This window comes from Neoarius graeffei, chromosome 16, assembly GCF_027579695.1.
Source record: "Neoarius graeffei isolate fNeoGra1 chromosome 16, fNeoGra1.pri, whole genome shotgun sequence".
Classification (NCBI taxonomy): domain Eukaryota; kingdom Metazoa; phylum Chordata; class Actinopteri; order Siluriformes; family Ariidae; genus Neoarius; species Neoarius graeffei.
Genome location: NC_083584.1, coordinates 44,602,644 through 44,671,727, shown reverse-complemented (window position 1 = coordinate 44,671,727; position 69,084 = coordinate 44,602,644). Strand labels below are relative to the sequence as shown.

The window sequence follows — 69,084 nt, the reverse complement described above, 5'->3', positions numbered from 1 at the left end:
CCATTTGGTCTCCCAGTAACTATGTTAAAAAATGCTCTGAAGTACCATGTAAGTATACATTTAACAAGGAAAACGAAGATCTATGTTATAAGATATACACACAAGATCATGTTGGTTAAGAAAAGCAAAACTAAAATTTGGTTACTGAGATGGCTGATGTCAGAATCTGATGTCATTACTGTGTAACTTTGAGTGTCTTTGACATAACATTTGTGCTTGGTAATTGCTCTTGATAACTGTGTAGTCACTGTAGTATGTTTGTCTGTATGGTGATTGGTGAACCATTTTGCATCACAGAATATGCCGCAGCGGTGCAGCCGCATGGACTCTGGGGCCTGTGATTGTATTGCCCAGACCAGTTGGTCTCCGAGTGGAAAATCCTTAAAAAATGCTCTGTTTTATACAGCCTATCAAGAGTTTTTCTGTCAACTTTAAGCTTAATTCCTTTGAGCATATTTACATGTTTACATGTTTTTCGTATATTTTCAAAACATGAACCTTCCACGAGAGATTGCTCATAAAAGTGACACCTAAGTGGGTGTGTTGTGAAACGTTTTTGACCTTGCAGCTGTCAAGAAAAAGGTCGGGATGAAAGGGCTTGGTGCGCTTAACTGAAAACATCATACATACTGTTTTTGTTGGGTTAATAGTAACAAGCCAACGGTTGGCCCAATTACCTATCTTGGCAAGATCGTTATTAAGCTTATTTCCAGACACATTGGGGTCACTGACTATGTCAAATAAAGAGGTATCATCTGCATAGACTAAGCAATCTGATTGCAAATTGTCAGTAATATCATTAATGTATACCAAGAAAAGTAAGGGCCCTAACACTGAGCCTTGAGGTACCCCAGCCTTTATACCTGCCCACTCAGACGATTGCCCATCGACGACGACTCTTTGGCTACGGCCCGAAAGATAGCTCCTGAACCAACTGAAAAGTGGATCTCGTACACCAATTGCTTCAAGTTTATACATAAGTCCTTCATGCCAGACACGATCAAAAGCTTTACTTATATCTAAATAACACCATGCATACCTCTTTCCCCTGTTCGAATGCCTCATAAATTTTGTGCGTCATATAAACAAGTTGGTTCACGGTGCTGTCACCTGGACAGTAGCCAGACTGCAGTGGATTTAAGAAACTAATATCCAGGAGAAAATTATACATTCTAATAAAAACTACTTTTTCAATTATTTTAGATAGAGAATTTAAAAGCGAAATCGGGCGATAATTTGATTTTTCCTGTCGATCACCTTTTTTGAAAATAGGAATCACATTTGCAAGTTTTAATGCATCCGGAAAACCACCAAGCATGAAAAAGAGATTTACAAGCTTACTAAAAGACCTCATTAGGCCTCTTGAACATATTTTAATAATTTTGTTACCAAATCCGTCAGGCCCGCAAGCCTTGCTAATATCCACGCTGCATAGCAAATCATTCATTTCTCTTTCAGATGTAGTTATAGTTGACAAAAAATTTTAAATCTTGAAAGAGCACCATTTCATTAGGGAGTTCAGCCGCACTGTCATCGACATTACTTTGACTAACAAAATATGAATTAAATAAATTCGCTTTCTCAAGCGCATCACTAACCACCCCTCCGCTATCTACCAAAGATGGGATTGAACCATGAAGCTTTTGTCCATAAATTAACTTTATAGTCCCCCACCACTTTTTTGCACTAACTTCAGGGTCAGAAAGCCGACCATTTAATTTTTTACAATATTTCACTTTCTTAGATTTAATTAATGAGCAGGTATGGTCTCTCTGAACTCTATAATTTTCCCAAGATGTTGCCGATTTTGTTATGGAGTAGAATTTAAGTAGCCTGTTTCTTTTTCTAATGGCTTGCCTCACTTCGCTATCCATCCAGGGTTTATCGTGCGGGCAAATGACAACTGTTTTATGCCTAATAAACTGCTCAACTATACATCTGACATCACGAAACCAATCATTATAAACAACATTCATATCGCTACACCCACTCTCAATTGAGTCCCAAAGGTATTTGCTAAGTGTGTTGTTCAACTCTTCCTCATTAAAATTACTAAAATCCCAAACCTGTTGCTTATAGAATTTGCGTTTAAGTAAAGAAATGTTAACCTTAGGGGCGGCATGGTGGTGTAGTGGTTAGCGCTGTTGCCTCACAGCAAGAAGATCTGGGTTCGAGCCCCGTGGCCGGCGAGGGCCTTTCTGTGTGGAGTTTGCATGTTCTCCCCGTGTCCGTGTGGGTTTCCTCCGGGTGCTCCGGTTTCCCCCACAGTCCAAAGACATGCAGGTTAGGTTAACTGGTGACTCTAAATTGACCGTAGGTGTGAATGTGAGTGTGAATGATTGTCTGTGTCTATGTGTCAGCCCTGTGATGACCTGGCGACTTGTCCAGGGTGTACCCCGCCTTTCGCTTGTAGTCAGCTGGGATAGACTCCAGCTTGCCTGTGACCCTGTAGAACAGGATAAAGCAGCTAGAGATAATGAGATGAGATGTTAACCTTAGCAAAAATATAACAATGGTCGCAAATAGCCGGTGGACTAAGCGTGCCCAAATTTACGAAAAAGCCTGGCCAATTTGTTATTATTAAATCAAGTAGAGTGGAACCAGAATCAGTAATGTGAATCAATTAATTTATAATCTGTGATAAACCATTGCATTCCATCCAGCTGTACAAAAGACTTCCAAAATCAGTGCAGTCAGACGGAACATCAGCATTATACTGGGCGTTGAAGTCGCCCAAAAGAACAATAAAGGTGTTTGGGTCGTGATTTACTCTATTGATACTATTTTGTAAGTGCTCTAAAAAAAAAAATTCCTTTCCCTATTGGCGTATTCCGGCCTATAACAAACCGCGCACAGGAGTTTAAGTGAATTAATTTTTATTTCAACCCAAAGTACTTCAAAATCTTTTGATTCCAGATCCATTCTTCTTTTAGCAACAAGGTCAGATTTTACATATAACGCCACACCCCCCGCCCTCCTACCATCTGATCTGTCCAAACGAAAAAGCGGACAATAACCCGGAATATCGAATAAGTGGTTAGGGATGGTGTCATTCAACCATGTCTCACTCAAACCAAAAATATGAAATTTTCATTCGACATTGTTGAAGTGATCTCCTCGAACTTTTCAACTACACTTGATTCACGAGATATATTAATACTGTGCGCATTTAAATGACCAATCAACAAGAAAACCGAACGATCCCTAGGCCCAGGATTAGACTCAACCTCAGCGCACATAAGAAAAAAATAGCAAGCAATATGAACACATATAAACAATGAAATAACAAGCCTTTAGATAAAAAGGAAATGTTTGCTCGGAGAACCAATCTTAGAGAATTAAACAGCTCTATTGCCGCCCTATATAACTCAATAGAAACTCCCATTTAAAGGCAAAAAAAATTGTTAATACTGCTCACCTCAATTTGCTGCACAAGAACACATATTAAGACAATAAAAGTAAAGTAGTAGAAATGAATACTGAATAGGCAAGAAACTCTCTAGCTCTATGTATCCACAGCGTCTTCATCCTCTTCGGCAGCTTATGTCAAACCGAATCTTGTCAGGTCTTCAAACCTTGTGATTCGAAAGACTCTATCATCCCTGCGTACCATGATGGTCCTGTTGACTGAATAAATGGAAAAACCATCCCCACTCTCGTTCAACTCCTTTTTGACCGCCATAAGCAGATCGTAGTTCGCCTTGGTCAGGTCTTCATTTATGTAGACCTTTTTGCGCCCCAGCCCACTCTTAGCTTGCATGATTTTCATCTTTGCCGTGTAGCCCAAGAGCTTCATGATAATAGGCCTTGGCGGCGCCTCTGCCTGGCCGAGGCGTGCTAACTTGGGACGATCGATGCGGTGAGCCCTGTCTATTTCATTCTGACCGATATCCACTTTCAATTTCTCCTTGTACAAATCCAGGACTTTGGTATAACAGTTCTCCCCTTCCTCCTCTTTAATCCCAAAAACTCTAATATTGTTTCTTCTCGAATACTGCTCGTTGTAGTTCGTCTTGGCCTGGGTTGGTTCAAGTTGCTTTTTCAAAATGGCGACTTCTTTCTCCAGTTCACTAATTCTAGCATTCAATGGCTCAACTGCCTGCTGGATGGCTTGGTTGACCGCTCTCAAAATGACTTCCTGAAACACTTGTGAATTTGAGATGTAGTCGTCGAACTGTTTCGCAAAAGCAGAATCAGTTGGTGTTGCTGCAACGCTCGTTGATCTTGTACATACACCACTAGCCGCCATTCCTACGCTGGAGTAAACTTTCAACCTCCGTCACACAGCTCAGAAACGAAGAAAACATACTTGCTTATTTTAGAACAAATGCTGTGGAAAACTCGAGCAAAAACGAGTTAACCGAGCTGGAAAGCATTAATCTTTTAAGTAGAAACCAGAAATAAGTAGAAAGCTCTCTCTCACTCACTCATTCTCACACACACACACACACACACACACACACACACACACACACACACACACACACACACACACACACACACACACACACACACACACTCTCTCTCTCTCTCACTCATTCACACACTCTCTTTCACTCACTCATTCACACACACTCTCTCACACACACACTCAATTCACACACATACACTCTCTCTCACTCACTCACTCACTCACTCACTCACTCACTCACTCACTCACTCACTCACACTCTCTCTCACTCACACACACACACACACACACACACACACACACACACACACACACACACACTCATTCACACACACACACACACACACACACACACACACACACACACACACACACACACACTCTCTCTCACTCACTCATTCACACACTCACTCACTCATACACACACACACACACACACACACACACACACACACACACACACACACACACACACACACACACACACTCATTCTCTCACACACACACACACACACACACACACACACACACACACACACACACACACACACACACACACACACTCTCTCTCACACACACACACCGTTGATTTGTATAGATGCAGCTGAAATCATACCCTTGCTGTAAACTTCTCTCAAGAACTTGAGTATTGTATTTGATACCGTTCCTTTCCAAAGCATAAATGGAGCTGAATATAGCTGTAAATTGTTAATTTACTTTATCTGTGAAACTGCTGATTTTGAGAAGGAAATTAAATTATTATTGTGGAATTGTTGTCATTTTCTGACTGTTCATTTAAATGCTTATACTGGACTAGGCAGCAGGGCTGTCAGAAGCATTTTTAATGTGGGGGGGACACACTGGCGGGGGGTCTGGGGGTCCTCCCCCAGAACATTTTTAATTAATTAGATGCCATTGCCTGCATTCTGGTGTATTTTTAACAGGTTGTTAAACACCTAATTTTACCTACAAAAGTCACTTAATTCAATGACTATTTTCGAGACTCAACAATAAGTCCTCATTCAACTAGTCCATATATTCATCAGCCTGTTTTTAAACCCACCGCTCTGCCTAAGATAATGAGACGAATGTGACACAATTTACCAGCAACAATGACTTTATGGGTGCATTTTACTTTTTATTGTGTGTTTCCTTTTTTATTTAGTTTTAGATGCAACACAACATGCCACTGTGCCAAGCAACAGTGACACTCAACTGTATGTTTAAAAATAAGAATATTCATAATTTCACACAATGAACAGGCATGACATGGCATCATGCAAACTTCATAACACACAATCACACTGTGTGACACATAAAACAATGAACAGGTGCACTGCAAAAAATGATCTCTTGTTGAGAGAAAATATCTTTAATATGGGTGAATTTATCTATTATTTCTTATTAGAAGTTTACTAGAACTCAAATATAAGATTATTTAACTTACTTTGAGACGCTCTTACTAATTTCAAGCTGTAATTACTGTAGTACCACCATTACATGTAGGTTGACAAAACTGCACTTGTTCATTGTGTGACGTTCTCTTTTATGTGTCATTGCTTGACACGGTGTAATTTTGGGTTATGAAGACTGTATGATGCCGTGTCATTTTTGTTATGAGTATCACTAAATCGGAAAAAAGTAAAACGCACCCACTAAAGTCACTGTTGGTGGTGAACAAAATTGCACACTGCAAAAAATGATCTCTTGTTGAGAGAAAATATCTTTAATATGGGTAAATTTATCTATTATTTCTTATTTATATATTGCCGTGGTTACTTAAATGAGATAAATGGAAGTTTAATGCATTTTAAACTTCCATTTATCTCATTTAAGTAACATTTTACTGATAATGCCCTTAACCTACTGCTATTAACTGTATTCTAACATCTAATTCAAATGTCAAAATGGTCCTCACCATAAATGTAAACATTCTTTAACCTTTTTGTAAACATAAATCTGAAATAGATCATCAGGTTGAAAGTAAACACATTCAACATCATCAACTGTCAACATAAACACTGTTTTTTTTTTTTTCAAACCTCCAGCCTAAGTGCAAACATAGTCCTTCAGGTACACGGGAGGTACTCTCACTCTGGTGGCGACACGTCTTCCTGTTGGCAGTGTCTGCTGACCAGAATCACCCCCGGACGCTGGCGTGGCAGGTGTGTTCACGCCTGCTGGTGTGTCTTCTCCCTGTGTGCCTGGCGATAGAATTGTGGGAGCTGCTGATGCTGTAGGGGTGAGTGACAGATGGTATCGGTTCTGTCGCAGAGTGCCCCTTGGTGTCTCGATCGTGAAGGACCATGGCATGCCCACATGAGACACCACGGTGCCCCTCTCCAGGATGTCTTTGACCCAGACGTGGTCACCTTCCTGCAGGGGTGGCATGTTGTGTGCTCTGTGGCAACGATCGTAGTTCTCTTTCTGCTTCTTTTTGTATCTCAGTTCAGTTCTCCTCAGATTGTCCATGTCAGTCCAGCCTGGTTTAAGCTGGGATGGGATGACAGGGACAGGTGTTCGAATTTTTCTGCCCATGAGGAGCTCGGCGGGACTGTGTCCATTTGCAAGAGGAGCAGCGCGGTAGGCCATGAGAGCAAGGTAAGAATCACTGGACTTCTTTAGAAGTGCTTTGATTGTCCTAACGGCCCGCTCCGCCTCCCCGTTGCTCTGAGGGAAGTGGGGACTGGATGTCACATGGTCGAAGCCCCACTCTTGTGCGAATTTCCTAAAGTGCTCAGATGCAAATTGTGGCCCATTGTCTGAGCGCACCACGTCTGGTATGCCATGACGCGCGAAGATGGATTTGAATTGCTCTATCACGGCCTCAGATGTGGTATGGGTGAGTTTGGCTACTTCAAAAAATCTTGAAAAATAGTCCACAATGACAAGGTAATGTCTATTGCTATCTGTCTGAAACAGGTCTGCACCGACAGTGGACCATGGTCTTACCGGAAAGTCTGTGGGTTGCAGCGTTTCTTTGAAGTTGACTCTCTCACGGCTGCATGTGTCACAGCTCTCAATCAGTTGTGTCAGGTCTTTGCTGAGGCCTGGCCACCAAACGGACTGCTTGGCCTTCTCCCTACATTTTGTGATTCCCAAGTGGCCCTCATGCAGTTTCTGTAGAATGTCTGCTCTAAGCGATGCTGGGATTACTATTCTACAGCCGTAGAGTAGCAGACCGTCATGAACTGTCAGCTCACCTGAGAAGGGCAGATAGGGCTGGAATGCTGGTTGGATGGAGAATTTATCCGGCCAGCCCTCCTTGCAGTATGTTTTCAGTGTGTGGAGTAGAGTGTCTTTGTCCTGATGTGTCTGTATTTCTTCAAGTCTCCTTTCTGTTGCAGGCAGGTTTGCAACGACAGAGTTCACATACAAATTCACCTCTTCCTCCTGCAGTCCATCAGCTGTGCTACGGACTGGTGCTCTGGAGAGCACATCAGCGGTGGCAATGCTCTTGCCTGGCACATGTGAGATGGTGTAAGAGAATCTCATGAGCCGCATACGTAGGCGCTGTATGCGAGGTGGCAGTTCGTCCAGACTCTTTGAGCCTAGCAAGGGAACTAAGGGCTTGTGATCTGTTTCTACATGGAACTCTTTCCCTATCAGGAACTCAGCAAACCTCTCGCAGGCCCACGTAGTAGCTAAAGCTTCCTTTTCAATTTGAACGTACCGCTGTTCGGTGTTGCTCAGGGCTCTTGAAGAGTACGCTACCGGCTTCCAGTCTGCTCCATTTTTTTCGCTGTAGAAGTACGGCCCCCATGCCATAAGACGATGAATCCGCTGAGACGAGCGTATCTGCATTCGGGTCATATAGGGCGAGACCCAGCGGTGTTGTCAGCTCTTCCTTGATTTTGTTGAAGGCTTGTTGCTGCTGGGGCCCCCAGGCCCACATCTTGGACTTCCTCAACAGGTCTCTGAGAGGACGCGTTTTCTCTGCTAGATGAGGCAGGAATTTCCCCAGGTGGTTCGTCATTCCCAGAAAGCGCCTAACCTCACTGACGTTGCTGGGCTCTGCCATGACTTTCACAGCGCTCACCTTGTCAGGGTCGGTGCTGACTCCAGTGGCCTCAATGACTTGTCCCAGGAACTTTATCCTACTCTTTGAGAACTCACACTTGTCATTGAGTGTCACTCCGGCCTCCTGCAGTCGCGTCAATGCCTTCCTCAGCCTCCCGTCGTGCTCTTTCTGTGTCGCACCCCAGATGAGCACGTCGTCCATCTGACACAGAACACCTTCCAGTCCTTCCAGGGTGCGAGACATGCGCTTTTGGAAGTGTTCTGGGGCAGAAGAGATTCCAAAACACAGGCGATTGTAGCAATACCGCCCAAACGGTGTGATGAACGTGGTGAGGAGAGAGGACTCTTTGGAGAGCGGAATCTGCCAGAATTCTGATTTGGCGTCAAGTTTTGAGAAAACCCTGGCGCCGGCAAGCTGTCCTAATGTGTGTTCGACGGACGGCAAAGGATGTTTCTCCCTCATCACTGACTTGTTCAGCTCTGTGAGGTCTGTGCAGATTCTGACTTTCCCTGTGCTCTTGGGCACCACGACCATGGGTGCACACCATGCTGTAGGCTCCTCCACCTTCGAAATCACACCTTGCTGCTCCATACGGCTCAGCTCCTCTTTGACCTTTGGCATGAAAGGGAGCGATATGCGACGTGGCGTGGAGAGGGAAAAAGGCTTTGCACCTGGCTTCAGTACGATGGTGTACTCCCCCTCCATTTTCCCTAGTCCAGAGAAAAGCTTTGGGAACTCTCTTTTCACAGTCTCTGTGCTGTCTAGGCTGATGTTGTTTACTCTGGCAACCAGGTGAAGTGTCATGGCAGCTGCTCCACTGAGGAGTGGTGTGCGTAGTCCTTCCACCACATACACCTCCTCACGTGTGCTATGCTTGCTGTTGCTGAGGGTGGCTGCGAATTTTCCTTTCAGCTTTAAAGGTATCCCTCCTGGTCCATAGAGAATCTTTGTTGCTCTGGCCAGCTTGCTGAACTGGCCTTGGACGTACAATTGTTCTGGGACTGCTGTCACGTCGGCTCCAGTGTCTATTTTAAACACTGCCTTGTGGTTGTCCACTTTCACTTCAGTCATCCATGGACTGGCCTCTGCATTCTCGGACACAGAGCCTAAAAACGCAACATCCTCGTCGCTGTTCTCATCACAGTACTCAGCCACTGCGGCTACATTCACTCCTTGTCTTTTTGTTTTGCACACTCGAGCATAATGTCCTTTCTTTTTGCATTGGTTACACACAGCGTCTTTCACTGGGCATTGCTGAGGATGATGCCCTCGAGGGTCTCTGCATCTCGTGCACTGTGAATGTTTATCCTGACTTGTCTTTTGAGACATCTGTTTACTCTTTTGCTGCTTCTTCCTGAAGCCCACGGCGCTGGCGCTGCTCGATTCCACACTGTCCACCTGCGTATTGCATGTTTCTGCTTTAAAGTTCGTATTCAGCATTGCAAGCTGCTTTTTGACGCTTTCACTCTGTCGTGCTTTGTCAATTGCCGTCTCTAGCATTAGTCTAGAGTCCAGTTGCAATTGTTCTGACAACTTCTTGTCTCTCAGTCCCACGACAAGACGATCCCTCACCATTTCATTGTGCAGAGCACTGTATCCGCAGTGTTCTGCGAGGCAATGCAGTGCGGTGTAAAAGCTGTCTACAGACTCGCCAACTTCTTGCTGTCTCATATTGAATCTTGCCCTTTCGATTATAACATTCCTGCGAGCTATGAAGTGACCATCCAATTTGTTTTTAACTGTCTCATATTTCTTTGCCTCTGCAGGAGTTAGGTGCAGGGAAAGTAAAATGTCCTCCGCTTCTTCCCCCATTGAGTAAATCAATGCATTCACCTGATTTTCCTCATCTTCTTCCTCTAATCCAGAAGCGATGCGAAATCTTTCGAATCTTTTGATCCATTTCGTCCAGTCTTCCACCTTGAACGAAAACTTCTCGGGAGGAGAAACTCGGTAATGAGCCATGCTGCTGCCGTGTCGGGTATGCTAATTTCTCATCTAGCATAGAGGGTTCACTTCCTCATTGATGCGAGCGACTCGCGTGAAAAGTGCACTCCAAAACAGCACGCTCTACCTTTTTAAACACTGGTACACTACAACTTATTAAACATATTAAGCGTCCGACTTATCTTCTGACACCATGTTCAGTTGGCCGTGCCAATATTATTATAATTCAGTCAGAGACCACAACGTGTGTGTCCTGTTGGTACTGGTGTACCTTTTATTAAAGAACTCCCCCTTCCGGTCCCCAGGTTACAATACAAAGGTTCCCCCTTAGTATACCTAACACTACAGGGTGAACTAATATTTTATGTTAAATGTGTGTGGAGGGTCCAAATGAAGAATTATGAAATCCCTTCACATTCAATGTTGGCGACACCCATGCTAGGCAGGGAAATCTCCTGGCACACACCAGCCCCACCAGGGATGTTCTTCACCAGCCGCCACTGGTTATTCATGCAATAATCACACTAGAGGCGGAATGAAAATTCTTTGTATATAATTCCGGGATATTCGAAGTACATTCTAAGTATTACGAGCTGCATTCTCTTTGAATTCTTAGACGTTCAAAACGTGTTCGGCGGCTATTCCGGGAGCGTTCCGACTGCATTTGAGGTGAATTCGTGCAGCACTCGAGGCACCTTCCGACCAGACTCCAGGTGGTATTCGGGCAGCACTCGTACGGCATTCGAAGTGCATTCTTAATATTCTAACAGCATTCCGGGTATTCCTGCTGTGTTCCAACTACATTTGAACTGCATTCGAAAGCTAATACACCCGGAATGTGCAAGAATCTTTTGAGGCGGGTTCGAAGCCCATTCTAAAGGCCCCGTCACACTTATTCGGAATTAGCAGGAATCAAGCAGAACCAGCCGGAATGAAAAATGTTTCAAAATTCGTGCAGGAATTTCAAACTGACCAACATTCTTAAGAATGCTGTTTGAATACTTAGAATGGGCTTCGAACCCACCTCGAATGATTCTTGCACATTCCGGGTGTATTAGCTTTTGAATGCAGTTCAAATGTAGTTGGAACACAGTAGGAATACCCGGAATGTTGTTAGAAAATTAAGAATGCACTTCAAATGCCGTATGAGTGCAGTTCGATTGCTGCCTGAGAAGAAGAAGAAGAAGAAACCTTTATTTGTCACACACACACTTCAAGCACAGTGAAATTCATCCTCTGCATTTAACCCATCTGAAGCAGTGAACACACGCACACACTCAGAGCAGTGAGCAGCCACACTAGAGCGCCCAGGGAGCAGTCAGGGGTTAAGTACCTTGCTTAAGGGCACCTCAGCCCAAGGCCGCCCCACGTTAGCCTAACCTGCATGTCTTTGGACTGTGGGGGAAACCGGAGCACCCGGAAGAAACCCACGCAGACACGGGGAGAACATGCAAACTCCACACCGAAAGGCCCTCGCCAGCTGCTGGGTTCAAACCCAGAACCTTCTTGCTGTGAGGCGACAGCGCTAACCACTACACCACCGTACCACCCAAATACCACCCAAAGTCTGGTCGGAAGGTGCCTCGAGTGCTGCACGAATTCACCTCAAATGCAGTCAGAACGCTCCCAGAATAGCCACCGAACATGTTTTGAACGTCTAAGAATTCAAAGAGAATGCAGCTCGAATACAGAATGTACTTTGAATATCCCGGAATTATATACAAAGAATTTTCATTCTGGCTCATTCGGGACATTCTGGCAGGATTTGAACTGGCTTGCCATTTCGATTTTTCCCTTGAACGTGATCAGAATGTCTGGAATGCTGTAGGAATGCTGTAAGAATATTCAGAATGCAGTTAGAATACACTTCGAATGCCGTTCGATATTTCTCCTCTTCGAATGTTTTGAGCATGAGCAGAGCATTCGGACCAGCCACGAGAATGGGCCTGAATGTTCAGAATGCACTCAGAATGCAGTCAGAATTTTTAGAATGCACTTCGAATATCCCGGAATATACAAAGAATTTTCATTCCTCCTCTAGTGTGACTACCCTATTAGTATTCGAACGGCATTCTTACAAAGCTGTAAGAATGTTGGTCGGTTTGAAATTCCTTTCCGAATGTAGCACAAATTTTGAAAATGTTTTCATTCCGGCTGGTTCTCCTTGATTCCTGCTAATTCTGAATAAGTGTAACGGGGCCTTAGCGTAACTCCGTGTTTACATGCTAACTAACAGTGTCCAAGTTAACTAGCTATGTGTAAACGTTAGCCGTGGACAAGGCGATGGCACACAAAAGGACCCCAGTCGACCAACAGCGCTAACCACTGCCCTCTGTGCTGCCCTGAAGATCACATATTAATTATAAACATATTAACATGCAGGGCGCACGGTGGTGTAGTGGTTAGCGCTGTCGCCTCACAACAAGAAGGTCCGGGTTCAAGCCCCGTGGCCGGCGAGGGCCTTTCTGTACGGAGTTTGCATGTTCTTCCCATGTCCGCGCGGGTTTCCTCCGGGTGCTCCGGTTTCCCCCACAGTCCAAAGACATGCAGGTTAGGTTAACTGGTGACTCTAAATTGACCGTAGGTGTGAATGTGAGTGTGAATGGTTGTCTGTGTCTATGTGTCAGCCCTGTGATGACCTGGCGACTTGTCCAGGGTGTACCCCGCCTTTCGCCCGTAGTCAGCTGGGATAGGCTCCAGCTTGCCTGCGACCCTGTAGAAGGATAAAGCGGCTAGAGATAATGAGATGAGATGAGATGAGATGAATCTCATGGAATATCAGTTCCCCAATTCAGCAAGACAGCGACATCTACAGTCCCTTCCAGTTCCTACACGACCCTCTGAATAATAATAATAATGGGTGGCACGGTGGTGTAGTGGTTAGCACTGTCGCCTCACAGCAAGAAGGTCCTGGGTTTGAGCCCCGTGGCCGGCGAGGGCCTTTCTGTGCGGAGTTTGCATGTTCTCCCCGTGTCTGCGTGGGTTTCCTCCGGGTGCTCCGGTTTCCCCCACAGTCCAAAGACATGCAGGTTAGGTTAACTGGTGACTCTAAATTGACCGTAGGTGTGAATGCGAGTGTGAATGGTTGTCTGTGTCTATGTGTCAGCCCTGTGATGACCTGGCGACTTGTCCAGGGTGTACCCCGCCTTTCGCCCATAGTCAGCTGGGATAGGCTCCAGCTTGCCTGCGACCCTGTAGAAGGATAAAGCGGCTAGAGATAATGAGATGAGATGAGAATAATGAAGAGAATGACAATAATGATAACGACTACATTTCCCAGCATGCTCCGCGAACGTCTCGACGTCGTGCGTGTGACGTGCTGTGGCTTGTTTTGGCCGTTTGTTTCCATATCCGGCTCTCAGGCTTGTGCTGAAATAAACTGAGAGGTAGGTGTGAGTTTAGTTTTATATTATTAAAACAGTGTGTTCTCTTAACTCTGCTGGATGGTTACTATGGTGATGATGAAGAGGAAAAGGTAATGTGTGTGTCTGCGTCTGTCTGCCTCTGACTTGAGGCTAAAAGGCTAAAGTGTTAGCCAGCTAGGCAACTCTCAGGGCTAAATGCTAGCTAAGTGTAATGCTCCTGTGTGTTTCTGTTTACGAAGTGGATCTGATTTACTCCGGATACAGGGGAATCTGATAAAAATAATAAAAATATAAACATTGTCGGACTTTGTCCCTACTCCGTGATAACACTTGGTTCAGTCAACTTCTGTGGTTGTTTACATTAGGGTTAGTTAAATCGCTAACTCAACCATAACTAGTCCTGAACGTAAACTGAAAGAAGGACGACATCTTGCTTTCCTGAAGGTTACAGATCTAAGAAGGTTGATAAAATACACCACATCTGAGACAGCAAGTGTTTGAAGCAAACTTGTCAGATTTGGTAGAAATATCCTCTGTCACTTTCACTTTCAAATCACATTCACTACAGGTTTGTCACTCCTCTGTGTGTGTGTGTGTGTGTGTCCACAGGGTGATGTCCCTCTGATTTCAGGACCAGGTGTGTGTGTGTGTGCATGGGTGTTAGTGTGCAGCAGAGAGCGAGAAGGTGGGAGACTCAGGGAGTCTGGCTGGTGGTCTTACCATGGCTGACAACACCAGTGATGATGAGGTCATACATCTGGGTAGCTTCAGCGCACGCCACAGCCAAGGTTGGTGTCACATACGGTCTCTGAGTCCAAATCACATCCTGTAGATGATCTGTCGAGTAACACATTCACTGTAAACTAGTTAGGGTGGTGGGCAAAAAAAAAACCACAGTAGTGATGCAGATGCTAAAGACAGCAGGCTGAGTATGTTATTCACAGCGACGTAGCGCCTTGCTCAAGGGCACTTCAGCCATTCCTGCTGGTCCGGGGAATCAAACCGGCAACCTTTTTGTCCCAAAGCCGCTTCTCTAACCTTTAGGCCATGGCTTCCCCATAATTTGCAGGATGTAAGAGTGACTAATGATGGATATATACTGCTCGATTTTGGGCCGTCGCAGACAAAAAAAAAAGAACAACGTATCATCAGTACATCGCACTGTGAAAGAGGTTCAAATCAATACATCGCATATAAAGATATCCTACGATATACAGTACTGTGCAAAAGTCTTAGGCACCTTTTTTTCTCATCTCATCATCTCTAGCCGCTTTATCCTGTTCTACAGGGTCGCAGGCAAGCTGGAGCCTATCCCAGCTGACTACGGGCGAAAGGCAGGGTACACCCTGGACAAGTCGCCAGGTCATCACAGGGCTGACACATAGACACAGACAACCATTCATACTCACATTCACACCTACGGTCAATTTAGAGTCACCAGTTAACCTAACCTGCATGTCTTTGGACTGTGGGGGAAACCGGAGCACCCGGAGGAAACCCACGCGGACACGGGGAGAACATGCAAACTCCACACAGAAAGGCCCTCGCCAGCCACGGGGCTTGAACCCGGACCTTCTTGCTGTGAGGCGACAGCGCTAACCACTACACCACTGTGCCACCCCACAAAATAAAATGTTACAGAAAAAAAAAAGTTTGTATCTGAGCAGCATATTACATAAGAGAGCAGTTTTCAGATTAAAAAAGAAAACATAATGAAGGCTGCTGGGTTTTGGTGCAAAATTAAAATGCGAGTGTGACAGTTAAAGTGCACTCACTGTGCCTGAGACGACTTTTTTTTTTTTAAAGCAAAGGGTCGTCTCACACCAAATACTGACTTTGTTTCATTTATTATGGCTTACTGCTGTTTGTAGTATTTTTTTAATGTTGAAAAATTTCATTACATTATTTTTAAGCCATTTTTTCTCGACAGCATTTCTTTACATGTGCCTAAGAGTTTTGCACAGTACTGTGTACTATGAACCTATAATACAGAATAGTGCCCTAGATAGGCTGTAGAGGTCATCTGCCCGATGTTGTGCATATATGTGGCAGATCACAGAATCCAGGGACACATGTCGGCCCGGGGGCATTTTGAGTTATTGACAGATTCAGAAAGTACAGTTTCTAAGCTTTCCAATGATGCCTTCCATGTGGAGATCTGACAACATTTGAAGAATGTGTGGCCTTTTGAAAGTGTATACTTCTTAAAACAGAAAAGGGAGAAAATCGCCCTCAAAGTTTTCCATCTCAGCTACTCTGGGTGCAGGGCGGGCACATAATGGTGCTCATCTGCATGACATTAAGGAAAGTCCTACCCCCTACGAGCTAGCACGATACTACTTTCATGTAAACAAAGATCACCACGTCAATTTTCCTTCCATGCAAAGTATGCCCAACACAATTATGAAGTACAAAAATAAGTCCTAAAGTATACTTTAATGTTTTGTGGTTGAAAAATTACTCACACCGTAAAAAGAAAGATAGCACGATGATGACACAACTAACACAACACTAGTTTCATGTAAAGCCTCGGTCACAACCGGCCGTATGTGCTCCTACGGCCGGTCTACACGCAAAAAACGCAAGAAACGCACGGAGAGCGCGCATGAAACACATGAGAGCGCGCGTGTGACGTGCTGATTTTTGAGCCGCAGACCGGCCGCAGAGGTTCTTTGTCATGTCAAACAAACTCTACAGGTGCTTACGTTTTTTTCAGGTTGCAAGACAAACTTACGGCCAATGCGCGTCTTTCTCCTTGAACAAAAAAAAACGCAGCGATTTGGGAAATGCCAAAAATCACACGGCCAAAAAATCGTACGTCCGGTTGTGACCTAGGCTTAACCAAACCACAACACTCTCCGTTACATGCAAAAATAACCACACAGCCTTAGAGTAATAAACTTACCCCATCAGGAAGAGAAACGGCGCCTTGCACACACCAATGCCTCCGATGGAATGTAATCCTAGAACGGTCCATGTATCATCCGGTCATTCAAGTATTCCATTCAATCTGGAAAACAAGGTTGCGTTTTTTTTTTTTTTGCTAGAAATGGTGATCTCCGATGTAAATACCGAGTGTCTGTCTGCTTCGCGGTGTGTCGGCTCCTCTGCGCTCTGTTTAGTAACTCATTCCATAGTGAAATCACACGCCTGTATGCAGGTTAAGTAGCCATGCGCTCAACTCGCATCATACAGCTGATTCGCGGAAAAAAAAACCAAAAGATTTAAATCATCATGTGAATGGCCCATATGGTAATTTACCCACACCCCTCAGCAGGCTACAGTCCTGACAAAAACGAGACAATTTGCAACAAAAAATGTATGCTTTTCCAACAAAACAATGTATTTGAAATACTGATTGCATTCTTCAAGATCTCAACTTGCACATGATGGAAAAAAACAAAAATCACAAATTTCGAAAAAAAATGCTTCTTTTGTGATTATCTCGGATTTGTTTCGGCCGACATGTGTCCCTGGATTCGGTGAGGGGTCACATATGTCATAGAAAGTATAGAGTCATTGTAAAGAAGAACCAAACGTTTCCCTGTACAGCACATCATAAATTCAAGTGCTGACTTTGCCCTATGCCCTGACGCTTTTCCTGTGCTGTAGAAATACAGCTGTTGGTGCTGTGCGGTTTTTTTCAGAGCCTGAGCTGCAGACATGGACTGTGTGTTAGTGAAGAAGTGAGGGGCTTTATCTGTTGTAAACTTTATTGTATGTCTGTGCATCTCTGAAATGTGAATGGTGAGCGATCATGTGGTGGTTTTTTTTTTTTTTTTGTCCTTCTTAGATAACACATCAAGAAGGCGGACCTACATAACTATATCCGATGATTCCGACGACGAGCTGGCTACATTTAGACCAAACGTTCCTGTGGTGGTCAAAGACGACGATGACGATGAAGACGAAGTTAGCATTTTAGAGGTAGTGAAAACTGTCTTATTGAAATTATTACATTTTTGTGTATGTGTTAAATAATAATGGAGACCACTGGATTCAGTAAAGGTGTTCAGTCTTGCAGGGTGTTCATTATTTATGATTTACTGACAAAGTGTTGCGTTGTTTTTGTCGTTGTCAGGCCCGGTTGCCGCCTCGTCGTGTACTTATCCGACCTGCTGCTCAATGGGGAGGCAGCACGTCCCAAAGCCAGGCTTGTACACCAGGCTTGAACCCCATGGACTCGCACTTTCCTCACTCTTCTGTAGCACCCGCTCAGCCCGCATCAGGAAATCAAGCCATTGGTGTCTTCACTACGGACCAGAACGCTGTACCTTCCACATCTAAAGATGTTAGTTTGCTCAGACCTCACATTTCCATTAGAGACGCGCCGCTCCAAGCTGGCGATCCTTTACCGAGCACTCAGCAGGCCGGTCAAAGCACGGCTCTTTTCACCCCTGTCCACACGGACTTACTGGGTGTAAAAGTGGCAGTGGTGAGTCCACACAGAACTGAAAGGTACGCCGGGGCTGTAGTCCCATTTCCCCCTCAGGAACGGCCGATGGACACGCCTCAGCCCTCGCACACAGCACAGGAGCCTGAGGAGCGGCAACAGCAGGAGCAGCAGCAGCAGCAGATTCCCCAACTTGTCCCCGCATGCTTACCAGTGTTGGATGAAAACGATAGGCCTGGTCCCTCAACAGCCGCCGAACCTCCACCTCCAGATCCCCAAACAGCTCAGCAGGATAGTCTCAACATGCTCGTCACACGAGTGGTGAGCCGTCCAGTAACCTTTCTATTTCAGACGCCTTGATGTCGGCATGCCGATAACATGGTGTCACCTTTGCTCCACCGTTCAGTTTGTCGGTAGCCTAACAGCGAGCTGATTCTCTTCTTGGTTTTAATAGAAATAATTTGTGATGGGTTTGAGGTACAGGGGGTGGGCAAGTAGAAGAAACATTTCTCATCAGAGAACTGTGGGTGGTAGAAAAGGGCAACTGGACTTGCTTGAAGATTCTTGAAAACGTTTCACCTCTTGTCCGAAAGGCTTCCTCAGTTCTGTCTGACTAATAGGGAGCATCAGGTATTTTATTAGTCTATTAGTCAGACAGAACTGAGGAAGCCTTTCGGACGAGAGGTGAAACGTTTTCAAGAATCTTCAAGCAAGTCCAGTTGCCCATTTCTACCACCCACAGTTTACTATGACCTGGATGATTGAAAATCTTCACAGACATGTTCTCATCAGAGAGCTTTGATTTAAAATGCGTGTACAGTATTGATCCAATATTAATACTGAAGCCAGTAAAGGAGCTCGTGTATCAACCTGGAGATGAACAGATTTATTTGTAATTTGTTCGTATGAGCATCTAAACAAGAAATCTGGTATTCGTGAAAATCCTGTAAATTTGGAAAATAGCTTTTATATCCTACTCGTGCTTCTGAGTGTGTCGATTTATACATGAGAAGACTCACTAATGTAAATCTCGATTTGATCACATCACTTGACTCATTTCTGCTATACTGTCTCGTGTAAATAGCTTCTTTATTACGTTTACAGCATGTAGCAGATGCCTTTATCCAGAGTGACTTACAGAAGTGCTCCATCAAAAACACATCCTCATGCTATTTCTTTCTTTTTTTTTTTTAAAGATATTTTTTGGGCTTTTTTCACCTTTATTGGATAGGACAGTGTAGAGACAGGAAATGAGCAGGAGAGAAACGGGGAGGGATCGGGAAATGACCTCGGGTCGGAATCGAACCCGGGTCCCCGGATTTATGGTGTGGCGCCTTATCCACCTAAGCCACGACGCCCCCATCCTCATACTATTTCACAAGGACAGGGACTAAGAGGACCATTGAGGACATTTAGTGAAAACCAGTTCTTTTTATCCTCCGCTGGCTGAAAGGCCCGAAGGAGGATTATGTCGTGGTGATTTCTGTCCGTCCGTCCATCCCGGGAAGGGTGCTCACCTTCTGAAATCAACTCCTCTCTCAATTTTTGGAGGAATTTCACGAAACTTGGCAGGATTCTTTGTTATATGTCGGTAATACGCATATTCTAATTTCGTTAAATTGGGTCACATTTTACCAGAGTTACAGCCCTTCATTAACAAAATTATACTTTGACAATTTCATGAGTGTTTTTTTTTTTTTTTTTTCCTTCTGAAATCAACTTCTCTTACAATTTGTGGAGGAATTTCACGAAACTTGGCAAAAGGCATTGTTATATGTCGGTAGTACGCATATTGTTATTTTGTTCAGTTCGGTCCCATTTTACCAGAGTTGTGGCCCTTGATTAACAACCTTGTACTTTCACAATTTCATAAAGGTGTGCTTGCCTTCTGACATCAACTCCTCTTACAATTTTTGGACGAATTTTTTCAAAGTTTGGCAAAAGGCCTTGTTCTATGATGGTAATATGCATATTGCGATTTAATTTCGTTTGTGAAAATTTCCCCAGAGTTTTGACCCTTGATTAAATAACTTGTACTTTGACGATTTCATGAGGGTGTAGGTTCTTCTGAAATCACCTCCTCTCACAATTTGTGGAGGAATTTCACCAAACTTGGCAAAAGGCTTTGTTATATGACGGTTATATGCAGATTGAAATTTCATTTAATTTGGGCAAATTTTACCAGAGTTATGCCCTTGATTATTTTTTTTTTTAAAGATTTTTTTTGGGCTTTTTTCACCTCCATTGGACAGGACAGTGCAGAGACAGGACAGGAAATGAGCGGGAGAGAGAGACGGGGAGGGATCGGGAAATGACCTCAGGCCGGAATCGAACCCGGGTCCCCGGACCCATGGCACGGCGCCCCAGCCACCTGAGCCACGACGCCCCCATGCCCTTGATTATTAACAAACTTATACTTTGGCAATTTTATCAAGGTGTGCTCGCTTTCTGAAATCAGCTTCCCTCACAATTTCTATCCCCCGCTGGCCGAAAGGCCCGAAGGGGTTTATGTCCTGGCAATGTCCGTCCGTCCCGGGAAGGGTACTCGCCTTCTGAAATCAACTCCTCTCACAATTTTTGGAGGAATTTCACGAAACTTGACAGGATTCTTTGTTATATGTCAGTAATATGCATATTGCAATTTTGTTCAATTCAGTCACATTTTACCAGAGTTATGGCAGAGTTGCCAGCGGGGGATATTGTACTCTCCGAGCACTCTTGTCTATTATTCCCATTAATTAAAGAATATGAAAAATAAAAAAAATGAGCCAACATAAACTCATACATTTAACAATTACTTACCGAAGGTGAAGTGAATATCCGTGAATAATTACGGAGATGAAATTGAGGATGTTATTCACCGATATTCACTGAGCCTGAGACAGATAATTGTTTTAGTATAAATACACATGATTATTTGAAAAAAAAAATCATATTTAAAAAAATTTATTTTAAACTTCAAAAGCGGCATGCAAATGTCATAAAGGCGCAGTGCAGACTTGTGTCACTTATTTGTACCGAGTCACATATAATACTTTGTTTTGAAATCGATAAAATAAATCACAGTTTCACCTTTGAATAGTTTTAGACCAAACTTCGTAGCATCTTTTAATGATTTTTAGGAACAGCATTTTCTTTCATCATTTGTAATTCTTCCTAACTTACAGTGACGAAGCAATCGGCCGCCATTTTGCCGAATCGCTCAAGGTGATTATCGAGAAATAATCCGAATTTCTTGACCAATCAGCGCGCGCACACGGTGGTGTAGTGGTTAGCGCTGTCGCCTCACAGCAAGAAGGTCCTTGGTTCGAGCCCCGTGGCCGGCGAGGGCCTTTCTGTGTGGAGTTTGCATGTTCTCCCCGTGTCCGCGTGGGTTTCCTCCGGGTGCTCCGGTTTCCCCCACAGTCCAAAGACATGCAGGTTAGGTTAACTGGTGACTCTAAATTGACCGTAGGTGTGAATGTGAGTGTGAATGGTTGTCTGTGTCTATGTGTCAGCCCTGTGATGACCTGGCGACTTGTCCAGGGTGTACCCCGCCTTTCGCCCGTAGTCAGCTGGGATAGGCTCCAGCTTGCCTGCGACCCTGTAGAACAGGATAAAGCGGCTAGAGATAATGAGATGAATCAACGTGCGCGATTTCCCATAATCGCCTATATATTTATACTAATAAGACTTAAAACCAATCATTCATTTATGACAACAGAAATGTGTCAACAAATATCTGAGCTTATGGAAGATTTAGTGCTTTCTTCTTATTATTATTTTATTGGTATAGAAGTGAGTCAGAATAACTTCCACTTCTTCCTTTCAGTCTTTACCCTCGTTGCTCATTTTGTGCTCCAAGCTGTTTGTGCAAATGACCTTTTATGGAGTTTTGTGGGCGTCACTACATGCAAATGAGTCGAGTCGTCTCAGGAATGCGCTTTGCACATTATGGCTGATCAACATCATTACACATGCAAGTACGAAGGAAATCTGCCTTATTGCAAAGCCAGCAGAAAATGTAAACTTTCTGGCTTACACCAAGATTTACGCACAAACAAGAAATAATTCAGTTTTATTGTTTCACCACCTAATTATGAAATCAAGTTTGGTCTGGAAGGCATATCACAGATTTATATTAATATGCTCACTCTGATGTGTTATCATTTCTATAGTAACTATTTGTACAGCGGATTCTTCAGGAAAAGCATGTAAAAATGTTTATTCATAGATCTGGTGAATCTGTCCATAAGGAGACGTTTGTTTTGCATTTCTGGAAGGAGTCGCCTGTGTCAGTGCTTTTTAACGGCTTTGCAACAGTTGGGGTTGTGGGTTTTTGTGGGGTTTTTTTTTGTCTTGTTTTATTAACTTAAAGAGAGAAAGAAGAGAGCCCTTCCTTATCATGGCTAGTGTTTTAATTGTGAGTGTTTTTGCTGGAAAATCTATTCTTGTTAGCATTGTACCTACACTGTTTATTCTCTTTTCAAAGGTTAAATTTCTCAAAGTTGTAATTCCAGAAATTCCTGCCAGCTAGCACTGACGTAAACTATTTCTAATTTCATCATGTTTGGTTGTTTGCTGGAGAGAAAGGATGGACTGGGAATGTGTTTTTAAAAACTGGTGCTTCTGATAATTGGCCATGATCAAACTTGCATGCCTGAGTGAAGTTTAAAATATACAAGAAAGATTTCACCTGTAGCCAGTTTTCTACAAAGTGTTCATTTCAGAATGTTTTTCATGTACAGTATATATGTATATATGTGTCACAGGTGGACCTTTTCCCGGATGTTCAAGAGCCGTATGTGCTGGAACTGATAGAGAGAAGTGAAGTGAAAGATTTAAATGTGTAAGCACAAATATTTCCCTTTGTGGTTTGCACTAATGTGTTTCTCTGTCATGTAGGGGTGTAACGATACACACGCTCGGGTCCCGATTGAGTTCGTTCACAATATTGGCTTTACATTTTCAATTCCGTTCGGTTCCCAGATTATTTTGAACGAAGAAAACTGATGATTGAACAGACTCCTTTTTTTATTTGAGTTCTGAACAATTCAAAACAATGTGCATTTTTGTCCGTATAAATAATAAATAAATAAAAAATTATGATGAACAGAGGTTTAATATCTCATCTCATCTCATTATCTCTAGCCGCTTTATCCTTCTACAGGGTCGCAGGCAAGCTGGAGCCTATCCCTTTTGACTACGGGCGAAAGGCGGGGTACACCCTGGACAAGTCGCTAGGTCATCACAGGGCTGACACATAGACACAGACAACCATTCACACTCACATTCACACCTACGGTCAATTTAGAGTCACCAGTTAACCTAACCTGCATGTCTTTGGACTGTGGGGGAAACCGGAGCACCCGGAGGAAACCCACGCGGACACGGGGAGAACATGCAAACTCCGCACAGAAAGGCCCTCGCCGGCCACGGGGCTTGAACCCAGGACCTTCTTGCTGTGAGGCGACAGCGCTAACCACTACACCACCGTGCCGCCCAGGTTTAATATTGTAAACAAAATTTACTATAGGTTCACCATATCTTAAAAATGTAATAAATAAAAATATATACTGTATAATTCTCCCCAACATTAGATTAATACACAAAGTCTCTGACCCAGGGAAAATGATTGATTGATTGAAACATAATGAGGCATCATTTCAAACCGGAATTAGAGCTTAAAAGTCGGCTAAAATGACCGTTTTCTGCAGACTCTTTCTGTGGCACTGTAGATCGTAGCGGTGTGAGGCCGGTGTCGTTTGAAAGCAAATGAGATGCTCTTATTTTTATAGTTATAAAGTGGTTGTGTGACCATGTAATCTATAATGTGCATTGGTCATCGTGTTCTGTAGCTATCAGGCTATCCAGAGCTCATTGCACAGGCTTGTCAGGAAAAGAACGTGACCAGAGCAATCTCTATAATTTAACCCGATGAGTCGAGCAGAGCCGGCACGGTGGTGTAGTGGTTAGCGCTGTCGCCTCACAGCAAGAAGGTCCGAGTTCGAGCCCCGTGGCCGGCGAGGGCCTTTCTGTGCGGAGTTTGCATGTTCTCCCCGTGTCCGCGTGGGTTTCCTCCGGGTGCTCCGGTTTCCCCCACAGTCCAAAGACATGCAGGTTAGGTTAACTGGTGACTCTAAATTGACCGTAGGTGTGAATGTGAGTGTGAATGGTTGTCTGTGTCTATGTGTCAGCCCTGTGATGACCTGGCGACTTGTCCAGGGTGTACCCCGCCTTTCGCCCGTAGTCAGCTGGGATAGGCTCCAGCTTGCCTGCGACCCTGTAGAACAGGATAAAGCGACTACAGATAATGAGATGAGTTGAGCAGATTGGGACCGCTGGTGTTCATGCAGCACAGCTGCATTAATAGCATGCTAATTTCCATGATGCACATTGACACGTTTTTGCATCCTGATGCATCTTTATACCTCTAGTATTATGCTCATATTAGTTAAATAATTAATAATTGTCCTTTTTTTCTCTCTCCCTTATCAGAATATGCAATATGCTGTTGGAGAATCCGGAATATCCAAGGAAAGCAAACTCTGTATTAACTCAGAGAAGTGTACTCCTTGAAACAAATGACAGTGAAACACAGGTTTGTACCAAGTTTTATCTTTCGAAAGATTCAGGTTTGCGGTGTCTATTCCGGCTGATTTACATATTTTAGTATCTACATGAGTAAATGCAAGATATTCAGATAACTTTGTGGAAGGAAGTAAGACGTCGTTTGTCTGTAATATAACGTCTCCCAGTCATTTTACTGTCACAGTTGCGCTTTCCACAGATCACCTTTCACAATTGTGCATAATTGCCTGATCGCAGTTATTTGAACTAATCACAATGAATTGTTCAGTTTCCATGTAGTCAATAAACTTGTTCATTCATGTTTAAGATACACTCACTGGCCACTTTATTAGGAACACCCATACATCCACCTGCTGTTTGATGCAGTTCTCTAATCAGCCGATCCCTTGACAGCAGCACAATGCATCAAATCATGCAGATACAAATCAAGAGCTTCAGTTCATGTTCACTCCAAACATCAGAACGGGAAAAATTGTGATCTCAAAGACTACGTTCAGACTGCACCCTGAAACGACCCATATCCGATTTTTTTGCCCATATGCAACCTGTATCCGATTTGTTATTGACAATCTGAACGACACAGATCCGATTTTTTCACATGCGACTCAGGCCGCTTGGATATGCGGTCCTAAATCCGATGCATATCCGTTATTTTCACATGCGACTGCAGTCTGACCGGACAGGTCGCATTCATGCGACCTACACGTCATCAACAAGAGACAAACGTCACTATTCTGCGTTGGCTAATCCCGCCTCTTTGGTGGAAAACAACAACATTTGTACAGTTTTCAGAATTTAAATAGACTTTTATAGAATTGATCAAGCTAATGGTGGATTTGGTAGGGACCTGGATGTTGATCTGTTAGCCTGATTAAATAAAACCGTTTCTATAACTGATTTATAACTTAAACCATCCTGTATTACAAGATTATAAGATTGTTCTGGAAATTTCCAGTAATTTGACACCTTCGGTCTCATTAATCTGCTGCCCACATTAATCAGATTATTGTGTGAGTTCCGCCGCCGCCACAAAAACCACATCGCCAGGTCTCGCCTCATCTCCATAGCAAACTGCACTGGTGTTTCTGCACCTTGAGCCAGCGCTGAGAGAAGTTGCAGAATTCAGCTGGCTATAAACAGTCTAAATAAATATTTATAAAAATGTAGAAAAAGTTTATGACAGATTTTGCCTACTGCTTGCACACCATTTGCAAAACTCGGCTCATAGAGTCAAAACTCTACACACAAGCCAATTATACTCAACACTTGGAAATAAACCCTTCACATTTATGCCATAATGACACTCTGCTATCAAAACCTAAACTATACAAAAAAAACCTAACAATCCTTTGTCGAAATGTAACTCTGATGACAAAACACACAAACTTGCACCAAATGATAAGACAGTTCAGCTCAACTGTAACACACTAGTCTACTTTACATAAAACAATCCACTCTTTCAGTTTCTGTGTTTTATTCAGCTCCACAAAGCAGATAAGGCACATAACAACCCCAAAACAGAAATATTCAATGATGTAGACTCGAAAAGCCTTCAGTACATAAACTACTGTAAAACAAAGTAAAAATAAAAACCAAATGAAACAATAGTAGGCCCACTACACAGAAGCACTTCAAAAAACAAAACAACAACAACTTTACAAAAGCACTTCAAAAAAACAATTATGGGGCCTGCATTTTACAGTACGTAAATAAAACAATTATGGCGCCTGCCTTCTGTTTGCGTCTGGCCACATGACCTCATCTACATCGCAGGCAATATCCTCCCTTGCCAAGCATCGGGGGAAGTAGGCTCTGGAGTGCCTTATCCATGCCTGTATTGCCTGGACATCAATGTCTCCGCAGGCCTGGTTCATTGCCTGAAGAAGAGGCACACGGGCATGTGGCTGATGGTCATACACACGCCATCTCCAGGCAGAGAAAAACTCTTCTATTGGGTTTAGAAATGGCGAGTAAGGGGGCAAGTACATTACATCAAATAGGTTGTGGTTGTCGAACCAGTCACGGACCAGAGCAGCCCGGTGGAAGCTTACATTATCCCAGATAACAACAAACCTGGGCTGGTCTGGTCTGTCCTGCACAACAGTGAAATGAAGTGCATCTAAGAATGCAATGATGTTTTGGGCGTTGTATGCACCTATTTTACAGTGGTGGTGAAGTAACCCCCTAAGACTTATGGCAGCACACAATGTGATGTTTCCACCACGCTGCCCAGGGCCGTGCACAATTGCCCTTTGCCCAATGATATTGCGCCCCCGACGTCTGTTCTTTGACAGGTTGAACCCGGCCTCATCAATGAAAATAAATTCATGTATTTGGTCAGCTCCATCCATGTCCAGGACTCTCTGTAAGAATAGATACATACATAATTACGTAATACAGTCATACATAATACTAATTTTACGTAATTACAGTATGAATAGCATATACTCAAAGTGCACAACTACACTACAACATGTGTGGAACCATCCCACCCCACCCAACAGTCCACCACTTTATGAATATACCTACTGCACAGCTCCAATTTCTGCTGTCAGTGGACTGACCCCAATTCTGTATTACTGTACATTATACTGTAACTGTAAAAGACAACAATACATACCTGAACATATGTACGGCGAAGTTCCTTAACCCGGTCCTCATTTCTTTCAAATGGGACTCGGTACAGCTGCTTCATCGTGACACTGCGCTTCTCCAAGATCCGGCGAAGAGTTGATATGCTGACCTGATTGACATTTTGAAATGTCCCTTGGTCAGCCAGGATTTCAGCTCTGAGCTGGTGGAGACGGATAGCATTGTTGGCTCGAACTATGTTTACTATTGACATCTCCTGTTGAAGGCTGAAGATGCGTCGACGCCCACCCCTATTTGGTCTTCTGGCCATTCTATAGAAATATGCAGACAAGTTTCATGGATTGGATTACTCCTTTTCACTGTATATTCCTCGTACTGTGTAATTCTGCACTGCACTGTACTTACTGTAACCTTACTTACTGTAACTGTATTGTACTGTACCGTACAACTGTAACATGTTACAAGAATACCACCTTTGCTCAAAAAGGAGACTCATCCACAGTGCAGTACAGTAGCTTACGTATATGTGATGTGGCTGTGTGGTACAGTATTACAGTACAATTCTACACAATACATTACTGTAGATGCTATTTGAGAAGAGAATCAAACACATACCTGTTTTCCAGCCGGAATGTCCTTATGACGGAGGCCACCGTGAAGCGGCTGAGGTTTGGGTGGACTCTAAGTCCAGCTTCCCTCATTGTCAAACCATGGTTTACCACATGGTCCACCAATGTTGCCCTAATGTTATCCGATATTACATTGCGTTGACCTCTTACTACACGTCCTCCTCTAAGTTGTCCTCGTCCTCCTCCTCCTCTCACTCTAACTCTGCCTCGGGCTCTCCCTCCATCCATGCTTGCAAAGTTCTCCAAAAGGCTTAAACTGGGGCTTTTTTGTTGCTGACTAATTGGTGTTCAATTTTGAAGGTATGGGTTTTCAGGTGTGAACCAATGTTTAACCAATCATCCAATGTGTTTTATTTTTTGGATATATGTGTTTTCCAAATGGTATGATGAGACATCATTTTTTAACGGAGTGTCTTATGAATGAAAAAGTGTGCAGTGAACATTTGCAAGTGTGTTGTATAAGGGACAAAGTGTGTTGCTGAATTGCTACAACAGTGTTAGGCAGAACTTTTGTTTAAGGTATGGCACATTTTGTTTACAGTATAGCAACAAGAACTTCAAGTTATGCTACTTTGGTTTAAGCACTGGGCTTTAGTGTCTAAGCAACAGGCAAAAACTGTAATATGACGAAATAAATATGTGCAAATTATTAAGCCTGAATTAAGAGTTTGGTAATACAGCGGCCGTATCCCAAATGACTGCCTACTGAAGCTCGAGTGCACTATATAGAGTTTAAAAATCCATTACTTCCTAGTAACATGTAGTGCACTTATATAGAAATTAGAGACATTTAGGAGTCAACCCTCGTTACCAGGCTACACGTTTTCATTTCAGTTCAGAAACAAAAACACACACGAGACCTCACACTTTAACACTAACCAGATAATTAAACAAAAAAAAAAATCATTAAACTTGAAGAGTGTGCTTTTTTTTGTTTACGTATTACGTAGATGTGCTTATTACGTGTCAATTTGCGCATGCGGGACACTTTGGGGTCGTTTTCCGTTCATATTGGAGATCGCATACAAGTCTCATATAATTGGTAATGTGAACGGCCTAACAAAAAAATCGGATTTCACAACAAATCGGATATGGGTCGTTTCAGGTTGCAGTCTGAACGTAGTGAAAGTGTGACTTTCACTGTAGCATGGGTGTTGGTTTGAGTCAGATGGACTGGTTTGAGTATTTCAGAAACTGCTGATCTCCTGGGCTTTCCACACACAACAATCTCTAGAGTTTACACAGAATGGTGCGAAAAACAAAAAAACATCGAGTGAGCGACAGTTCTGTGGGTGGAAAGACTTTGTTGATAAGAGAGGTCAGAGGAAACTGGCCAGATTGGTTCGAGCTGCCAGGAAGGATATAGCAGCTCATTTAATCACTCTTTACAACCGTGGTGAGAAGAAAAGCATCTCAGTATGCAACAGCAGAAGACCACATTGGGTTCCACTCCTGCAGCCAAGAACAGGGATCTTAGAATTAAGAACAAGTTTCTATTAAAGTGGTCAGTGAGTGTAATGAAAATACTGGTCATAATATTTTAATTTTTAAAGAAAGCTTTGATCTATGAACTTGTGTAACACTAATATTTAGTGGTTTTGTAGTTGACCGGATTTAGTACATCAAAACAAAATAATACTTTATCAGAGGTGCCAACACATTTATGGTTTAGCCGTAGAATTTGATTTTTGGCCCCTTGGTGCCGTGATACAAGAACATCTCGAAAAGCAAAAGGAGCACTTGGGCCTAACTTGAGTAAAATTCACGAGAAAAAAGAGGAGACGGTGTGGGACATCCTTCGTTTACTTTTCTGTTTATGAACGTGTGAGTCAGAGTTGGAGGAGTCAGCTGTTTAGGAGGCTCAGTTAGGAATTAAGATGTGAACAACACGTTTAGTTCAGGTAGCACTGACTTTCATATCATGCCGATTGTACTGTTTTTAATATCGGCACCCCTGCCTTATTTTATTTACGTCGTTCTGCTATAGAGCATTGTTCAGTAATATGCTAAACAATGCTGCGTTTCAGTAATATGTTTAATAAGTTTTGTTGTGTTGCATGTCAGCAGTCTAAAAAAAAAAAATAACAGGTGACAGACTTTCATCAGTTATTATTTTATCTTATCAGGCGTATCTAATCAGCAGTGCAAGTTTATATATTCTGTAGCGAATAAATAAGAATACTGTAATTCTACCATAGCGAGCCTGAATTCTCAAATCTGATTGGTCAGAAGGTGCATTAATTTTTTTGTAATCATGCAGCTGTGACAGTAGTTCCGGTTATCAAATGAACAGTAGGTTTGTAGGAATATGCTCTTATTTGTTATAACATAACACATCATCCAGTGTTGTAGTTGAGTCACTAAACTCCGAATCCAGTCTCGAGTCCCCAGTGTTCAAGTCAAGTCCAAGTCATTAAGAAAATTTCGAGTCGAGTCCGAGAACATGGCCCCAACCACACCATTTGACGGTGGCTGTTGCTGCCTTTAAGTGAAAGCGTCTCTGCTACTGTGTTGGACTAACGTTACTGCTTGACCGCCCCATTTTAGTTAATAGACGACAGATAAAAAGCTTGTTCATCACTCAGAAAGCCCCGCCCACTATTAACAGGGCAAATAACATGAGAGAGGGTTAACACTAGCTAGTTCATCGGTCAGCAGGCAAACCCCGTTATCAACAGAGCGATGAACATAGCGTGTCACTTCCTTCTCTGGGTGGAGTCTTACCAAATGGCGATTGAAGTTTGAGATTGTCCCCATCGCCTCCTCGATAGTTCTTCTACATATCGAACACATAGCAGTGCATTTTTTCCCCCACTGCACAAGAAGTCTGTATAAGCGAAGTGGACAATCCTAGGGGCTTCTCTCCAGGCATTTTAGTGCCGTTAACGTTAGTTTGTTCCTGAACATGACGTATGAACAGGTGAATGTGCATTCTGTTTGTCAGGGAGTGCAAAGTATTCTGTCAGAGATGGTTGGGAGACGGATGTAAGTGCAGAAGGTGTGTTTATTAATACAAATGAAGGCAGGTAAACAATGCAGAACGGCAGGCAAAATCGTAAAACGGTGAAACAGGCTCGGCTGAATCAAAGACGAGAAACAGGAAAACGAACAAGGAAGGAAATAAGGCTTGGTAATGTGTCAGCAACACAACTCCATACGCCTTAATCCTGTGCATGTGCAAGTTGTTTATGGCATGCGCGCTGTCCGGAGCGCGCCCGAGAGTATCTGATACATGTACCGAGGCGCACAGGTGTGACACTCTTGCACGAAATTAGTACAAAAATTAATGTAGATGTAAATATCTTATGGCAAATTATTATGGCATGTTACAAAAGAATAAGGGGCGGCACAGTGGTGTAGTGGTTAGCGCTGTCGCCTCACAGCAAGAAGGTTCTGGGTTCGAGCCCCGTGGCCGGCGAGGGCCTTTCTGTGCGGAGTTTGCATGTTCTCCCCGTGTCCGCGTGGGTTTCCTCCGGGTGCTCCGGTTTCCCCCACAGTCCAAAGACATGCAGGTTAGGTTAACTGGCGACTCTAAATTGACCGTAGGTGTGAATGTGAGTGTGAATGGTTGTCTGTGTCTATGTGTCAGCCCTGTGATGACCTGGCGACTTGTCCAGGGTGTACCCAGCCTTTCGCCCATAGTCAGCTGGGATAGGCTCCAGCTTGCCTGCGACCCTGTAGAAGGATAAAGCGGCTACAGATAATGTGATGAGATGAGATAAAAGAATAAAGAAAAAAATCTGAGTCCTCGTCTCCAATTTACGAGTCCGAATGCAGTTAATGTCCGAGTCATCAGTACTCAAGTCAAGTCACAAGCCCTTAAAATTAGGGCACGAGTCCTGGACTTAAGTACAACAAGCCTGACATCATCAAAACCTAGTAATGAACTGATAAACAAAACCACATTTTTTTAACACAGAAAAGCATATAAACATTGATACAGTGACGTTTTCTATAAGCAAACTAAGAGAAAAGGTGATAGAGGTGAGGGAAAGACTGTTTATAACTGCTATAATGTAAGTGACAACAGAACTAACTTGTATCATGGAAGCTCAACCACATTAAGTGCACCTGTTTAACAGCCATTCAACGAAGGTGAAGCTATTCACTGAGTCTGAGGCGGATAATTGTTTTAGTATAAATACACAGGTGATTTATTTTTTAAAAATTGTATTAAAAAAAACCCAACCCCCTCATTTATTTCAAACTACAAAAGCTGTAATAAAGGCGCGGCGGAGACTTGTCACTTATCTATGCCGACTCGCATAAAATGCTGTTTTGAAATAAATAAAATAAATCACAATTCCGCCTTTATCTTTGAATAGTTTTAGACCAAACTTCGGAGCATCTTTAGTGCTTTTAGGAACAGTATTTTTCTTTCATAATTTGTAATTCTTCCTCACTTACGGTGACGAAGCAATTGGCCACCATTTTGCTGAGTTGCTCGAGGTGATTAATCGAGAAATAGTCCGAATTTCTCGACCAATCGGCGTACACGATTTTCTGTAATCACCTGTGTATTTATACTAAAAACTATTAAAAATATACATGATGTTCATTAACATATTTAAAAATGTAATCATTGGCAAAATGTTAATATTGTGTTTTGTTCTAAATATGTTTTTGGGTTTGTTTGTTTTTTTTTTTTCTTCTCCTACCCCAGAAGGGGAAGAAAAAAAAAAATCACCATAGTTCATACGGTGCCTAAAGCTCTTACTCAGGACTTGATAACAATGTTGTTTTGACATTCAGGAAAGTTGATTTCTGTACATTTAATATTTCAATTAATTACTTAGTGTGTAGTGTGAATGCGAATGCGTCTCGATGCGTCCCGGACAGCAATGAAGGACCAACTAATCGACCGTGTCATTGCCCTCGCTGGAAAATATGTAATGCTGAATGTTCGAGCTTGTTCTGCTAGGCTAATGAATAAAGACAATATAACATGAGTGACAAAAGCAGCTGCTTTTCATGGCTTTGGTCATCATCTTATGTTTCATGAGCAGACCACGTGATTAAAACGTTTGAAAAAGTCTATAAAGTTACATGAGACCTCATTTGCGGGGATATTTCTGGCTGAAAATAAATGCGGTGGAAGATGGATGTAGTAAATGTGTGCGACAGTATGTTTTCCAGTGGAAACAAAGTGTGAAATCCAGTCATAAGTGGTCATTGAAGACGCATTCATAATGCCAGCTCTGAACTGCTGTGTGTTTCAGCTGTCCTCTTGTGATCTAATCACCCAGGAAACATATTAATGGCAGACGGGAACGTGGCCTACAGTCGCAGTCAGAAGTTTACGTACACGTCCATGAATGTCATCATGAACATGAATATACATACAAGGTCGAAAATATATGTACAGCAACACCTAATATTTAGTTAAATGTCCCTTAGCAAGTTTCACGTTGAAAAGATGCTTTTGGTAGCAATCAGCAAGCTTCTGGGAGAATTCTGGTTGGATATTTGATCAGTCTTCTTGGCAGAATTGGTAGAGTTCAATTAAATTTGTGTGTTTCTTGGCACAGATTTGACTTTTAAGAACAAATTTTTAATAGGGTTGAGGTCAGGACTCATTTTAAGATTAACGTTAGCCCGATTTATCCTCCACAACCAGCTTGTGTTTGTTTGGGGTCATTGTCCTGTTGGGTCATCCAATTGTGTCCAGGTTTCTGCTGGTTTGAGGTTATGAATTTTGAAGTAGTCCTTCTTCATTATTCCATCCACTTTGTGCAGTGCACCAGTTCCACTGGCAGTGAAACAGCCCCAGAGCATGATGCTACCCCCACCATGCTTAACATTTGGTACAGTGTTCATCTGTACCTCTGGTCATTGTGGCCAAACAACTCCATTTTTGTCTCATCTGACCATAAAACTTTTCTCCAGAAGGCTTTTTCTTTGTCCCTGCGGTCAGCAGCAAAGTTTACTCAAGCTTGAAGGTGTTAATTTTGGAGCAGGGGCTTCTTTCTTGGACAGCAGCCTCCCAGTCCAAGCTAATTTTAAAACTCACTTGGCTATAGACTGTGTTCCAGCAGCTTCCAGTTCATGGCAGGTCTGTGCCTTAGTGGTTCCTGGGTTGTTCCTGACCATCTGAACCAGTTTCTTCTCAGCCGAGGGAGACAGTTTGGGTCTTATTTCAGCATGTTGGCTTGGCAAAGTGGCTACGCCTCCCAATAACTTGTAATTATGTACAGCTGACTGAACTGATTATCTTGGAATCTACATTTGTTTAGAAATGGCTCCACTAGACATTCCTGAGTGTGTAAATCTAAGATCCTCTTTCTCATATCTGCACTGGTCAATCCAATGAGTGCTGTCTATCAAACCCTTTTTATCCCCCACTGGCCGAAAGGCCCAAAGGGGGATTATGTCCATCCATCCGTCCCTCCCTCTCTCTCTCCATCCGTCCATCTGTCTGTCCGTCCCTCCCTCCGTCCCGGGAAAGTTGCTCACCTTCTGAAATCAACTCCTCTCACAATTGTCGGAGGAATTTCAGGAAACTTGACATGATTCTTTGTTATATGTCGTTAATACACATTGCAATTTCGTTCAGTTCAGTCGTATTTTACCAGACTTATGGCCTTTGATTACCAAACTTATACTTTGACATTTTCATGAGGGTGTACTAAGCACTTATAGCACAGATATAGTTGCCAGCGGGGGATATTGTGCTCTCAGAGCACTCTTGTTATGTTGTGTACAGAGAAGCTACCAGTTGTAGGCAATCATGATCACTAACAGGAAGTAAAGAGGCTTTGGCAAGTTAAAAGACTTTTTGGAGCTTTCAGCACCACTGAATTAATAATCTAAGTGGAAGTATGTATATTCCTGACCATGTATGTATAATTGTGACCCTGTATTGATTTCAGAAAACCCAAAACAAATTATAACTTGTGCATCAAATTCTTGTTTTTTTTTCTATTAGGTGTATGTTGTACAACCATTATGCTACAGAAAAAGAACAGTTCAAAGAAATCATTGAAAGCCCGATATTGCCATGACATTATGTCCCTGTATGTAAACTTCTGACCTATACTGTAAATGTGCTACTGTCGGCAAAATGCTTGCGAATATGTTGAAGTTCTGACATGCTGATTAAATCTTACTAAAATAGACTTCCTTTCGGGGCGGCACGGTGGTGTAGTGGTTAGCGCTGTCGCCTCACAGCAAGAAGGTCCCGGGTTTGAGCCCAGCGGCCGGCGAGGGCCTTTCTGTACGGAGTTTGCATGTTCTCCCCGTGTCCGCATGGGTTTCCTCCGGGTGCTCCGGTTTCCCCCACAGTCCAAAGACATGCAGGTTAGGTTAACTGGTGACTCTAAATTGACCGTAGGTGTGAATGGTTGTGTGTCTCTATGTGTCAGCCCTGTGATGACCTGGCGACTTGTCCAGGGTGTACCCCGCCTCTCACCCATAGTCAGCTGGGATAGGCTCCAGCTTGCCTGCGACCCTGTACGGATAAGTGGCTACAGATAATGGATGGATGGACTTCCTAAGTGTTCCAGTTTTTTCTTCTTTAGGAAACTGAGAACTATTTCGATTATTCGAAGTTAGAACGTGTCGGCCCAGAGGTTGCAGTGCAAGCTGCAGAAATGCTGATGGGAGACTTCAGGATGCTGAGCTGCCAGGATATCAAATGGGCGCTGAATTGCCTCAAAGGACACTATGCAATCACCCGCAAGGTACTGCTCACGTCTGGCTGTCAACTTTGCTCAGGTTTGTTGTACTTGGTGCTTTAAAGCAATGTGTGATTTCTTGCTTGTTTGTTCCAGGCCTTATATGAAGCCCTTAAGAAGTGGCAAGAAAACTCTACTGATCCCTCAGGGAAGAGGAAGAAAAGGAAAGAGCCAAATGAACGAGTCTTTATCAAATTCAAGTTTGAGCAAGGTGAATACACTGACATTTCTGTTCTCTTTACGATTTTTTTTTTTGAGGTTTGTGAGGTGGCCTGGGGAAAAACCCTTCATGTGGTCAAATTATAACATTTTTCTCCAATGTAGTCTACAGGCTTTTCTGAACTGATGCATGTTTTACTTTTGAATACATCTCAGACATAACCAGATTGCTGTCATTCTTGTTATTACAGTTGTGAAAATACACTGAAAGACGCTCTGCCTACTTCTACAGTTATAACTTAAGCTTCTTATGAAAAAAAACCAGCATCACTGCCAATTTTGAAAGAATTATAAGTTTACAATGGCAAAAAACTTTTTTTTTTTAAAATCACACTGATTGATTATCAGTAGGGCAGCAGTGATTAGTCGACATAATAGATGCGATGTATTTAATACATCATTTACTCATCCACTAGGCATTTAACGATATATCATGCAATGATGAATCGCGATACAAATTTATGACAAGTCAAACTGATTAAATGAAGAATGAATTATGGATTATCAGGCTGTGTAATCTCTTCATTTTTCCTAGCTGTAATTGTGTTGTTTAGACATCAGAAGATAGATAGATAGATAGATAGATAGATAGATAGATAGATAGATAGATAGATAGATAGATAGATAGATAGAACAAACTTTATTGATCCCTTTGGGAGGGTTCCCTCAGGGAAATTAAAATTCCAGCAGCATCATTACAGAATAAACAGAGAATAGAAAATAGAGAAAACTTCTAAATAAATTAAGTATTAACATGTACAAATATAAAAAATAAAATATGAAAAACGTCCAGCAGGAGAGGTATTGCACATTGTCCAGTATTACTTTTTGTCAGGCTAGGCTACTACTCCTTCCCTTCCCGTCCTCTGTCCTTCTGTTACTACCCCCCAGAGAGGAGTTGTACAGTCTGATGGCGTGAGGGACAAAGGAGTTTTTAAGTCTGTTCGTCCTGCACTTGGGAAGGAGCATTCTGTCACTGAACAGGCTCATCTGGTTGCTGATGATGGTATGCAGAGGGTGACTAGCATCGTCCATGATGTTCAGTAGTTTGTCCATAGATCTCTTCTCTGCCACCGTCACCAGAGAGTCCAGCTTCATGCCGACCACAGAGCCGGCCCGCCTGATCAGTTTGTCCAGCCTGGATGTGTCCTTCTTGGATGTGCTGCCCCCCCAGCACACCACGGTGTAAAACAGGACACTGGTGACCACAGACTGATAGAACATCCACAGGAGTTTCCTGCAGATGTTAAAGGACCACAGCCTCCTCAGGAAGTATAGCCTGCTCTGTCCCTTCCTGTACAGGTGTTTGGTGTTGTAAGTCCAGTCCAGCTTGCTGTCCAGCCACAGCCCGAGGTACTTGTAGGAATCCACAGCCTCCACCTCGACTCCCTCGATCAGAACTGGTCGTGACCTTGGTCTGGACCTCCCAAAGTCAGTGACCAGCTCCTTGGTCTTCGAGGTGTTGAGCTGCAGATGGTTCCTATTGCACCAAACAGCAAAGTCCCTCACCAGGCTCCTATACTCCTCCTCTCTGTCGTCCCTGATACACCCCACTATGGTGTCATCAGCGAACTTCTGAATGTGTCACATCTCCGAGTTGTAGCAGAAGTAGGGTGCAATAACTTACAAATGCGGGAATGCACATGACTTCAACCCAGGCGGAAGTAGCACAGCTCTAATGCAGCAGGAAAATGCACACACGCGCACGCGCACACACACACAAAAAAAAAATCTAAAATTGGAAGGAGCTGTTTAGTACAAATAGATTTAACAAGAAATCGGAGCTCTCTTTTTACAAACTGCTGAAAGATAAGAAAAGAAAAGAAAAATGGAGGGAGTACAAATGTTCATAAGTTTCTTAAAGACCTATTTGTTATTAATGTTTTAATTTTTAATAAAAGGAATGTTTTGGTTAATAGGCTATTATATTTTACTCCAGTCTTTACAAATGTGGGTGAATAATTATTGTTGGTTATTAAGAAAATGAAACAAAAGGGTTATTATTATTGTTTAACAAAATTAATATTCAAGTTGATAAAGAATAGGAAAATAAATGTTGCTGGGTTTTTTTGTAATAAAATTTTCTTCGTGCCTATTATCCAACAGCTGTAACGTACACTATGGGTGTGATGGTCAAGGTACCCGCATACCTTTGGCTGTATAGTGTGTTGATTTCTGTTCCTGGTTGGAATGTAATGCAGTTATAGTCATTGGAGGCAGCATTGATGTTACTTTTGCAACACAAAGCACAGTGTGCAAACTGTGCAGAATTCACGCACAGAGATTTATGGTGACTTACAGACCACCATACAGTCATCTAACATGAGCCGGGTGAATACTATGACTTGCTCTTATGTTCCAGGTTCCTTCAAACTGGAGAGGAAAATGTACTTTCTAGAGAAAAACCGGAGATGGTGCAGGAGCTTTGACATGCCGCTTGATCCTTCTCTACTGAAAGAGCTTCAGTTTTATGAGCAGAAAGCAAAGGAAATGGCTGAGGTACTTTTTAAATGGTATTTTAAAAAAAAAACACCAGATTTTCATTTCCGCTTTGCTTCTACTATCGGATAAGCACCAGTGCAAAGATTCTGTGAAGGAAGTTGTTTATCATGAGCTGTATTTCAGGATGTGTGATATATGACAGCAGGATATCAGATTGCACAAAGATATTGTCATGATGCACAATACATATCGAGATATTTTAGCTCTGCTGACAAAGTATTGACAAGACAGCAGTGCCTCATTAAAAATAGATGTGTGTATCACATCCTGGAAAACAAACGGAGGAAAAATGAAACAGTTGGTGTGAGAAGTTTGCATTTAGATTGTATTGTCCAATCGGATCCATGTGCTGCGGGAGAATAATAGTCAGATCGGTAATACTGTAGTATTGTGATACCTGCAATCATTTCAAAACCATCTATGGAAGTGTGGTGTGTGTTTTAATTTTGCTTTCAGCATGAAGATTTCCTGCTGGCGCTGCAAGTCAATGAGGAGCAGTATCAAAAGGTAAGCCTGTCATGCCATAGTTATACATTTGTTTGTCTACTATTTGTCAAAAAAAAAAGTCTTCCACTCTGTTGTTACACAGAAAAGTAAAATTATATGCATTAGCGAGTGTTGTAGTTTGCATTCAGTGATCTAGCTGCAAATATTTTATATATATATATATATATATATATATATATATATATATATAAAGCAAAATACATCTTCAGTGTTCTTTAAAAGAAATGAAAGAGCTGCTCGGCTATCATGTGGTTGTGGTTTTCAAATCCCTTTTTGGGGTTTAAGAGCTTTAAGCAGCTAGAGATGAGATGAATAAAGATTAATACAATTAAACAACATGCAACCTTCATGTTAGTATTAACACTATACTGTTTTAATGTTATGGTAAAAATTTATGGTGTGATAGAAATGAAACTGAAAGAATTTGGTTACTCCCAACCAAAATAGTTGCAAACCTCGTCGAATTTTGTTTATTGACCCCCTACTCCAGGTTCATAGGGTTTCTTCAAAAGCAAGAAAACTACTGTTACTTAAAAAAAAAAAACCTAGCTAGAGAAGTATGGTAGCTACTAGCTCTCACTCCTATACTGTCCACTATAACCCCAATTCCAAAAAATCTGGGATGCTGTGTAAAATATAAATAAAAACAGATGCAATGATTTACAAATCCTTTTTGACCGATATTCAACTGAATACAATACAAAGATGAAATGTTTAATGTTCAAACTGATAAACTTGTATTATTTTTTGTAAATATACATTCATTCTGAATTTGATGCCTGCAATACAGTCACCTTTTCTTTTAACATTCAGTAAGTGTTTGAAAACTGAGGACACTCATTGTTGAAGTTTTGAGCATGAAATTCTTTCCCATTCTTGCTTGATATAAGACTTCAGTTACTCAATAGTTCATCGTATTTCGTGCTTTATAATGCACCACGTGTTTTCATTGGGAGGCAAGCAGGCCAGTTTAGCACCTGCACTCTTTTACTACAAAGTCATGCTGCTGTAATATGTGCAGAACGTGGCTTGGCACTGTCTTGCTGGAATAAGCAGGGACGTCCCTGAAAAGATGTTGCCTGGATGGTAGCATGTTGCTCCAAAACCCGTATGTACCTTTCAGCATTGCTGGTGCCTTCACAGATGTGCGAGTTCCCCATGTCATGGGCACTAACACACCCCCAGACCATCACAGATGCTGTCTTTTAAATTTTGCTCTGGTAACAATCCAGATGGTCCTTTTCCTCTTTCGTCCGAACGATACGATGTCCATGATTTCCTAAAACAATTTGAAATGTGGACTCGTCAGACCACAGCACACTTTTCCACTTTGCGTCAGTCCATCTCAGATGAGCTCAGGCCCAGAGAATTTGACTGCGTTCCTGGATGTTGTTGATTTATATGGCTTCCGCATTGCATGGCAGATGCAGCAATGAACTGTGTGTTCACCGATAATGGTTTTCAGAAGTCTTCCCGAGCCCATCCTTTATACAGTCATGCCAGTTTTTAATGCAGAGGAATTGAAGGTCACGGGCGATCAGTGTCGGTTTTCAGCCTTGTTTCTTACGTACAGAGATTTCTCTGGATTCTCTGAATCTATGGATGATGATATTATGGATTGTTGATGATGAAATCCCTAAATTCCTTGCAGTTGTACGTTAAGAAGTGTTGTTCTTAAACTGTTGGACTGTTTGTCCACTCATACCCAGTCATGATACGATCACTTGTTACCAGTTAACCTGTTTACCTGTAGAATGTTCCGGACAGGTGTTTATTTATTATTATTATTATTAAATTTTTTTTTTTAACATTCCAAAACTTTCCCAATCTTTTGCTGCCCCTGTCCCAAGTTTTTTGGAATGTGTTGCAGGTATCAAATTCAGAATGAGTGTTTTTTGTAAATATACAATCAAGTTTATTAGTTTGAACATTAAATATCTTGTCTTTGTCTTAAATTCAATTGGATATAGGTCAAAAAGGATTTACAAAACATTGCATTCTGTTTTTATTAACATTTTACACAGCATTCTGACTTTTTTAGGATCGGGTTGTAAAAAAAAAAGTTTTTGGATAAATTGTTTGTGTTCTAGCTTAGTCATTTTTGGTCGTGCACTTTTCAGGATGGTCAGCTGATCGAGTGTGGCTGCTGCTGTGGGGAATTTGCTTTTGAAGAGATGACTCAGTGCAGTGATGGCCATCTCTTCTGTAAGGAGTGCCTGGTGAAGTATGCACAGGAGGCCGTGTTCGGATCAGGGCGGGTAAGCTGTGAGCAAAAGTCGGGTATAGTCTGATCACAGAGGCATTAAATTTCCACTGATCTACTATAGGCACTATTAAAATAAAAACAGTATTTATAGCAATGCATGGATGAAAGCTCAAATCTGATTGGTCATAAGCTGTGCATTATTTTTATGCCTCCGCCACCGTAAGGTGCAGGAGGCATTATGTTTTCGGGTTGTCCATCCGTGTGTGCGTCCGTCCGTCCTGAAACCTTGTGAACGCGATATCTCAAAGGCTAATGAAAAGAATTTCACCAAACTTTCACCATTTGTGCGCTTTGGGACAAACATGAACTGATTAGATTTTGAGATCAAAAGGTCTAAGGTCAAGGTCACTGTGAGGTCAAATGTCTGTCCGCAAACCTTGTGAACACAATATCTCCAAGGCAGATGAAAGTAATTTCACCAAACTTTCACCATTTGTGCATTTGGGGACAAAGATAAACTGATTAGATTTTGAGATCAAAAGGCCTAAGGTCAAGGTCACTGTGAGGTCAAATGTCTGTCCGCAAACCTTGTGAACACAATATCTCCAAGGCTGATGCAAGTAATTTCACCAGGTCAAGATTACTGTGAGGTCAAATGTCCATCCCCAAATCACAACTTAATAAGGCGTGTAGTCTACCGGGCGGAGGCATCCCCATCGACGCCGTTGGCGTCAAGTTCTATCTAGTTTGTAAAACGACTCGGACAGTAGTTCCAACTGTAACACGAACAATAGGTTAATTAATACGTTATTACATTTAACAGTCATTCACCGAAGGTGAAGTGAATATTGGTGAATAATAATCAAGACGAAGTCGAGGTTATTATTCACTGATCTTCACTGAGCCTGAGGTGGGTAATTGTTTTAGTATAAATACACAGGTGATTATTTAAAAAAAAAAATTAAAACAAAATTGTATTAAAAAATTTTATTTCAAACTTCAAAAGTGGCATGCAAATGTAATAACGGTGTGGCGCAGACTTGTCACTTATCAACGCCGAGTCACATAAAATACTTGGTTTTGAAATAGATAAAATAAATCACAAGCCCACTTTACCTTTGAATAGTTTTAGACCAAACTTCGTAGTATCTTTAGTGCTTTTAGGAACAGCATTTTCTTTCTTAATTTGTAATTCTTCCTCACTTAACGTGACAAAGTGATTGGCCGCCATTTTGCCGAGTCGCTTGAGATGATTATCAAGAAGTAGTCCAATCAGTGCGCACAATTTTCTATAATAACCTCCATATTTATACTAAATATAAATGTAGCCTGGGCGGCACGGTGGTGTAGTGGTTAGCGCTGTTGCCTCACAGCAAAAAGGTCTGGGTTCGAGCCCCGTGGCCGGCGAGGGCCTTTCTGTGTGGAGTTTGCATGTTCTCCCCGTGTCCGCGTGGGTTTCCTCCGGGTGCTCCGGTTTCCCCCACAGTCCAAAGACATGCAGGTTAGGTTAACTGGTGACTCTAAATTGACCGTAGGTGTGAGTGTGAATGGTTGTCTGTGTCTATGTGTCAGCCCTGTGATGACCTGGCGACTTGTCCAGGGTGTACCCCGCCCTTCGCCCGTAGTCAGCTGAGATATGCCGCTTTTCCACTACAAACGCGGCTGAGTTGGGCTGAGCCGTGCCGTGCTGAGTCGAGCTGAGCGGGGCTGTTGGAGTTGCATTTCGACTACAACCGCGCTGAACCGTGCTGGCTGGAAGTGGGTGGACACATTGGGTGGAGTTGGCGAAAGTGGGTGGACGTCACGTGATGTCGTTAAGCAGCGCAAACAGTGACATCAGTGAGCTTTTAAGCGGTAGTCTCACAACCCGAATAGTAAACAATAAACATGGAGGACATGGAGTCGTTAGTGTTGCTGGTCTTGGTGCTGTGGCTTGTTGTCACCGACAACGCGGACAGATACTGGCAAGAGCGTATAGATGAGGCGAGGCGCATAAGGCTTCAGAAATTCTCGTAATTCGTAATTCTTCTTCTTCCGGGTTTGCGGTGTTTACAGATCCCAGCGCGCTCGCGGGGCGTGTGTGGGCATGTGAGGACACTCCTCCTCACCAATCAGTGCACAGGGGAGTGTCTGCTCACGCCTCCAGCCTCACTCGGCACGGTTTGGCTCGCTTCAGCCCCACTCCAAAACGGTGCGAGTTTTAGGGGCTAAGCAGGGCTGAAGCGAGCTGAGTCGTGCTGGTTTTTGGTAGTCGAAACGCGAGCCGTGTCGGGCTGAAGTGAGCTGAAGCGAGCTGAAGTGAGCTGAAAAAGGGTAGTGGAAAAGGGCCAATAGACTCCAGCTTGCCTGCGACCCTGTAGAACAGGATAAAGCAGCTAGAGATAATGAGATGAGATAAATGTAGCCTATATAATGTGTTTTAATACGTTTGTTGTTTCTATAGTAACAGTGTATATACAGGGATGAGTATGGCAGACACATCACATGATCTAATTTAAAATGTTTTGTTGTTTAATAAAGAAAATCATATAAACTCGTTGTTGTGAATTTTTCTTATTGAGTATTTATGGACAGAGTCTGGGTTGTAAGAGGTTTGTAACTCGCAGTGCTTTAGTGTGTGTGTGTGTGTGTGAGAAAGAGATAGATTTCATGAAAATAATGCATAGTGGTTGACCACAGTTTAACTAGAACATGACTGAAACTGAAAACATTGCTTGCCATTACAGAAATCACCTTAAAAGCAAAATTAAATTCTGTTTATTCTCAGCTCTTAGAAATCCCCCTTGGTTTTTTTTTTTTGTTTTTTGTTTTGCAGTGAACGTGTTTTCCGCATTCTATCTTAAAAACATGTCACTTTCAAACTTGCTGGTGTTTTTTTTTTTTTTATTTCTGCCGAAAAATGAAACCTTATTGATTTTAATATTTAAATCACTCCACCTTTGTGAATAAAACACTACAGTATTGCCAAAGTTGTCGAACGCTTCAGCGTTCCCTCTCCCTGACCCTGTGTTTGCCAGGTGACTGACAGGGTTTAACTGTAAGCTGTGTGTTCTGTGTTACAGTCGGAGCTGAGCTGCATGGAGGGCAGCTGTACCTGCTCCTTCCCCACCAGCGAGCTTGAAAAAGTGTTACCAGAGAACATCCTGTGTAAATACTACGAGCGGCAGGCTGAGGAGGCCGTCGCCGCTACCTGTGCAGACGAGCTGGTCAGGTGTCCGTTTTGTAACTTCCCTGCACTCCTGGACAAAGATATTTCTCTGTTCAGCTGCCCAAATCCCCGCTGCAGAAAGGTTAGTGTGTACAGGAAACTTTTCTTCTGGTTGAACGGATGTGATAGTGACACAAGGCTGCACAGTATCGACAAAAAAAAATCATTATCCAGTGGTGCTTGAAAGTTTGTGAACCCTTTAGAATTTTCTATAGTTCTGCATAAATATGACCTAAAACATCATCAGATTTTCACACAAGTCCTAAAAGTAGATAAAGAGAACCCAGTTAAACAAATGAGACCAAAATATTCTCATCTCATCTCATTATCTCTAGCCGCTTTATCCTTCTACAGGGTCGCAGGCAAGCTGGAGTCTATCCCAGCTGACTACGGGCGAAAGGCGGGGTACACCCTGGACAAGTCGCCAGGTCATCACAGGGCTGACACATAGACACAGACAACCATTCACACTCACATTCACACCTACGGTCAATTTAGAGTCACCAGTTAACCTAACCTGCATGTCTTTGGACTGTGGGGGAAACCGGAGCACCCGGAGGAAACCCACGCGGACACGGGGAGAACATGCAAACTCCGCACAGAAAGGCCCTCGCCGGCCGCTGGGCTCGAACCCAGGACCTTCTTGCTGTGAGGCGACAGCGCTAACCACTACACCACCGTGCCGCCCGACCAAAATATTATACTTGGTAATTTATTTATTGAGGAAAATGATCCAATATTACATATCTGTGAGTGGCAAAAGTATGTGAACCTTTGCTTTCAGTATCTGGTGTGACCCCCTTGTGCAGCAATAACTGCAACTAAACGTTTGCGGTAACTGTTGATCAGTCCTGCACACCGGCTTGGAGGAATTTTAGCCCATTCCTCCGTACAGAACAGCTTCAACTCTGGGATGTTGGTGGGTTTCCTCACATGAACTGCTCGCTTCAGGTCCTTCCACAACATTTCGATTGGATTAAGGTCAGGACTTTGACTTGGCCATTCCAAAACATTAACTTTATTCTTCTTTAACCATTCTTTAGTAGAACGACTTGTGTGCTTAGGGTCGTTGTCTTGCTGCATGACCCACCTTCTCTTGAGATTCAGTTCATGGACAGATGTCCTGACATTTTCCTTTAGAATTCGCTGGTATAATTCAGAATTCATTGTTCCATCAATGATGGCAAGCCGTCCTGGCCCAGATGCAGCAAAACAGGCCCAAACCATGATACTACCACCACCATGTTTCACAGATGGGATAAGGTTCTTATGCTGGAATGCAGTGTTTTCCTTTCTCCAAACATAACGCTTCTCATTTAAACCAAAAAGTTCTATTTTGGTCTCATCTGTCCACAAAACATTTTTCCAATAGCCTTCTGGCTTGTCCACGTGATCTTTAGCAAACTGCAGATGAGCAGCAATGTTCTTTTTGGAGAGCAGTGGCTTTCTCCTTGCAACCCTGCCATGCACACCATTGTTGTTCAGTGTTCTCCTGATGGTGGACTCATGAACATTAACATTAGCCAATGTGAGAGAGGCCTTCAGTTGCTTAGAAGTTACCCTGGGGTCCTTTGTGACCTCACGGACTATTACACGGCTTGCTCTTGGAGTGCTCTTTGTTGGTTGACCACTCCTGGGGAGGGTAACAATGGTCTTGAATTTCCTCCATTTGTACACAATCTGTCTGACTGTGGATTGGTGGAGTCCAAACTCTTTAGAGATGGTTTTGTAACCTTTTCCAGCCTGATGAGCATCAACAACGCTTTTTCTGAGGTCCTCAGAAATCTCCTTTGTTCGTGCCATGATACACTTCCACAAACGTGTGTTGTGAAAATCAGACTTTGATAGATCCCTGTTCTTTAAATAAAACAGGGTGCCCACTCACACCTGATTGTCATCCCATTGATTGAAAACATCTGACTCTAATTTCACCTTCAAATGAACTGCTAATCCTAGAGGTTCACATTCTTTTGCCACTCACAGATCTGTAATATTGGATTACACGTGGGCCTTTCTGTGTAGAGTTTGCATGTTCTCCCGTCTCTGTATGGGTTTCCTCCGGGTGCTCAGTTCAAGAACGTGTGGTTAGGTGAACTGGCTCCTTTAAATTGTCCATAGGTGTAAATGTGTGTGAATGGTTGAGAGAAGAAAACCTCTATAATAATCCAGTAGAAGGCAGCAGGAAACCTCTACTCTAATCTTCTCTCGAAACTTTGACGGCTGGAGCGATATGCCAGAGAGATACGTCCACCATTTTTAAAAATTTGGGTGCTCAAACTTGTTAGCCGGCACCAGCGGACACTGATTCCTGTTATTTCTTCTTTACCATCCTTTCTTCTTCATCATCTTCTTTCCGGGTTCCCTTGTGGTGGAACTTGTGAAGAAATTGAGCTTGTTTATCACCTGTATCTTGTCTCTGCTTAGAGTCTTATCAGAATCTGCTGCGGTTGTGCTGTAAAACTGTACAAGTGTGGTGGAGCAGCAAGTGATGTCTTCTAAATACACTGATAACGCTGTTACTTTCTTACACTATATTCACTCACAGCAAAAAAAAAAAAAGAGACATCAGTCATTAGAGGTGCGACAATTCAGTTTTTCCACGATACGATTCGATTCAAATCACGATTTTGACCTTTCGACTTGATTTGAATCACGATTCACGTTTTTTGCCCTCTATTTTATAACTGATGCAAATCATTGTCAATATTCTGTTAACTGTCAGCCTAGAAATGTAGAGCCATAAAAAAAAAAACAACCAAGTCGTGTTGCCTTTGGAGTCTTTATTCAGACTCCAGTCACTCCATTGACTTTGAATGTAACTATGAATGTATCACAGTTCAGCCATTTTTGGCACATTTTAATTTTCAAACCGCAAAACACTAAGAAACAAAAAAGCAACGAAAATTTCATGACTTTTGTCTCAATCTTTTAAAACACAAAAATACACTTGTGTTTAAAGTGAACACCGCCTCTTGATACACAACATTAATTGTCCAGAGAGTACAGAAGGCACTGAGATTGTAAGAAATGCCACCAAACTGGGCTTTGAAAAGCCGGTGGCTTCAGGAATTCTGAGTCGTCCGCCATGTTGTTCACAAAGCAACGCGTGATCTTGCGAGATTGCTATAGCAACCACAAACATGGCTGCGCTCACATACAGCTCCGGATACCGAATCGAATTTTTAATATCAAAATTATGCCGTTTTGTCGAAATTTGTTATGCATTTAAGGTTGTCAGGATGAAATGAGGTATTGTTAGTGAATCGTGATTCATTACATTTTAATCGATTTTTTTTTTTTTTGAACCGCGGATTGAAATGGATCGATGGATAGGGGATCGATTAATCGTCACACCTCTGTCAGTCATCCAGCTCACGATGTAGTGTCGCTAATGTTCTCGTTAGTCAACAGTTTGCGATAACTTTAGTTAGGAAGCTGCTGGTATTTTGTATTCTTGTTTGAATAGGTAATCAAAACAAGAGTCTGGTACAGTACCTGTGCTGTCCACGCTGATTAGAGTTCACCCTTAAATAGTTTCATGCCTTTATCTTGTTACTTGCCTTTTGCATAAACGAATTCTACTAGTACTAGTACAACAAGCGTATGAGGACAGAGAGAGGGCGAGACAGACTCCACAAACGAAAGCATATGAAATGAAAGTCATTCAATTTTCCTTTTTTCCCTTTATATTGAAATCAACTCTGTTTAAAAGCGAAGAGGTACTCAAGACAAAACAGTCAAAACTGTTATAGGGAGCTCGTACGTAGTCTCAGTACTCGCAGCTTATTGTTTTTAGTGAAACAGCCTCCATGGACAGATATTAAAACTACTTTAACCCAATTCACATTACATATCCAGAGCCAGCGCTGTTGAATTCTCTATTCTGATTGGTTGGAAGGTGTTGATTAGTTTTCTTTCTCAGCAGCTGTAAGGCAGATTACAGGTTTATAATAATTTATTGCTGTAATACATGATCATTTCGGTATGGAGGATGCACCACCTCATTTAAGCCAAGCAGTAAATTGATTAGAAAATGTTATTTACCAAAAAAAAAAAAGTCTAATCATTGTGAGGGTGAAGCTTTCTGTAAGGAGACATTAGTTTAATATGTAAAGTAAGGAGTCTGAACTCTGAGGTCAAGCTGTGAAAGGTTTCCTGCCATAGGAGAGTCTTCAAGATGGAGGGCTTTGCATTTTGCGGTTTCTGGATTGCCTTAGAAAATTCCAATTTTCTTTTTTTCACTTCCACAAAGAGAAAAAAAATGGAGAAGGTGATGAGGGAGCAAGTGTTTTGTAGCTGTTAGAACGAAAGTGATAAAAGGAAGTAAATTGTTTCAAGGACATTTCACAACGTGTGTGTGTGTGTGTGTGTGAACTCATAAATAACCTAATTGTGATTGTTAGAAAATGGCGGTTGTGTAGGAGGAATAAAACACCTTGAAATACAGGAATAAAGCTCTTACTTAATCAGTTTATAGTCAGTTATAAGTGGGGAAAAAAATCTCCAAATTGTTTTGCGTGTACTTTTACGGTTGCAGCAACACGGGACATGTTAGAGACATAGTAAACATTGTTGTGCAGAAACACTGAAAAGCATTTGAAGAATTTTAAGCGTGTGTGTGTGTGTGTGTGTGTGTGAGAGCCGTTGGCTTCTGCTGTTTTCTCTGAGCTGTGTGTGGGAGGCATTGTCTGGAATGTAGCAGGCAGCGTTAGGAGAAAGGGAGCTGTCTCCGCATCACCGACACTGCATTAGCAGGCACTTAATCAAACCAGTGAAAACCAGAAGAATGCTGGGAAGTAGGGAGTCTTAATGCCTTCACATTTGTCCTCCCACGCTGTTACTTTCCCTCCTTTTCATTTTGCTATAAACATTTCCATGACCATCTTTTTTTTTTTTCCCCTCCACTGGATGGCAGTGTTGATCCATCATGATGGTGAGTGTTGCCTCGCCCAGCGCCACAGCTGCCTCCGATTACACGCTTCTTCCTCCCCCAGCCCTTCACTCCAACCACTCCTGTAAGTTCACCCCCAGAGGAGGAGGAGGAGGAGGAGGGAGAGAGCAGGGAAAAAATGAGACATCCTCCCTCCATCAGCATGGTCCTTGGCCAGCTACAACTGGTCGATTTAGTGCTATCAGACCAGACCTCCATTTTGTTGCTCTTTGGTCTCTTCCTCTTCTGTGTGTCACAGGACAGAATAAGAGGAAATGGAGAGCAGCAGGATGGCTTAAGTTTCATCTCCCGACCCACTTTCTCTTCCTTTTTCTTCGCCTTTTCTGGCCTCGCTTTGTGCCATACTTGTCAGCAAAGAGCATTAAGTGCAATGAACAACAGCGAGCTGTTCAGCTAGATCTGAGTCATATCCTCTCACTCACCAGAAATATGCAAACTGCACAGAAAATCAGAACTGAATGTGTTTGCCTTCTTGAAGTTCCTGACCCCGACAAGCTACAGTGTTTCAGCCACATGTGCTCATGTTAAACATTTTTAATAGGATCTCATTGCCCCGAACAGAGAGGAGGAGGTTGTTATTCTTCCTCCCCAGATGGTTTGACTGTCTGTCGGATGAACACCCTGATCTGTCATGGTCCTTACCCAGACACGTACGCAACGTAAAGGAGTGAGCTTGAACCTTAGCCTCATTGTAAACTGCTCTCTCCCTGAACTGTGGCCTTCCTTGCGCTGTAGATGAACAAATGTTATATAACTGGCATACTTTCGCTGCCTATAGGCCCGCCTCTTCTATCTACTCCAGGCCCCTGATTGGCCAATGCCAGAACTTTCAGATTTGAAATGCCCTGCAGTTCATGGGTGCCCCAGATATTTTTTTTTTTCTCTTTTGCCTTTTTCCACTCGTTTAAAATGTATACGTATTAGATTTTGTACCCTGTTTAATCTTTGTTCTACTTTGAACCCGCACTGACTGGGGAAACAGGTAGTGTATTAACTCTTTAAATGCTTCACCAAACAACCCCTAGAGGCTGTAGGTATAACCTTTTTGTAAGGGTGAATAAATAGACTTTGGTTTTGTTAACCTAAACTGCTCTGCAGTGAAATGAGACACTGCCGGGGGGAAAAAAAACCCCAAACCATGTGCTCCTTGGCCCCCACATTGCTAAAAGCTGTTATAGCTTGTTCTTAAAATGTTTTTAGCCTTTCCACATGAGCTGCCTACCTTTTAAAGGCAACATTGTGTGGTTCTGTAGGTTGATGATGAGGTCTTGAGACATGTTGCCTAATGATGTGCATGGGGTTTTGCCTTGCCCCAGTAATCCATGAACAATGTGAACCTAGCCCAGGTTCAACAAACACACGAGCGTCGACAATGAAATACACCTTCATTTTCGTTTTCTGTCATTTTCTACTTCAGCAGTTGTATGTGGGGTGTGTGTGTGTGCGCTGTGTGGTTATGTATGTGCTAGTAGGTGTGTTGAGCGTCCCCCAGGCTGCTCCAGGCCAGCATTTTTACAGAGCGAGCGAGCTGACTGCAGCAGCAGCAGTTCCCCAATCAGATGCGCTGCTAATGTCTTCTTCTGCCATATAAGGTCTGATGCTGCTGCCTCTTTTTCGCTGGCTAGGGGAAAACACCACAGAAGAGCAGAGAGACAGCATGCTTTTGCATGCTGAGCAACTTTAACACATTGTGTACATTGATTTCAGGCTGCCAGAGTTCGGAATCCTATTAGAAGGAGACCCATGTTCACTTCACACGAGCGGTTTCCATGTATCCCAGAGTGCTGAGACGGACAATCAAGGTCATGATTTCAGCAGCCTGAGCAACCTGAACTATATCCTCGCTTTATTAGGGACTGCTTTGTACATGCTGAGGCCAGACGACTGATCTTTACTTACAGGAACACGTAACTGAAGCAGTAGCCCGACACAGTGTGTCTCGAGATAAAGGTTTTGCCATTCTCTTCAGGTTTAAGAAAATCAGTTGAATCTCTTTTTTTTTTTTAAAGAGAGAAATTACCACATGCCCACATCCTGTGTGGTCAAGACAGTTCCTGTCATTTTGATGCTTTAGGAGTGCTTGCGCTGTAATAAACACTGCCCTTCATTTTCTCATTTTACCCTTATCTTGCGAGGCAGCTTTTGGTTTTGAGTCATGATCAAATTTGCCATGTGGAATTCCTCAACATGCCAGTGGGAAACTTGCAGCTCAGTAGTTTTCCACTAACGATCTGTGAAACTTCTGAAGAACATGTGTCGGTGAGACAAAGTCGGAGAAGTATTTTAGACCGAGACAAACAATTCTCTCAAGCTAATGGGCCACTGGAAGCTGGAAAACATCCCTGTCAAAGCCAGAATTTAAACATCCAGTGTGTGGAACACGGTAGAACTCGTCTGACCAGGAAATAAGAAAAGTTCATGGAAGTGGAGAATCTGAGACAGGTTTGGCTCCACCCCATCTCCAGCACACTCTGAACCATCCAGGAAGTGCCTGTGCAGCTTAGAGGTGTGTTTCTTCACCAGTGTGATGTCACTGCTGTATTTTTAGTCATACTATATAAGTAAAGGTGCCAGAATGCTAATGACTCTCAGACAGTCAGCCAGGTTTGGTGTAGTAATCACCTCCTTCATACCGCTGCACTGCACAGAGCACAGTTGCTGGGCAGAACAGTCTCTGTATTTTACCCTCAGTAACTCATCACTGTTTTTGCACTCAGAGTGAATGAAGAATTATAGCAGCATAATATACCTGAACTGACACTAATTAGATTTTCTCTCTTCTTCAAATATAATATTTACAGTCTGTTGGCTAGTGTCTCATCTCATCTCATTATCTCTAGCCGCTTTATCCTGTTCTACAGGGTCGCAGGCGAGCTGGAGCCTATCCCAGCTGACTATGGGCAAAAGGCGGGGTACACCCTGGACAAGTCGACAAGTCATCACAGGGCTGTCACATAGGCTACGTTTACATTAGACCGTATCTGTCTCGTTTTCTTCGCGGATGCACTGTCCGTTTACATTAAACCGCCTGGAAACGCCGGGAAACGGGAATCCGCCAGCGTCCACGTATTCAATCCAGATCGTGTCAGCTCCGGTGCTGTGTAAACATTCAGAATACACGGATACGCTGTGCTGAGCTCTAGCTGGCGTCTCATTGGACAACGTCACTGTGACATCCACCTTCCTGATTCGCTGGCGCTGGTCATGTGATGCGACTGCTGAAAAACGGCGCGGACTTCCGCCTTGTATCACCTTTCATTAGAGTATAAAAGTATGAAAATACTGCAAATACTGATGCAAATACTGCCCATTGTGTAGTTATGATTGTCTTTAGGCTTGCCATCCTTCCACTTGCAAGTGATATGCGCTGGGATCACACACACAGCGGCTCAGTCCCGAATCACAGCTTGTTCACTTCACTCGCGCGCTGTGTGAGCTGCGCAGGGCCGGAGTGCGCACCCTCCAGAGGGCACTCGCTGTTCAGGACGGAGTGATTTGGAGCGCAGGATGCCTGCGGAGTCGAGCGTATCCGTGTATTGGTGTTGCTGTGTGCACGCAAATCGTGTATTGGTGTTGCTGTGTGCACACTAATCGTTTTAAAAACGTTAATCTGATGATCCGCTGATACGGTCTAATGTAAACATGAGAATAGACACAGACAACCATTCACACTCACATTCACACCTACGGTCAATTTAGAGTCACCAGTTAACCTAACCTGCATGTCTTTGGACTGTGGGGGAAACCGGAGCACCCGGAGGAAACCCACGCGGACACAGGGAGAACATGCAAACTCCACACAGAAAGGCCCTCGCCGGCCACGGGGCTCGAACCCGGACCTTCTTGCTGTGAGGCAACAGCGCCAACCACTACACCACTGTGCCGCCCTGGCTAGTGTCTACAGATAAGAAATTGTATGGCCTATTCATTCATTCATTCATTCATTCCTTCCTTTAGCTTCATGAACCACATGATCCAGGGTCTGTGTTGGCTACACTGGGAGGGAAGCAGCAATACACACTGGAAGAAATACCAGTCTGTCACAGGGCATCATGCATACACTCACTCATTCACACCTAAGGGCAGTTTAGCATAGACTGCTGATGTACTGGCTTGTTTTTTTGGAGGTGAGAGGAAACCTGAGAACCCAGAGTTAAGCCATGCAGACATGGGAAGAAGGTGTGAAACACCATTGTTACGGTCTGTTGTTTTTTAAATGGTGATTTAAATAAAATTGAGTGTTTTCTAAGTGTGTGTGTGTGTGTGTGTGTGTGTGTATATACACACACATTATATACATTGCTGAGCGTAAATGAGTACACCCCCTTTGAAAAGTAACATTTTAAACAATATCTCAATGAACACAAACAATTTCCAAAATGTTGACAAGACAAAGTTTAATAGAACATCTGTTTAATTTATAACATGAAAGTAAGGTTAATAATATAACTTAGATTACACCTTTTTCAGTTTTACTCAAATTAGGGTGGTGCAAAAATGAGTACACCCCGCAACAAAAACATCTAGTACTTTGTATGGCCTCCATGATTTTTAATGACAGCACCAAGTCTTCTAGGCATGGAATGAACAAGTTGGCGACATTTTGCAACATCAATCTTTTTCCATTCTTCAACAACGACCTCTTTTAGTGACTGGATGCTGGATGGAGAGCGATGCTCAACTTGTCTCTTCAGAATTCCCCAAAGAAAATAATTTCTTTACACCACAAAGGTGAAGGCTACAAGATCAGCAAAGCTTTACTTATCAGTCAGAATACTGTAGCAAAAGTGGTACAAAAATTTAAGATGGAACTGCAACCATCTCACAGAGACGTCCAGGTCGTCCACGGAAGTTAACACCTCGACAGGAGCGTCTTCTGATGAGAAGGGTTGAAGAAAATCAGCATGCAAGTTCATTGCAGTTATCTAAAGAAGTAGAAAGCCAAACTGCGGTGACTATTTCCCGTGACACAATACGGCGTACACTGCAGAGGAATGGCATGTATGGATGCCGTCCACGAAAGAAGCCTCTCCTAAAGCCCAGGCACAAAAAAGCCCGCCTAGAGTTTGCCAGGGCCCATGCTGACAAAGATGAAGACTACTGGGACTCTATACTCTGGAGTGATGAGACCAAGATAAATGTTTTTGGAACTGATGGCTTCAAAACTGTATGGCGTCGCAAAGGTGAGGAATACAAAGAAAAATGCCTGGTGCCTACAGTGAAACATGGTGGTGGCAGTGTCCTTATGTGGGGCTGCATGAGTGCTGCTGGTGTCGGGGAGCTGCATTTCATTGATGGCATCATGAATTCACAGATGTATTGCTCTATACTGAAAGAGAAGATGCTACCATCACTCCATGCCCTTGGTCGTCGTGCACTTTTCCAACATGACAATGATCCTAAACACACATCTAAGGCCACTGTTGGATTTCTGAAGAAGAACAGGGTGAAAGTGATTCAGTGGCCAAGTATGTCTCCTGATCTGAACCCAATCGAACACCTATGGGGAATTCTGAACAGACCAGTTGAGCATCACTCTCCATCCAGCATCCAGTCACTAAAAGAGGTCATTGTTGAAGAATGGAAAAAGATTGATGTTGCAAAATGTCGCCGACTTGTTCATTCCATGCCTAGAAGACTTGGTGCTGTCATTAAAAATCATGGAGGCCATACAGAGTACTAGATGTAATAGTTTTTGTTGTGGGGTGTACTCATTTTTGCACCACCCTAATTTGAGTAAAACTGAAAAAGGTGTAATCTAAGTTATATTATTAATCTTACTTTCACGTTATAAGTTAAACAGATGTTATATTAAACTTTTGTCTTGTCAACATTTTGGAAATTGTTTGTGTTCATTGAGATATTGTTTAAATGTTACATTTCAAAGGGGGTGTACTCATTTACGCTCAGCACTGTATATACACACACATATACAGGGTTAGTTAAAATTATGTTAACACTAATGGATTATTTTTCTCCTGAATGTGTGGTGCGCTGTGACTGTGAAATGTGTGTCCGGTGCTTTAAATGGTACTGTTGCTTGCTGGTTTGTGTGTGTTGACCGTGATGGCGAACAGGTTGAGACCATCCTGTAAATCATCTTGCACATATAATGTATGTTTTGTGAATAAATTCTTTCTACCATTTAAGTCTTTAACATAATTTTGATTAACCGTATGTGTGTGTGTATATACAACGAAACACTGAGGGCTCAAATCACAGCAGTGTGTGTGTGTGTATATATATATATATATATATATATATATATATATATATATATATATAATATATATTTTACTGTGCACAAAAGTCTTAGGCATGGCTTAAAAAATATGAAATGTTTCAATATTAAAAAAACTATAAACAGCAGTAAGTCATAATAAATGAAACGGTTAATATTTGGTGTGAGACGACCCTTTGCTTTAAAAAAAAAAAAGTCTTGTGTGTGCGTGCACGCGTTCACTGCTTCAGATAGGTTAAATGCAGAGGAGGCATTTCACTGTGATTATACACACGCATGCGCACGCACACTCATCTCATGATCTCTAGCCGCTTTATCCTGTTCTACAGGGTCGCAGGCAAGCTGGAGCCTATCCCAGCTGACTATGGGCAAAAGGCGGGGTACACCCTGGACAAGTCGCCAGGTCATCACAGGGCCGACACATAGACACAGACAACCATTCACACTCACATTCACACCTACGGTCAATTTAGAGCCACCAGTTAACCTAACCTGCATGTCTTTGGACTGTGGGGGAAACCGGAGCACCCGGAGGAAACCCACGCGGACACGGGGAGAACATGCAAACTCCGCACAGAAAGGCCCTCGCCGGCCACGGGGCTCGAACCCGGACCTTCTTGCTGTGAGGCGACAGCGCTAACCACTACACCACCGTGCCGCCCCACATGCACACTTTTTTTTTTTTTTTTTTTTTTTACTATGATCTACTAAACCTTTCGATCTGTGACTTGTGTATCTTGCTAGTGTCATCAGAAGCCATGAAAGTGCTTCTTGCTTCAGGAATATCATGACAACTACTATCCAGTCTGTTTTTGCTTTGTTTTGTAACTTTAGGAAGTACACAAAGTACCAAAATCTTTTGTACATATGAAAAGGAAATGACAACAAGAAAGCAAGCCTGAGTTTGTTGCATGAACTAAAGTAATAATTGAAACGTACGTCCAGATGACTGTTAGTCCTGACAGGCAGTGTCCGTGAGGCAGTCACCAGCCGTTATTTGTCCCTGTGTCCCTTTCAGTTGTCCCTCCCTTGCTGTATTGTTAATCTCCAGCAGGGGGCGAGCCATCATCGGTTTCCTGCTCAACTGCAAACCACCCCGCCCATCTCTTCCTCTGTCTGCCTGGCCATTGTCCCAGTTATAGAGAAAAGACAGATGCTCAGTAATGTAACTGCTTAACATTATTCAATTGTTCAGTCAGTTTTTTTTTCCTAAAGCCTAGTTACACCACATTACATCTGTGAATAATGTCTCTGTGTGTATAAACATGGAGAATTGACTAATCCATTGTCCTGTCTTTCCATTGTAACCATGTGTGTGTGTGCGCGTGCTTAAAGTCCGTTTTCCTTTGCTGGTATTCACCTGAGGCTCTTTACATAGGTACAGAGGGATGTCGAGTACTTCCAGTGACTCCCAAGCTGTCACATGTCATGGGGTTAGACTTCACTTCACCACAGTCTTTTTAAATATTGATACCTACCAGCATTTAGTTAAGGGTAGCAGTTACCAGGCAACTCGGCACAGGGACTGAAGGGCCCTCATTGGGCAGTGTGTGTTTAAGAGAAAAGAGCTGGTGCTACTTAGCTATGAGATACGGTGCCTGCTCCTATAGTGTGTGCGCTTGCTCAGGTAAATGTTCAGTTGAGAATATGTGGAAGTGGGTCTGAGGTGAACAGATATAGTAGCGGTCGGCTGAAATGTAGCGAAAGCTGTGGCTCTGAACATCATCTTCACACGAATCTTCTGCATTAAAATGGCATGTGTGAAGTGCGTGGGTGTCTTTGCGGTATTTTATCAGTGTCCTGCTTCACACGTGTGTGTATGTGTGTGGGGGGCCTCATTGAGAGGCAGGGACAGATGTCCTTTGCAGTCAGCTGAAAGGCAAAGCTTTGTGGGCAAGCATGACTAAATTGGAACAGATGAAAACGCTGTCTCTAGGCAACTCGAGGACGAGTGCAGTCAGACCGCTGCTTCTCTTGTCGCACAACTGAACTCGGGGCTTTGAGCTTTGTTTAGGCATCTACTGTCCTCTAATTCTCATAATGCTTACACGCAAACCAACACCAGTCCTCTGGCATTGTTCTTTTGTCTGAACATGTCAAGCTGATGCCTGGCTGCCTCATTACTGAATTCCGTTCTTATGGACACTAGATCTGTTTGTTTACTCGTGCTAATGCGTTTCTGTGCTTTTTATCCTGTGGGGTTCTCCTCTTAATGGGCTTCCTTTTAATATCCGAGGACTCCTAGGATATAAAGTACAAAAGACACAATGCTGGGAACCTGAATCGCTTCCTCATGCACAAACAAGACTGCACTGTTCATCCGAATGAGTGGTAACACAGCTGGCCAGCTTGCCTTTATATTACATATATATTTAGCTGATGACTTTAACGCAGAGGTTTGTTTGTGTCTCGCTTCCTCAGGAGAGCTGCCGGAAGTGCCACGTGCTGTGGAAGGAGCATGCAGGAAAGACATGCGAGCAGGTGCTGGAGAGGGATGAGATCCGGCTCCGGGTGGCTTTGTAAGTGCCTGTCTGTAATAAAAAATTTTTTTTTAAAAACTCAGGCGGTGTATTTAATAATTCAGCATGGAGTACTGCAGGGCTCACGGTGATGTAATGCACTGCTGAGAAGATCCTCATCATCATCATCATTATTAGAAGTGACATTTTACCTTCCTACAGCTCCCTGTTAAGGCCCCTTCAAACATGACAGCAATACCCATGCTGCCTTTTGGTAAAGGATAACGCAGGCCTGAATAAATATGTTCAGTAGAGCAGCAACTTAAAATGGCCGGTCACTTCCTGGTCTGGTCAGGATGTGTAAAAACATGGCTTCCTTCATGCATCTGGTTAGAGGAAACAGCAGGTCCAGAAACAGTGTATCCTGTTTACCTTGCACCCTTGACACTTCTCCCCCCCGTTACAGGAAATACACCCACAGGATGACTAAATTGAACATTCTTTTCTTAGCAGTCTGTTAAAACACTGATCAGATATCATTTGTATGATAGCCGGTGTTGGATAAACTCATTTGTGCTTGTGTTTATATCCTGTTGCTGCAGTGAGGAGAGGATGACGGCGGCCCGCGTCCGGAAGTGCCATAAGTGTTCAACGGGTCTCGTTAAGTCGGAGGGCTGCAACCGAATGTCGTGTCGCTGCGGCGCCTTCATGTGCTACCTCTGCCGCGAGCCCATCAACGGCTACAACCACTTCTGCCAGCACGCCCGCTCACCTGGCGCCCCCTGCCGCCAGTGCAAGAAGTGCTCGCTGTGGACAGACCCCACGGTAAAGACACATGTCCCCTTTTCCTAATGTGGGGAGCGCATTAAAGGCATTCAAAAGACAGCAGGTCCAACTCTCTCTCTCTCTTTCTCTCTCATATGACCGTACCATGTATTTCCCCATTCCTGCTGGTTTACAACCAAGGATGAGTGACATGAGGACATTAAGGTCATTTTGTCACCATGACAACTCAAGCAGCTCAATTTATTTTCATGAATAAATAATTAACATTGTCAAACTCTTTTTAAAAAATTACTGTTGAAGTGGCCCAAGGAAGAAATAAGCGTTTTTTTTTTTAACTGGTAACTGAAATGAGTGTAAACAGGAGTTGCATTGCTAATGCGAAGAAAACTTGCTTTGAGCAGTATAAGCATTGTTTAAGATGTCTTCATCTCATCTCATTATCTGTAGCCGCTTTATCCTGTTCTACAGGGTCGCAGGCAAGCTGGAGCCTATCCCAGCTGACTACGGGCGAAAGGCGGGGTACACCCTGGACAAGTCGCCAGGTCATCACAGGGCCGACACATAGACACAGACAACCATTCACACTCACATTCACACCTACGCTCAATTTAGAGTCACCAGTTAACCTAACCTGCATGTCTTTGGACTGTGGGGGAAACCGGAGCACCCAGAGGAAACCCACGCGGACACGGGGAGAACATGCAAACTCCACACGGAAAGGCTCTCGCCGGCTGCTGGGCTCGAACCCGGACCTTCTTGCTGTGAGGCGACAGCGCTAACCACTACGCCACCATGCCGCCTTTAAGATGTCTTTCTGTATTTAATTTTGGATGGTAAAACGGGGGGGGGACGAGACAATTCCTGGCTGATATTTTAATGTCCTGCTTCATCAAACTCCGTAAGATGTAATGTACCTCATTTGTCAAGCTCAACTTGAACAAATCTGTGTGTAAATCGTTCGCAGGAGCATTTAGACAAGAAGTGTTTTATTCAAAATATTTGTATCCTACCCAAGCTCCTGGATTTGTCCATTTTTATATCAGACTTGCTACTGATTATGTTCCAGATTACACTGTTAAAGTGTAAATAGTTCACTTCAATTACATACATGTATTTATATTTAATGAAAAATTTTGTGAAACTCAGTTTCATATTAATGACTATCCATAAGAAAGCAATTCAGAATAAATCCATTAATGAAGAAAGATAAGACGAGATTCAAATGAGATTTAAAAAAAAAATTGGATAAGCTGGCGTCACTGGAAGGGGCGCACTCAGGCATCTTTGCTGTTTAGTTGTTACTCGGAAAGTGTTGACGGACATAATATAGAGATACAGTGAAGATAAATATTAAGTGCACAGTAAGGGCCCCGGTCCCACAACACTGATAACTACAACTATGACTGTACCTGTGTCTGAATTTAGTTCCAGTCTGGAGCAGAAACATGACAACTATAATCCCGACTATAATATCGGTTGGTTCTACCACTCTGGTAAATAAATGCATGCAACTTAGGAATCGTCATGGAAGTTTTTTCCAAGTAGTAGCACATTATTCCGGGTCAGACTGTACTCCAGCCAACCCACGCACATACTCCAGTGGTTGATAAAATACGGATAGGTCGCAGATTACAGATTACGGAAAGATAATAAAAAAGGATACAAAATACAGAGTGGTTACGGATTTTAATACAGCTGCATCGCGGATGCTAATAATTTACGGATTGGTCACAGACGTTTCAGTATATTACAGATTGGTTACGGATTTCATACAGATGATGCATCACGGATAAAAAAAATTAAGAATTAAATGTTTGGACTGCCGAAGTTCATAATTAAAATATCGTATATGCATTTATGTTTATTAATTTACTATTGAGATTTCACGAAAAATATCACATACCTGTGAATAAAAGATCCGTGCTGAGTATTTATTTATATATAATATATTAGGGTGCGTCAGTTGCCCCCTAAAAATGAAAAGTTCCTCCGATCATGATGCATTTATGTTTTTATGTTCCTTTTAGTAAGAAAACACACTGGGTGAAATATTTTGACAAAATTCAAAAGTTTAATGGTGGCACCAGGAGCTCAAAGTTATGAAAAAAGCTGCTATTTTATGACTTTTATGACAAAATTTCGATCACTTTTCATGAAACATTATGGCACCTTATAGAGTATAGCAAATATCTTAGATACACATTTTTAGCACATATTCTAAATATATTCTCAAGCACAGTTTGAGTTTTAGCTGTTCATTGAATCATTGTTCAACTACTTTTAAACAATACAAATGTATTATGAATCACATTAATGCTTCTCAATCCCTTGCAAAGGTTCTTAACATGATCTCTGGCTCACAAGAAATCAATAAATGGAGTCCAACATCGTGATTCAAACCTTACGCGAAAACATAAAATAAGCGTTTTTTTGGCAAAAAATGAACCTCATGGTGCCACCGTTAGACTTTTGAATATGGTCAAAAAATTTTTACAGGATGTCTTTATTGGTGAAAAGGAACACCCAAACAAAAATGCATCAGATTTTATGAAAGTGAGGGCAACTGATGCACCCTAATATATAATTTTTTTTTTCCGTGAATCCGTGATTTCATGATGCAACAAGGATGTACAAAGATGCCTGGGGAAAATAGCACGTGCTCAGACAATGTCACATGTAAACAACTACCTGATTGGTCAGATGTTTTATCAGGTCCAGGATCAGGTCCAGGCCTGAAAAAATCGGTTCAGAAGCAATCTCACCAGTACCGATAAACCCAGGTCTGAGCTATAGGTATCGTTATCGGTCTGGTGTGACCACCAACCACAAACTGCAGGGGACCGATTTATTTATAGTTATTGGTATTGTTGGACCAGACCTTAAGAGCTTCACTGAATATCCACTCGATATTTAATCCTGTAGCAATACGTGAGATCCTGTAATATAATATATACCTGAATAGTGATTTCAGTTTTCGATTTCCTATACACACGCGTAATTCCCACATCTGATCATGTTCAGCTGTCAAACCAGCAGAGACGTTTTCTGCTTTGTTCTCTGAATCAGCACCAGGACCGGTGCCTTGTCAGTGGAAAAGGGTCAACAGAGCCACCTACAGCAGATCTTCGTGTTTCCCGAAGCTCATTGTACCAAGTAGTTAAACTTTTTGGATAAGCATTTCTGAATAAAGGTGCAGCTTGCACTGGTTACATACAGTATAATGCTCATATGACAGCACTGTATATACATTAGAGCTCATTTAACTCCTGAGTAGTGGCTCTTCTAGGAAGAAAGCAAACACTCTATGTAATTTATGCTCACAGAGATTCGTGTACATTTAACACTGTAACTACACCGAACAACCATCGTATTAAAACCACTGACAGTTGATTATCTCATTATACTGGCACCTGTCATACCCCTTTTCCACCAGATCAGTTCCAGGGCTGGTTCGGGGCCAGTGCTGGTGCTGGTTCACAACTCGTTCAACTTGCGAGCCAGCTGAGAACCAGTTTGCTTTTCCATAGCTCGGGGTGCTAAGGGAAGCCACGTCATTACGTCATTGTATACGTCAGTTATGTCGCTGTATATGTCAGTTACGTCGCTACGTTTGCATAAACCTTGGCGCGAATATCGAAGCAAAAACAACACGGAAGAAGCAGCAGCAGCAACAACAACAACAATAATAATGGATGACTTTGCGTTTGTACAGCTGCTGCTTCTCGTCGCTTAAAAATGGCGATCTTTCGCGGTCTTGTTATTGTTGTTGGTCTTAACAACTCCACCCCCCCCCGCTGACGTAAGCGGTTCTTTCCTCTGGCCCAGCAGAGAGTTGGTGCTATCCTGGAACCGGTTTTTCTGGCCCCAGAGCCAGTTCTTTGTCAGTGGAAACAGAAAACCCAGTTCCAAACTAAGCACTGGCCCCGAACCAGCCCTGGAACTGCTTTGGTGGAAAAGGGGCATCAGAGGGTCAGATATGTTAGTATTAGGTAGCAAGTGAACAGTCCTTTCTCAAAGTTGATGCGTTGGAAGCAGGAAAAATGGCCTAGTGTAAGGATCTGAGTGACTTTGACAAGGGCCAAATTGTGATGCCTAGACGACTCAGTTAGAGCACATCTTGTAGGGTGTTCCTGGTATACAGTGTTTAGTGCTGACCAAAAGTGGTCCAAGGAAGGACAACCAGTGAACCGGCGACAGCGTCATGGGTGTCGAAGACTCATTGATTCGCATGGAGCACGAAGGCTCACCCATATGGTCCAGTCCAACAGAAGAGCTACTGTAGCACAAACTGCTGAAAAAGTTAATGCTGGTTATAACAGACCAGTCAGAGTGTCCATTCTGGCCTCTGTCCCCCACTGGAAACACCTACAGTGGGCATATAAGCATCAGAAATGAACCATGGAAGAAAGTGTCCTGGTTTGATGAATCGCATTTTCTTTTGTATCATGTGGACGGCTGGGTGCATGCGGAAGAGATGGCACCAGGATGCACTGTGGGAAGAAGGCAGCTGGCAGAGGCAGCGTCATGCTCTGGGTAATGTTTCGCTGAGAAACCTTGGGTCCTGGCTTTCATTTGAATGTTACTTTGACACGTACCGCAGACCAAGTACACCTCTTCATGACAACGGTGTTCCCTGATGGTCGTGGCCTCCTTCAGCAGGATAACACACCCTGCAGAACACTGCAACAAGTGTTCAGGAACGGTTTGAGCCTTCTAAGAACTGCTGCTGTAAACATAAAGACAGGACCCTTATTCACAATGCGCTTATATTAAACATCCTGTAAACACACTTAATACTGTTTGTCTTTACTCTTACAATAAAAACGTGTATGTTGTAGTGGATTTATAACCCAACTGTCCAGTGTCAGGCACAAGAGGTTCTCTTTTTTGAGTCTGGTTCCTCTCAAGGTTGCTTCCTCATGTTTTTGAAGTGTTCGAGACAAAACCTTCGAATAACTTTGGATGTTCTATGTTGATCCTGTAAGGTCAATATCGCAGACTTGAAACATTTTATCTGAAATCGGCGTACAGGATTGTTCGTACACAGACATGCAGCTAGCCAATCAGATTGCAGTGTTCAAGATTCTGAAGCCTGAGGAGGAAATAAGGGCGGAGCTGAAGCTGAGATTGGGTCTGGTGCTTTCTCTGATATAAAAGCAGCAGCATGTTGACCCTTTCTGGTTGTGACTGCGCTGATTTATCTGATTCCTGTCTACAACCCCAATTCCAAAAAAGTTGGGACAAAGTACAAATTGTAAATAAAAACGGAATGCAATGATGTGGAAGTTTCAAAATTCCATATTTTATTCAGAATAGAACATAGATGACATATCAAATGTTTAAACTGAGAAAATGTATCATTTAAAGAGAAAAATTAGGTGATTTTAAATTTCATGACAACAACACATCTCAAAAAAGTTGGGACAAGGCCATGTTTACCACTGTGAGACATCCCCTTTTCTCTTTACAACAGTCTGTAAACGTCTGGGGACTGAGGAGACAAGTTGCTCAAGTTTAGGGATAGGAATGTTAACCCATTCTTGTCTAATGTAGGATTCTAGTTGCTCAACTGTCTTAGGTCTTTTTTGTCATATCTTCTGTTTTATGATGTGCCAAACGTTTTCTATGGGTGAAAGATCTGGACTGCAGGCTGGCTAGTTCAGTACCCGGACCCTTCTTCTACACAGCCATGATGCTGTAGTTGATGCAGTATGTGGTTTGGCATTGTCATGTTGGAAAATGCAAGGTCTTCCCTGAAAGAGACGTCGTCTGGATAGGAGCATATGTTGCTCTAGAACCTGGATATACCTTTCAGCATTGATGGTGTCTTTCCAGATGTGTAAGCTGTCCATGCCACACGCACTAATGCAACCCCGTACCATCAGAGATTCAGGCTTCTGAACTGAGCGCTGATAACAACTTGGGTTGTCCTTCTCCTCTTTAGTCCGAATGACACGGCGTCCCTGATTTCCATAAAGAACTTCAAATTTTGATTCGTCTGACCACAGAACAGTTTTCCACTTTGCCACAGTCCATTTTAAATGAGCCTTGGCCCAGAGAAGACGTCTGCGCTTCTGGATCATGTTTAGATACGGCTTCTTCTTTGAACTATAGAGGTTTAGCTGGCAACGGCGGATGGCACGGTGAATTGTGTTCACAGATAATGTTCTCTGGAAATATTCCTGAGCCCATTTTGTGATTTCCAATACAGAAGCATGCCTGTATGTGATGCAGTGCCGTCTAAGGGCCCAAAGATCACGGGCACCTAGTATGGTTTTCCAGCCTTGACCCTTACGCACAGAGATTCTTCCAGATTCTCTGAATCTTTTGATGATATTATGCACTGTAGATGATGATATGTTCAAACTCTTTGCAATTTTACACTGTCGAACTCCTTTCTGATATTGCTCCACTATTTGTCGGCGCAGAATTAGGGGGATTGGTGATCCTCTTCCCATCTTTACTTCTGAGAGCCGCTGCCACTCCAAGATGCTCTTTTTATACCCAGTCACGTTAATGACCTATTGCCAATTGACCTAATGAGTTGCAATTTGGTCCTCCAGCTGTTCCTTTTTTTTTTTTTTTGTACCTTTAACTTTTCCAGCCTCTTATTGCCCCTGTCCCAACTTTTTTGAGATGTGTTGCTGTCATGAAATTTCAAATGAGCCAATATTTGGCATGAAATTTCAAAATGTCTCACTTTCGACATTTGATATGTTGTCTATGTTCTATTGTGAATACAATATCAGTTTTTGAGATTTGTAAATTATTGCATTCCGTTTTTATTTACAATTTGTACTTTGTCCCAACTTTTTTGGAATCGGGGTTGTAAAATCTTGTTTATTTTTGTCGTGTGCTTGTCCCACACAGACTCCGTTTAATATGTCGCAGCTCGTATTGAGTTATGCTGTTAGTCACATGGTTGAAAATGAAGCACCCCGGGTTTATCAGTTGTGTTCCTGTTTGTGTTTACCAAACCCTGAGACTTGTTCTGTTCTTTAATCTTCAGTGCTGCGAGTGTTCCTGTTCTATAAGGCACTGCTGTTTGTGTCTAACTTTCTCTGACTGTATCGTCCTTATCTTCGTCTCTGTTTAGCAAGACGATGAGCGAGTCATCCAGGAGATCCAGAAGGAAGGTGAAGCCGAACTGAATAAGAAGAACAGTCAGTCAGGTGAGAGCTTATTCACACACAGCCACGCCCTCCTCCTTTCAGTCTTCAGTTATACCTTTCACATTATGTGTTGCGTTTTTTTTTTTTTTTAAACAGCAGAGCCTGAATAACTAGGAGTTATTTAATATGTTGCTTTCCTTCAGACTCTGCTGGTAAAAGAGTGGGTCCTCCTCCTGAACCCACCCCTCCGAAGAGGCCACGGGTAGAACAGCAGGTTCCAGCCCCCAACGCTGCCCCACAGGCCGTCCGCCCCCCTCTCTTCCTCCCTCAGGTTCTACTACCTGGCCCCCAGCGGCTCTTCCTGCAGCCTGTCGCTGCTCCTTACGTACCCCAGCTGCCCAACATGCCTCCCCTCAACTATAACGTTCCCAACGCCAACTTTGATTTCAACCTGCCTATGCACTACGGCCCGCCACATCGCTTCTTTAGGCCTCTCTGAACAGCCTGTGATACTGAGAACTACACCTGGACTAAAACATGGGTTGCCCAGACTCAAGTATCTTATAACCTCAGCCCCTTACTCTTTTCACACTGTTTTTTTTTTTTTTTTAATTAAGTTGTTTTCAGACAGCTCTTTTGTTTCTAGATTTTTGAAAAACTGCAGGGGGAAACCTACTCAGCTTGCTTCTTTCTGTTTTCCTTTCTTGGTTTTTTTTTGGATATCATGGAATGCTCATGCACACAAAATATGTCCAGCAGTTTTCAGTTTAATAAAATGTAATGGGTGGACTTTTTCTTTGTAGCTTTGTTTTTGTTGTTATGAGACTCTGTTGAAGCCGGTTCTGAAAATGAGGCTTTGAACGTAACCAGAAATAAAGATACAGCCACTAGATATTTCTTAATGATTGGTTTTTAGAGCTCATCATCTATGATTATCCACGTTGTGACGTTTAGAGCTTTTTTTGTTGTTTTTTGTTTTAAATCCCTGATTTGGTGGTTTGTTGGACTTTGGCCTGTGCATCTGTTTATGAATCTACAGTCCTGTGCAAAACTCTTAGGCACCCTTTTTTTTTTTTCTTCATACAAACTGTTATAGAGTTCTATTTTATGACTTCTACATTATCGAGTCGATACAAAAACATTTTAGAGTCCAAACGTTTGTTTTCCAGCACAAAATTAAATGTTGCAGGAAAAAAAATTTTGTATCTGAGCAGCATATTCCATAAGAGAGCACTTTTCAGATTTAAAAAAAGAAAACATAATGAAGGCTGCTGGGTTTTGGTGCAAAATGAAGAAGCGAGTGTGACAGTCAAAGTGTCCAGAAGAACTGTGGCTGGTTCTGTAAGACGCTCAGTAAAACCTACAGCTCATTTCCTTATCAAACTGCACTCATTGGACCTGAGACTACGGGTTTTTTTTTAAGCAAAGGGTCGTCTCAGATCAAATATTGACTGTTTCATTTATTATGGCTTACTACTGCTTATAGTATTTTTTTAATGTTGAAACATCTCATTTCATTATTTTTAGAGCCATTTTTGGTCTCCAGCATTTATTTACGTGTGCATAAGACTTTTTTTTTTTTTTTACAGTACTGTATATTCAGGCAAAATTGGTAACATGGTAATGGCCACTTTGACTGCTGCAGCTCTCTTCCTTGGTATATTGATCATTTTTCAGAGCTCTCTTTGTGCGAAACCTCATTTGAATCATTTGATATGAATCCAGTCCTACACTGTTCCTCTTTTTAGTTTTTGTGAAATATTATTTGCATATTGGTCTGAACTTCCTTGAGTGCTGTATTTCATTGGAAGAAATGGCTCATCTGATATTGCCTGTTTCCTGTCTAAGGAATGAAACATGATGGGGCGTGCTGTAGGAAAATGATCAGCGCCGTGGTGGTGTGATGAAGCTCAATACAAAATCCATCCTAAAGATTAATACTTTCCAATAACTGCACATCCCAATGTGTTTTTATTCTTCTTTTACCACAGCAATTTAACAATTACATTTTTTTTATTTGTTAATAAATGACAAGTCATGCCTTTCAGCCAGTTATACTGTAGCTACATTTAATGTTATGGAGCATCTCCAAAACAGCTTAGTTCCTGTTAACACTTATAATTCAACAGCTATAAACAGTTATTCCACGAAATCGAGTCGTACATGAGCTGATAGCCGACGAGGCGCGTAGCACCAAGTTGGCTATAAGCCATGTACAATGAGATTGAGTGGAATAACTGTTTTATTCTATCCACATTCACTGGATTTTGAGGAATAGAGCATTTTTATTTTTGCAAATTCAATAAATAAAAACTTTTATACAAAATGTCTGACAAAATCATTTCCGCTTAGAATGTAAACAAACCAGTGAAATGACAGTAGCAATTTGTGAAAAATGCAATGATGATGATGATGATGATGATGATTCTTGAAAAATAAATACACGTTCTTACCATCAAATACTTTTATTCCATATTTTGTTGCTTTTTGTTTTGTTTTTAAGTAGTTTTTATGTCGTCCTCGGTTGGTTCAGCAACACGCTCCATCATTTTGTTTTACTCTACTCACGGTATATGAGCTGATAGCCTAGTAGTAAAGTAGCCAATCAAAGCACGCAATTGCTCATATCCAGTGAATGTGGATAGAATAAAAACAATTATTACCTTTTTTTCTTTTTTTAAGTTAATGAGACCTAAAACCACAGCTTGTCATATTACCAAGACCCCATGACGTTCTCTGTCCTGAAAACTCACTGACTGTTACAAAGCGCTTTCACTGGAGACGTGCTGTTACATAAAACAAATCAACATCTGATCAATCCGATTCAAGAGTTCAACAGCGCTGTGGTATAAGAGCAGAATATTTAAAACTGTATCCAAGTGATATCCTGTCCTACTGGATCACCGTGTTCGAGACATTGCTTCAGTGCTAAAACTCGACTCCTGCTTGAGAGACGTTGCTGATCGTTTTAGATTCAGCCCTAATATCCGTGCTTGTTTCAGTGTTTGTGCAGTGATGTGAGAATGTCCCATGATGCTTTGTGCAGTGTGACTCCAGGCTTCCTGTTCCTTCAGTGTGGCTCCAGGCTGACTCAGTGGCTCTGCAGAGAACAGCCTCCATCATTGAGGGCCCAGATAAAGAACAAGCAATGCAGACTACAGGACTCCAGCACAGGGATGTGTAAGGATTTGGGGCTGAGCTGCACGTCTCTTTAAGCATGTTACTGAATAGAATGAGGAAGCAGTACAGTTCTCCACACTGTCCTAGTTCTCTGCAGCACAGTATTTTACGTCAA

General features: G+C 42.6%; 2 protein-coding genes across 3 annotated transcripts; one reads left to right on the top strand and one right to left on the bottom strand.

Annotated features, from left to right (window-relative positions):
- Positions 1-13,675: 13,675 nt before the first annotated feature.
- rnf216 (ring finger protein 216) lies at positions 13,676-66,578 on the top strand. Its single transcript, XM_060943042.1, has 16 exons — positions 13,676-13,762; positions 14,351-14,529; positions 17,535-17,668; positions 17,823-18,455; positions 22,886-22,962; positions 24,612-24,714; positions 35,443-35,604; positions 35,695-35,809; positions 38,180-38,316; positions 38,776-38,826; positions 40,947-41,084; positions 44,095-44,322; positions 57,854-57,951; positions 58,494-58,716; positions 65,774-65,849; positions 65,993-66,578. Exons 2-16 carry the CDS (start codon positions 14,463-14,465, stop codon positions 66,286-66,288), a joined length of 2,538 nt encoding a protein of 845 aa, XP_060799025.1. The 5' UTR covers positions 13,676-13,762; positions 14,351-14,462; the 3' UTR covers positions 66,289-66,578.
- Positions 26,190-50,798, bottom strand: LOC132900766 (uncharacterized). 2 transcript variants are annotated; one of them, XM_060943044.1, is made up of 3 exons: positions 50,414-50,798; positions 27,325-27,607; positions 26,190-27,067 (listed from the first exon to the last, which is right to left on the bottom strand). In XM_060943044.1, exons 1-3 carry the CDS (start codon positions 50,578-50,580, stop codon positions 26,423-26,425), a joined length of 1,095 nt encoding a protein of 364 aa, XP_060799027.1. In that variant the 5' UTR covers positions 50,581-50,798; the 3' UTR covers positions 26,190-26,422. The 2 variants fall into 2 exon arrangements, with proteins under 2 accessions (XP_060799027.1, XP_060799026.1); XM_060943043.1 differs by lacking the exon at positions 50,414-50,798 and adding an exon at positions 27,912-28,233.
- Positions 66,579-69,084: the final 2,506 nt, after the last annotated feature.

Coding starts and splice junctions, on each gene's coding strand:
- rnf216 (XM_060943042.1), top strand. CDS start 14,463: ATGGCTGACAACACCAGTGATGATGAGGTCATACATCTGGGTAGCTTC. Junction 17,669..17,822: donor ACGAAGTTAGCATTTTAGAG/GTAGTGAAAACT, acceptor TGTCGTTGTCAG/GCCCGGTTGCCGCCTCGTCG. Junction 22,963..24,611: donor GAAGTGAAAGATTTAAATGT/GTAAGCACAAAT, acceptor CTCCCTTATCAG/AATATGCAATATGCTGTTGG.
- LOC132900766 (XM_060943043.1), bottom strand. CDS start 28,153: ATGGATGGAGGGAGAGCCCGAGGCAGAGTTAGAGTGAGAGGAGGAGGA. Junction 27,608..27,911: donor ACATTCCGGCTGGAAAACAG/GTATGTGTTTGA, acceptor ATATTTCTATAG/AATGGCCAGAAGACCAAATA. Junction 27,068..27,324: donor TTCGCCGTACATATGTTCAG/GTATGTATTGTT, acceptor CTATTCTTACAG/AGAGTCCTGGACATGGATGG.